Raw genomic sequence first — 57127 nt, forward strand, 5'->3', positions numbered from 1 at the left:
CACGGATGCATGCGCGCGTACACACACACACATTTGCTCGCTCACGTGCACACGCCCTCTCATTCTCTCACTCTCACACACACACACTTGCTCGCTCACCCACTTATAAGCTCTCTTTTGCTCTCTCTCACACACAATCACACACACACACCAACTATTCACGTATAGTTTTAATCCCCTCTCTAATAGGTTGTGTAGTAGTTGCTTAGCACTGTAACTTCACCATTCTCATCCTCATCATGATCCTTATTATCATCATCATCTTTAGATTGCTGTTGGATAAACTGACCCACTTTACACTGTTAAACCTGCAATAAGCGATATCAGACCTTATAACAATTACAAACCTAAACTAATGTGTGCTATGTGGAGATTTCATTGAGACATAATGATATAAACCAATATCCACACACGCGGGCCAGCTGTGTTGCTGTTTACCTCTTGTCTTAAGTTTTTGTCAAATTCCGCTCCTCCCGGCCCATTCAGTAGCTTTTAATTTTTTTTAAAACTAGCTTGGCACCTCCCTCCTTGTTTAAAAGCGGCCCTCAGCCCCTCCCATTCCTGAAAAAAGTTCTTGGAATGGCGAAATTGATGAAGTGAGCGAGTAAACTTGTTAAACTAGTAAACTTGCTACCTACTTCACTTGCCATTGTGGGACATGTAACCTTCAGTGGGAGAAAAGTCTGGCAAAGCGAGACTGGTAACCTGCAACACTTCTCCGTAAGTACGTTTAGTTTAGCTGTAAGCCTTTATGCACGGTCCTTTTGCTAGGTTTGTCCTTAGGGGACTCTCCAGTCCAGTAGTTTTGCTGCGCTTTATTTACAAATGTGTTACGGTTTCTGTCACCCTCTAGTGGTCAGAAAATCGCTTATTGCAGCTTTAATGTTTTTAGCCCCGCAACAGCAGGGGTCTATGGATGGCGTTGTCGGTCGGTCGGTCGGTCGGTCAGTCGCTCTGTTCACCACTTTATGGGTCACAGGGAGTTAGACTGCAGACTCTGATGTGGGATTCCTGAGTTCGATTCCCAGCAACTAGACACTTCCACAAAATTCAACGTTCAGGGGCTGTTAGACTCTTAGTCTTCTTTGGTCAAATAAAGTAATTAAATTCTATGATTAAGGATACATTATTATCCTTACTGCTTTTTATGATCTTATGATTTTATTATTGCACCTATTAGTATCCGTTTGCTTATACAATTTTTCTTTATTACTCTTATCTTGATTATACTATTGTGATTATCTCAACATATTATTATTGTTGTTGTTATATCATTACTGTTATATTATTATTATTGTTGTTGTGGTTATTGGCTTAATAAATTACCTCAATAAAAAAAATAGAATTAAATGTAATTAAAAAGTAATATGACTAAAAAACATTTTTTTTAAATGTGCTGTGACTGTCTCTGCTACTACTAGTGCAACTGCAACTACTAATATACACAGTAAAATTGTTAACTGACAGTGTTTGTCCAGAGTCCATTTTAACACTTTTGGAGTTAAATTAACACTGACAATTTTACTGTGTAGGCCTACTGCTACTGCAAGTAGCCTACCACTGCAAATGCTAGTGCTACTACAACTGTTGCTGCATCTACTTCTGCAACTACAACTGCTACTGCAACTCTTGCTGCATCTATTTCTGCAACTACTACTGCAACTTCTACTGCTACTGTAACTATTAGGCTACTGCAAGTGCTACTGCTACTACTCCTGCAACTATTAGGCTACTGTAAGTGCTACTGCAACTACTGCTGCAGCTACTACTGCTACAGCAACTACTACTGCAACCACTACTGCAACTACTAATGCTAATACAACCACTGCAACTAGCCTACTACTGCTACTGTAACTTCTACTGCAACAACTACTGCTACTGTAACTACTGCTGTAGTTGAAACTACTGCTACACTACTGCAATTACTACTACTGCGACTATTACTGGAACTGCTACTGCAACGCTTGCTGCATCTATTTGTACAACTACTACTGCAACCACAACTGCTACTACTACTGCAACTATTACTGCAACCGTTACTACTACTACTAGGCCTACTACGAACACTGCTACTACTACTAGTTCTAGCCTACTACTGCTAAGACTACTGGTACTGCTACAACTACTAGCCTACTATTGCAATTGCTAACTACTACAAGTAGTAGATCACTACTACAACTACTAGCCTACCGCTACTACTACCACTATTACTATTACTACTGCTACTACTACTACTGCTGCAACCATTGTTAGTAGGCTACTACTCAGATATATTAGGTTAACATCTGTGGTACTACTACTTTAACTATTTAACGTGAACTACTTAAATTTTACCCCTAGTTTAGTTTTACTGCCACCACTGCTACTACTACTACCACCACTACTACCACCACTACTACTACTACTACTAGCCTACTACTACTACTATTACTACTATAGTATATGTCTGCCGCTACTGGTCCAGTTGTTTACAGCTAGCCCAGGAAATGTACCTTTTTTTTTTTAGATATCTCATTATTTTGTTACTTCTACATTATTACCCTAATTGGTGTCATTATGATTTATTATTACCCTCATTATTATATGATTCTTTCTCTCTACTTTTATTTTTCATCTGACAGCTGGTTGTTTCGCTGAAGGTCAGAGAGCAAGACAAACACAGTGACAGGGGGAGAGAGAGAGAGAGAAAGAGAGAGAATGGGAGGGGAGAAGGATGGGAGGGACCGAGAGAGAGAAGAGAATGAAAGAGACGAGGAAATTTCCGGTATAGACAGACATTTATAAATCATATAGTGCTTTAATGTAATACAGCTCTCACAGACAAATACTCAAACTATCAGAACCACAAACCACTTAGGTCAGTCAGCTATCGTGTTTTTTAAGAATTTATTTATTTATTTGTATTAAAAGTTTCAATTGAAATGGAAGCCTTTAGAAGGCTACAGAATAAAAAAAAGAAAAGAAAAAAAAACAACAATCGGAAACGCCATTGCAAGAAAGAAAATAGCAAATAGGAAAAAAAGAAAATAGAAAAAAAGGCAGATCATGCAGAATTAGAAAGCTTATTACAATGGTTTACAGTAGAGAGCCTTTATTTCACCGTTATGTGATTTGAAGGAATGCAGGAACGGGGTACAGTTGTCCTTCCCTCACCAACATGGTGGCCCGTGCAGTCCGTATGGCGTCGTGATTGTTAAAGCTTTCAGCTGATTGGTTGGTGAACTGGAGCGAACATAAAGCTGACGCTTTGCGCCTGATAATTGGCTGATCCAGCTGTCAATCAGCCAGTCTAGGCGCGGGGGACGTGGCTGCAGGTAAAAGCAGGACCGGCTTTCAAATCGGGCTGGACTGGCTGCATGGCTGGTTCAAACCTGCAGGGCTGAAATCGTGCTTCTAGCCTGGTTTAGTTTTATTTTACATAACATCAACAGCAACAATAATGATGATGATGATGATGATGATAATAATAATACATTTTCTTCTGTCCCAGTTTTGTTATATTTTCCACAAACTGTTTTCAAGTACAATGTTTTACACCACGTACAGGAGTGTCAATTCATGAAATAATAATAATAAATAGCAATAAGAATAAAATCAAACTAAGTTTGGCGATATTTTGACTTATCCCATTTGGACTCATTGCAAGACGCTAGCAATGGAAGCTCATCGTTTCAATATTCTCTGCGGGTCAAAGTACTAGAAGTATGTCAGACACACAGCCTACATATAGGTCCAAAATCGCTGATACTTTAAGCAATTCATTTGTTAGCCAGAAGTCCTTTAGTTATCCATATATTGGAATATATATATATATATATATATACATATAAATAAAAAATAAATATATACATATATATATATTGGCTTCATATATTTATATATATTTATTTTTTATTTTTTTAATAGTAGTTGTATCAGCAGTTGTAAAGGTAGTAGTAGTAGTATCAGTGGTAGCAGTAATAGTAGTAGTATCAGTAGTAGTAGTAGAAGTGTAATATTTTTTGTTTAATTTGTTTGGCTTCAAGAGTGTTATGAGATGGTTGTTAGGTGATTACTACTGTTTGGTATGGTGTGTCTAGGTTATTGCTACGTGATTACTAGGGTGTTACTGGGTAGGTGCTAGGTGCTCCATAGTGGCTGCTAGGGTGTTTTGAGGTGGTTGCTAGGTCATTAGGAGTGGTTGCGAAGGTGTAATGGAGGTTGCTAGGTGATTACTAGTGGTTGCTAGGGTATTTCTAGGTGGTTGCTATGGTGTTACTAGGTGGTTGCTAGGTACTCACTAGTGGTTGCTAAGGTGTTACTGGGTGGGTCAGTGGTTAGGATGGTGCTTGATGGCTGCTAATTACTAGTAGTAGTAGGCTAATAGTAGCAATAGCAGTAGTACTAGTGGAAGTAGTAGTACTAGCAGCAGTAGTAGTAGTTGTACCAGTAGTAACATTAGTAGTAGTAGCAGTAGTAGTATTAGTAATAGTAGTAATACTAGAAGTAGTAGTAGTATTAGTTGTAGTAGCAGTGGTAGATGTAGTAGTAGGCTAGTTATTGGGTATATTAGGTAACAACTACTAACAACTAACAACAGGCTACTCAGATAATCCTCAAGTTAATCCTCAGATCTCATTGTTTCATTTTTATATTTCTGTAAATGATTTACTGTTTGTGCAATAACATTTTTGTGTGATGTTTATCACCTATCAACGACCTAGTAACACCCTAGCAACCTCTAGGAATCACCTAGTAACACCTTAGCAACCACTGTATCTCACCTAGCAACCACTAGTAATCAATTAGCAACTATATAAGCTATTAGACTTTAATTTCATTATATTTACAAAAGTTAGCTCTCATTCAATTTCATTCAATTGCTTAAGCTCCACATAATCAAAGTGAAAACACATTTAAACTCTAATTAATAAAAAATTGTAACCTTCCCTTCCCTGGGATTTCGTCACACACTGGTGCCGTCCCATCATCGCTGGGAGTGCTGGGAAATGCAGTGCCCGCTGCCTCTAGTCCCTCCTGCTGCAGCAACTTCACCTGTGGGGTGGGGCCTGCTAGCTAAGCTCACACCTCAAATCAAAAGGGGTCTGCAGCATCCAGAGGGAATAGTAACATGCCTGTTGCTTCACATATAGACAAGGTACATGTACTATTAGGATGGCAGTGGTGTTGGCTCTGTTGTTTTGGGGGTTTCCTATGTGCTCCCTGCTGATTCCGGGCTTGAACAGGGAGCAATGTTTTGTTTTGAGGGTTATATTGCACTCCAAGCAGAATCAGTCGCATGCTGCTTGGATTCATTTGGGTAGCATTTAAAATTTGTACCGTAAAATTTGTGTATTCTAACTTGTGGCCAATTTGCAGCGCAGCATTTTAAGGTCCGTTCTTGTTCCACCACAGTCTGCTGGTTGTGTTGCACCTATCTAGATTTTACCTATAGGTAAGTTAACACAATTATCTAGTTTTGCAATAAACAACTCAAGTTGAACCTTGAGGAACATTAATGTGCTGTATAGGGTATTTATGAGTGTAGACCTATTGTACCCAACTAAAAGGCTTATCAGCAGCTATCCATAGCTAACCTCATCTCCAACATTTATTTCAGTGACACTGGTTGATGTATCATCTATTTTGTTTACTGACACGGTGATAAATTACTATACTAAGCAAAATCTTGGCATTTATATACATTTATACGGCTCAAATACACAACGGACCACTGTGTAGTCCGATAAAAATAGAAGCCATGCATATCTCCAAAGTTGCAGCCCCGATCCGGCTCCGTTTCAGATCCGGCAATGTGTGCAACCAGTGGAGCAGGCTGCTCTGAAGTGAATGGCTGTGTATCTGATCTGACCCTTCCAACACAGATGGAACAGAAACATGTCTGGTATAGCTGAGCTGTTAGCTAGCAGCCGGGCGTTGTACTGCAACTACTTTACCGGAAGCCAATTTGCTGGGAGCTTAGGACCAAAACAAGACAATGAATGTTCTGAAATAACATTTCTGAAATGCCAAACCAATGTTCAAGGCTGTATCAAAATCTCCACTGCGATCTAAAAGAACTAAAAGTCTCATGCATCTGTTCTCAAAAGAAAGTCATTTTTGACCTTCAAGCAAGCAGTCTCAGAACTATGAAGCCATCTAAAACCAGACTAAAATTTTCAAAGATATTTATTATGATTCAAAACAAATCAGTTGAGAGAGAGCTAGTTGATTGAAGAAGTAGTATTCTAGCCTCTGTTAAAGTGCAATAAGTAAGGTTTTTCCTGACCCATAGCACAAAATGACCATAATATATCTGCTGGGGGTTGATGGGGACCATCCCCAAACAGCCTAATAATTCAGATGCTTGCCCATTCATTTGTATTGGTTTGGGAGGTTACTGTCATTACTTTCAAGGTTACTTTAAGGTGATTTATTCTAGTGAACAGATTGCATTTGAATAGTGTTAGCATTTTCTACAGCCATGATTAACCTTTATTTTTTAATTGTGTAAAAAATGTGTGTCTGTAAATGTTCAATCAAAATAGTAATCCATACAGACAGGACAGCTGGTTAAAACACTCTGGGCTACAGTCATTACAGCTGCTTTTGTAAAAATGTCCTTTTCCAGACGTTGCTGTGGCTTCAACATGTTTCTGCATGTTACCAGAGCACAGACATCCTTTACATACACACCACATACAAACTGTATGTCTCTCTGCCACTCTCTCTCACACTCACACACATAAAATTAGAAGCACACATTAAGGTTCATAGACACACAGGACGTACATATATGCACACATATGCACTTGTACACACACACATACACACACACACACACACACAAACACACAGAAAGAAAACGAACTGTACAGGCTGCTCTCGGTTCTATTAATTTTCCGGTCCTCCTCCTGACTTCTCCTGAAGGCAAAAAAGACCAAAATCATAAAAAAGAATGAGTCAGTTTCCTCTCCTGTTAATGATCAAGAAACCGAACAGCGGTGATGTTCTTGTCACCTTTTTATTGGATAACATGAAAACTGGGAATACTTCCACCAGAGAAAGTCAACTTTTCTAAATATTTCTCATCAAAATAGAGGGAATACTTCCATTCAAAGAGAGTCAGCTTTTCTACCATTTCTCATCAAAGTAGTGGGAATATTTCCATTAGTTCTGAGTGATATTCCGTCCACAGTTAATCTGGCTAAACAACTTCGGGGTAATACCAAACTTCTTACAGTAGATCCATTTTGTGCTGCAAAAGGCTGAGGTCTTTGCTTTTTGAGGCACTATCACTTCTATTGCACCTCTTATTCATTCATTTACAAATAGTGGGAGAAACCAGACCTGCCACCCTCCTGCACTCAAACCCAACAACAGCAACCCACAGTTACAGACCAATCAGGAAAAGGGCACACTACCCATGGTCCCTTGCTGTTAAAGCTGCACATCCTCATTTACCAACACAATAAGTACATTATAATAATACTTAATAATAATAATAATAATAATAATAATAATTAAGAAAATTGACATAACTCATGAACGCATTGTGCTATCTTGACCAAATTTCGTACACCTGTGCAGGTATCTACTCTGAGGTAATGTGCAAATTTAGTGTCATTTCACCCAATAGGGGATGCTACAGCAACCTTTTAAAATGTAAATGCCCATAACTCAGTGACTATAAATTGTATTATTATTATTATTATTAAATTTATTCAGAGACCGAACATGCCACAGGGACACACCTTCACATGATCCACATGACACACATTATTATTATTATTATTTTTCTATCAGATGTCTAATCAGTGAAATCATTACAGTGTGGTGTGGGAGGATTTTACTCAACAGTCTGTAAAACCTTCAATGAAACGTGCCTCAGCCTGCCTTAAGGATCTTCTAATCCTAAAATAATTTCATTAGTATGGCTGTCAGTGGAGAGTTTTAGTGTCCCACGATGGTCTCAATGCTGTTTCAGAGGCATCTCCACTCTGACAAGAATGCAATCCAGGGGGAAACACTAAATACTTGGAATTTTGGGAGATTTGTGGGCATAAACATGGTCATATGTAGAGATACTGCATATCAGTGCAAAATTGGTATCAGCCTTCAAAATCCCATGTCAGTCAAATTGTTACATCATACTGCACATCAACACAGACCATTACCTACTACCAACAATAAACACACACACACACACACACACACACCTCATTATCCTCCCTTTCCCACTACCAGTCTTTGTCCCTCTTTCTCTCTCTCCTATTTTTCAATCTCTCCCACCCCTCTCTCTCTCTCTCTCTCTCTCTCTGTATAGACAGCTATTGTTCTCAGTTAGTGCTGATTGGTTGGTTAGTGGGTAACAGTGGAAGCTGATTGGTTATTCAGCAACAGTGGTGTCATTGTTCAGCATATTCAGATGACAATCCAGTTATCTTATAGAAGAGGTATGGATTCACACAACTGTCACTCTCTTTCTCACACCTCTATTTTACTCTCTCTCTCTCTTTCTCTTTTCTCTCTCTCTCTCACTCTCTGTCTCTCTCTCTCTATATGTTTCTCTGTCTCTCTGTTTCTCTCTGTCTCTCTCTCTCTCTCTCTCTCTCTCTCTCTCTCCCTCTCTCTCTCTCTCGCTCCTAATAAAACATCAGGCTGTTACTGGCCTCTGGTGGAGAGTCCATGGAAACACACACATGCACACATACACACACACACACACATGCACACACGCACACCCCCACGCACACACACACACACACACACACACACACACACACACATAAACACACCACACACACACCAGTTCCCACAGCTGATTTTCCTCTGAGTTGGAAATCCCCTGCTGCACACAAACCGAACACATTTGAACACATGTGAATACACTAAAACACACTGGAACACGTTAGAACACGTTAGAACACATTAGAACACATTGGAACACATTAGAACACATTGGAACACATTAGCACACATTGGAAAACAGAACACGTTCGAAAACAACATACTGGAACACATTGGGACACATTAGAACACATTTGAACATGTTGGAACACATGAGAACACTCAAGAACACATTAGAATACACTAACTCACATTAGAACACATTGGAACTCATTAGAACACATTAGAGCAACTTTCCCATTCTTGGAGTTGATATTAGTGTATATTGGGCTTCTAGAACAGTTGTTGCAGTTTTTTTTTACAATTGGTAAGAACACATTAGAACAGACTAGAACACATTAGAACACTTTGGAACACATTAGAACAAATAAGAACCCATCGGAACACTTTGGAACACATTAGCAAACATTGGAAAACATTAGGACACATTAGAACAGTGGTTCTCAATGTGGGGTCTGGGGACCACCCCAGGGGGTCCCCAGCAAATTGATGAATTGTTAAACTTCACCATTACTTCATTTACAAGAAATTAACAGTCAGAGAATGTAGACGAATGACTATTTTGATCATAGTTAGTTTCACTGTTATCTCTCTACCTACAATACAGATAGTCATGGAATTCTGGGCAATCATCATATCTAACAATAAAAATATTCTCGGATTTGGGTCCGAGAGACAAAATCTCATCAAATGGGGGTCAGTGGCTCTAATGTGGACTAAATTAGAGGTCCTTGATATGAAAAAGGTTCAGAATCACTGCATTAGAACACATTAAGAACAACTTTCCCATTCTTGGAGTTGATATTATACTGTGCTTATAGAACAGTTGTTGCAGTTTTTTGCAATTGGTTGCAAGCATTTCTCTCAATACCATCACTTTTTCAAAGTTCTTCATACACCTCTCTGCACAACATGCAGCTTGGCATAACAATAATTTCACGACCAAAATGCACCAAAACTTCCAAAACACTGTATGCATGTCTCAAAATCAAATCATCATTCGAAACACCAGCACTAATTTTCTCAGTTCAACAAGAACTGTATCCAATAATCTGTGATTATATATCTGTGTAATAGTAATCTAATAATCTGATTATATATTTAGTATAATAGTAAAAATCTATGATTATATATCTTATAAAATGTGATTGTATATCTAATAAACTGTATAATATGTAATCTACTAATCTGTGATTATATATCTAATAATGAATTGCCATCAGCTCTGATACAACAATTAAGCGCTTATGTCTTATGAAGCCTTGTAATGCCTAATGATGTCTTATGATGCCTTATAATGCCTTATAATACAATTATAATGCCTTATAATGCTTATGAGCACCACTTTGACTACAGTGCTATCTGTACTTGCATGGAAGGAACTGGTTACTGTTACTTTTTGCTGGTTATTTTACCCGGCTAAATAACATACTCGTCATAGTGGATTAGCTTGTTCAGTAGCTACTCTGTCTAGACAACAAAACAAATAAGTTTGGAACTAGCAACCTAACAAACTGCAGATGACATGAATGTTTTATAATGGCACACAAAAAAAGAAACACTAATAGACTGAATACTCTGGAGAGTGTTTGACATCCTTCTCTCTCTCTCTCTCTCTCTCTCTCTCTCTCTCTCTCTTTCTCTCTCTCTCTCTCTCTCTCTCTCTCTCTCTCTCTCTCTCTCTCTCTCTCCCATGTTTAATGGTGTTGTAATGGAACTGGCTCCCAGCCAAACCATATTACTAACACTCCCTCTCTCCTCCTCTTTTCTCATCCTGTTTTAAATATAGCTTTTCCTTATTAACTGTTTTTTCCCCTACACTGGATTCCCTTCAGAGAGAGAGAGAGAGAGAGAGACCTCTTGTTTTTTGTCCTCTCCTCTCCTGTCCTCTCCTCTCCTCGTCCAGAGGCTCTCTTTCTACTAGCTGAGGAACTTGGTCTGGTCTGGTTTGGTCTGGTCCAGAACTGGAACAGGAACATGCTCGGGAGCACTATAGGTCTAAATTCCAGCACCAAATTTGGAGAGAAGGCTATATTTAAGGTCCACAGCTCCTGGCAACTTCCGGAACAGCTGATTGTGTTTCTAAACGTACAACTTGTCCATCTCAACAGATCCATCACTGATCCATCTGAATGATTTTGTGTTTAGATGTCAGCTTGTTAGCCACAGTATCTGGCCAGCTAACCATCACTGTCTCACATCTGATTAGCACACTAGCTATTGCTACATATAGTAACTAGGCCTACTATTGGCTATAGACTATTTGCTTTGCTAAATTAGCCTGCTTGCTACTTAGCTAGCTAACAGTTGGTTCTGGTTAACTGAGCTGACTCTTCTCAAGCTACAACTCAGAGTGTTTTGGAGTAGAGACTAGGGCTAAAGACAAGACAGTTTACTTTATATCTACCTTATCAGACAATTCATTGTTACTTATAATTTTACTGAATGGACCTACAGCCACACCACAGCAAGCCTGGTTATTGATATCATTTGTATCTTCTTCAGATATCTCTCTTTTTCTAGCCTGGTTGTTATATATTTAATCATTATTTGTGCACAACCAATTCTCCAATGGACTTTCATGGCACCAGAGGTGGTTTCTTGGAGATTTGTGAAGGGTTACAACATGGAGGCCGAAGTTCAACCTGACCAAATTCCTTCTGGCTGGTGGAACTACAGCCTTGAAGGAAGAGGTTCTTGCTGTGTTAGTGTCTCTGTGTGTAATGTGTGAAAATAAGAAAATCATCATAAAAAGTCAGCACTAAGAGCTGCAGTTGTGATGGTGGACAGCAGGGAGCAGCAGTGGACAGACAGAATGAAGTGGACAACTCCTGTCCATGATTGGCTTCTTATGTTATCCATGGCATACCCCGTTATGCTATCCATGTTTTCTCCTGTAGATAGGTAGATGGGTGTTTTATTTATCCTAGAGGGAGCCCAGTTGTATTTACTATGTTCTGTGGATTATACAGTTGTTGTTGCTTTATTTTTTATCTGCTGTCTATAAGACAGATTGTCCCTATTCTCTACTCTATACTCTATTCTACACCATAGACTGTAAAAAGTCCTACACTACTCTATTTTGCTGTTTTCTATTCCTACTCTGCTCTACTGTATTCTGCTCTACTCTACTCTATGCTACTCTACTAATGCTAGCTCTAGTCACTAAAAATATAGCCACTAGTAGTTATTTTTTAGTCACTAATCACTATTCTGACAGTTACTTATTGCTATTGTAATTTTACTACTTACTATAGTTACTAGTTCTAATTTAATACTAGTGACTACTTTGTTTTTACTTTGTTTTGTCATTTTTCTCTTTTAGTGGTTATAATAAAATAACTACTAGTATTTATTTTATAGTTATTGGTGAGTAATGTCACTTTTAGGCACTAGTCACTAAAATTTGGCACTGGTACTAACTAAAAAGTCAGTAGTTACTATTCTACCAGTTACTAGTCTTCTCTCCTTTTTATGTTGTTTTTTTTGGGGGGGTTGCCATTTTTTAATTTACTCCCTAAAATGTATTAGTCACTAAAAATAGCCACTGGTACTTATTTTTTTAGTCACTATTCTGCCAATTAAGACACTAGTCACTAAAAATAGCTACAAAAACCTAGTAGGCTACTTATTTTTTTTGTCAGTATTCTGCCAGTTATGGCAGTAGTCACTAATGAATAGCCATTAGTACTTTTTAATCACTATTCTGCCAGGTAAAGTGGTAATCTACAACTTTTTCACATGAATAAATGTCAGTTTTGCTACTCTCTACTGCCGATTGATACCATTGTGGATTATCACTTGAACTCATAAAGTTGGAACTTAATGCTGTAAGCACTTTATTAAAAACCTTAAAAGAAAAGTTTGTGTTATTTCGACTACTTCTGCTGGGCATAATGTGGGCATAGGTCTACATGAATGCAAGCCTGGCAGAATCATTTTAGGGTGTACCACAAACACACATGAGCCTTTGGGTCCGCTCCATAGGGTGCGCTGATGCGCCGCTCATTCTGTAGCGGCAAGGGCGGAGAAAAACACTTAAATGGAGTGCAACCTGTCAGCTGGCAGCAAGAAACACGTCATTTTAAAAACCGTAAACAAACGGTTGCTACATGTCCTAGCTGTTCTTGCCGAGCCTTCAGAGAGGCACAACATTTTACATGGAGTGGAAACCATGACCACCCGGGCCAAAACGGGTGCACCAGCACATCCTAATGGAGCAGACCCATTGTTTCAACAAGTCAAATCACTTCTAAAATTTTATAAGGGATATAGGCTATATAAGGGATTCTGGATAAAACTGCAAATCGTTCTCCCCGGCCGCAGCTACAGCTTAGAGTGCTTCAGCTACCTCTCCAAAAACAGTGTCTATATTGAGTAAATGGCCTCTCTGGTCTTTCAAACTTTGGTGAATTTCTAAAAAAAAGACTCAACTGTTACATCATGGGAAAATAAAGGCTACAAGTCCTCTTTCCCAGTGCTTTAATGAATTCAAAACCTGTTCCACAGTAAACTGTATTGCTAGCTCAATCTAGTTGTTTGAGGTTTCCGTGGTCGTAAATAAAAAAATATGTCTTTGTAATTTCCGTTTGAATACTTATGAAAAATATTTGAATGCTTGTAACTCAATGTTTGAATTACATTCTTATGACCACGGAACCTAAAAACACGACTGCAAATTCCTTCCGACAAAGATTCAAAACTGAGCTTCAAACTTTCAGAACTAGTTTCAAGCACTCAGAACTAAGTTCCAACCCTTCAAAACTTAGCTTTAAGATTTTGGATTATGACAGTTATCTAACGTGATAGTTATTGAGCATGTTTCCAGTCAAATTCAACCTGGCCTTGGTCGTCTAAATCACTTCAGCATATTAAGCCTGCCTCCAAGAATTTGACCCGAGCATTCATTTTCGAGAGCTTTTTCCATCTCAGGAACATTGCAAAAATGAGATCCGTCCTGAATTCCAGTGATACAGAGAAGATTATACATGCTTTTATTTCATCTCGCCTTGACTACTGCAATCCCTTGTTAACCTGCCTTAAGCAAAAAGAAGTAGAAGGCGTCCAGTGTGCTCAAAATGCTGCAGCAAGGCTCTTAACCATAACTAAGAGACGGGACCATATCTCCTCCATTTTAACACCTCCTCACTGGTTGCCTGTCCGTTTTAGAATTTTAACATCAGCACCATAATTTAAAAAAAATTCACGTAAAGGCTTTTTATAATCTTTGGCTCCTACGTATTTATTTTTATTCTTGTTGCCTTGCATGTTAATTTATTCTATCTAGTCTTTTATTTATTCCATTTGTTGTATCCTTATGGCTGGAAATATTTATTTATTCTGTTTTATTTCCAATATTGTTTAGTGCTGCTCCTACTTCTTTGTCCTTCTGTTTTATTAATCTGTATAATTTGCTCAATGTTTTATTTCTCTTGATTGTGAAGCATTTTGTAAAGCGTCGTGCTATATAAAAAGTGCTATATAAATAAAGATTAGTATTATTATATTATTACAGCTGCTAGTGTTTTTACTGTGGTGGCTTACTATGACATGGGATGAATCTTGAGGAAATACTGTGTATCTATAATTGATTTATCAATATACGAGTTAAACCAGGACTTGTGATATTTTGAAATCACCTGGTAACATCAATTGGTTGACTTCTATACATATAATGCAAGTTGGGGAATGTACAAATATATTTACATTGATAATTCCTACACGGTCCTACCAAATATCCCATGAGTTCAAAACATTCTTGTTCTCATTAAATAGGGTAACTGCACCTTTTTCCAATACATTACATGCACATTTTTGATTCATTTTCAAAATGAGGACAATCGTAAGCACATTTCTTTCTTCTTTCTTCTTTAAGTGTAATATGGAGTTTTATCTCCATATTATCCCGATTCCTTCATATAGACTAATTCACTGACAATTCACATCCACTTGTCTGCAGATGATCACTACAGTATGGAAGCCCATTCCTGCCACTCAATAAAATAAAAAACTAAATTCTGACTTTTTTCCCCTCAATTCTGACTTTATATCTCACAATTCTGACTTTATTTCTTCCTCTTCTGACTTTATTTCTCAGAATTCTGACTTATCTCACAATTCCGACTTTTTATCTCACAATTCCGACTTTTTATCTCACAATTCTGACTTTTTTTGTGAGAAAAAAAGTCAGAATCATGAAAAAAACTCAGAATTCCGAGATATAAAGTCAGAATCATGAAAAAAAAAAAGTCAGAATTCCGAGATATAAAGTCAGAATTCTTGCCGTCATAAATCTATAGGATCATCATGCAGGCTCCTCTAACCCAACAGACAATGCAGTCCATGATCTTCATTCAGTCTTCTCATTGGCTGACTCACATGTTCAGCGCCTATGAATTGCATTACGATTTGCCTTCCGCACATAATGCAATCCGCGTGAATATTTGAGGACATAGATAACATGTGAAGTGTTACAGTTTATGAATGTCCTAATTGGGTATTCCTTGCCTGTGTGTGGGTGGGTGAAAAACACCTGAGTGAGATAGTGATATAGAGTATGAACACTTTTCACCAATTTACCTCTGATGCTAATTGCTTTCCTATAGAAGACGTTGGGTCTTGAAGGAAATATCATTGAGGTTTCAATATAATTTCTAATAATATGCCACTTGGTCATAACTATGTTCTTGATTTTAATAGTCAATCAATATTATCAATAATAGTGTGTTGCGGTCAGTTGGTTTTCGATAGGCTTCAGTTCATTGTTCATTGTTGAGAAAATGTGCATTTGCCTTATTGGAAAAACCTTTAATGAGAACAGGAATGTTTTACTTAATACAGGTAATCAGTTTCTTCATGTCTGTTTTCATTTTCTTGATAAATTATTTACTGGGACTTTGTGAAACAAAAGAATCCTGCCTACAGCAATGGAGTCAAAGTTCTAGTCAAAGTATAACGCTATATATATAATGCAAAGTATAAAGCATTGTACTGTAACTTTGTACTGTAACGCCAATTGGTTAATAACTGTGAGTATTTGTACTCACAGTACATAGCTGAGTGTGCACACTTTTATACTCTTTTACATGAACAGCAGCGCTACCAGCCACCAGAGATTCTAACATTATTAATAATCTTTTAGTCCACTCCTCTTTATTTAGAAATGGGAGGACTGAAAGGAGAGAGATTCAATCCTTGGCCAGCAGAGGAGGATGTGGTTCCAGCCACCATCCCTCTACATCATCATCTTCGTAAAACCTCTTTTTTAAAATGGAGTCTAGACTGGAGTCCCACAACATTTGGAGGTTTTACTTGTCTGGTGACAAAACCAGAAAATAAGGAAGATGGAAAGAAAACAGCTCACTTAAATCACATTGAAACACATTTCTACTAAGCAGCAGGTAGGCTAGCCTTGATGCGTCCTATTCTCTCCTGTATGGAGAGAATGTTACACAAAACTCAATTAAGCATGCTCATCGGCAAAGGAACATACCCAATAGAACATGACTTAAGACCTTTTACAAATCATCACAATCCACGCTTCAGTTCGGCATACGTCCAACGCACCAAGCAGCACTTATTTCAATATGATCTCAACTTTTAGAATAGGTTCTCTTGTTATTCCCACCATCTTCTTCCACCAAAACACACCGTGGAGGGCGGAAGCAAACAGTTGGGATTTTATTAAAATAAGTGCTGCTTGTGTGTTGGATGTATGCTGAATTGAAGAGTCGATCCTAACAATTCAGATAATGTCTTAATTGAGGTTTTACCAGGTTTGTATGTTTGCTGTTACACAAGGCTGTATTACACTGCCAGATTTTTGAATGGAGTTTGGCTTGGACGTGGAGAGAACAGCATGTGTCAGGGCTACAGGTAGACTTGGCTGCTCTCTCCTTTTCCTCCAGGCTGTTCTCTCTGTCCTCTGTTCTCCTCTCCTCTCCGATGGTTCTCTCTCCTCTCCTCCGCTCCCATAGAAACAAAGCCCTATCCTTCTTCCTCCATCACAGGGCAGAATGCAGCAGGCTGGTGCGAAATGGCGGCGAGAGGAGGAGAAGGAAAGGAGGAGGAGATATTTAATACTGCTGAGAGGCTGCGAGGAAAACCCAGAGTGGAGACGCGATCCAAACTGGAACTGGACTGGTTTGAACGAGGAGAGGAGAGGAGAGGAGAGGAGAGGAGAGGAGACTTTTTATGAATAATGTAAAAATCCATTAGCTGGATAATGTAATGACATCTTCAGACAGATATTGTAATAACTGTATTATACAATATAGTACAATATTACATTAGCCAGCAATTATTACTTTAACTGGTTTTATTGCGTTTTCAAACCATTTAGAAGAGAACATAGCGGAGGGATACCATTTAGGAGAGATAGTTCCTGTTTGGGAGACCGGATCTACTTTTATTTTTAAATACTAATTTTAGTGTAAACCAAGAACAGAAATGCAAAATGAGGACGGACCAATTACTGCTTTATTGTCTTAAAAGCGGGATCTGTTGTTGAATCTGTTCACAATGAGTTAAATGTACGTTTTCAGGCTATTTTCATGGCCTCATTCAAACACTACGAACGCTACAAACTCATGGCAGTCAAGTGCCAAATAACCCCCATGTTAAAACTAAGTGGAATATTGCTTTACCACAATATTGAGTTTAAGCCAGTTAGTCAGTCAGACAGTAAACTGACTAACTACCGAAATGAATCGATCAATATGAACAACTATGAATGTTACTTTAACTTTGTAGCTGTGAGTGTTTGATACACAGAGGGAGCACAGAGTTAAAAGGGAGACACAGAGAGACAGAGATGTATAGAGAGAGTAGGTGTTGGCAGTGCTGTCAGCCTGTTTCAACGTGTCTGATTGAATTCCTGCTTTGAAGCCGACAACAGAAACCTGCTGCAGCCTGCACACAGTGTGCTGTGTCAGTGTTTTATATAAACTGTTATGCATGGTTTTATATGTATTGTGTCAATGCCATCGTGTATTAATAGCCCTATTATGTCAATTTCGCTAATTATTATGTTTGTGCTTGAAATAAAAGTTGTATGTTGTACTTTCCTTGATGAGTAGGATTCATGAAACTTCCATTGCACTGCATTGTTTCAAGACTACAAGGTGTCTATCAGAAAATGAGTCTGCTTTTCTGGATTTAAAAGGATTTAGGAGATGAAATGTTGTAATCTTACGTTACAGTTTGGTAGAGCAGATGTAAAGTAATATAAATAGACTATAACAATATGGGCTAAGATGAAACTTTATTGAGCCCCATGGAGAAACTGGGTCATTGTAATAGGATACAGGAAAGAAAAATTGAATATGAGAATAGAACAACTGGCATTTGAGGTGTGTGAATGAAGAATAAGAAAAATGTATACTTTTGTGTGCAAATAAGTAATAAGAAAGATGAAATAAGAACAATGAGAAAAAAACAAAACAGAGAATGACTAATGAGATGATCTGCCTCCCACCAATTAGAAATCACACTTTCTGTCTCCGAGGAATCCATTCTCAGATTACACCTCCACCTCCCCTCGCACATGGAGGAGGAGGATTATCATCTTCGTCATCTACAGCCGTATCAGATTAGCTGACCACTGACACGCAGCCTGTCTGTAACAGTAGAGAACTACTGACCTCGTCCAGAGCAGCACACACACACACACACACACACACACACAGTGGGAGGTAAAGCAATGGTAAAGCACAGTGTTAACTACCAGCAGCTGCTCTGCTATGATCTGGGCTAACCTATACTTTATTTATATAGCACCTATCTAAAAGCAGAATTTACAGTGCTTTATGGGACAGTATAAAAACAATGTGAGTAAAATACATAATGAGTAGATAAAAGCAGGAAACTCAATCAAGATGAAATAGGTTAAAAAAAATAACTAAAATGAAATTAGTAAATAAATAAAAAAAGCATAAACAACACAAAAAAAAAAAACAGTTACATAAAATTAAGAGTATAAAATGCATTTTAAGAAGTGATTTAAAAGGTGATACTGAACTAGCAGGCATGATGTTCAACATCATCATACATCAACCAGCAGTTTCTCATCTGCACATATTTCTGTATATTCTCTGCATGTGAGTCTATACATATCTGTATGTATTCTATTTCCATCTACAAATATGTTCTGACATAGTTGACATATATTCAGACCATATCCCTTACAAAAAAGTCACATGTGAAAACCCACGTGAATTCAAAGCACATGTGGTTTCTGGACACATGTTGGTTTTCACATGTGAACATTTTTCTCATGTTGTATTCTGACGTCACAAAACAGTTTTTACTTCAGATGTAAAAAAAACAATTTCTAGATGAAGAGTATTTTGCCACGTGAACTTTTTTTTCACATTTTCACCTGCCATTAGATATGTCAATGTTTTTTTCACATGTGAAACTTAATTTCACATGCAAAGAGACAATTCAGAGGTGAAAATGTCAATGGGAAATTTCACATATGAAAACCAACATGTGTCCAAAAAGCACATGTGCTTTGAATTCATATGTGGGTTTTCATATGTGACTTTTTGGTAAGGGCAATGCACATGCACCCTTGCACATTATTTTCTTCCTTTACGTGGAGTAATGTGAACAGCTAGTGATGCACATGTCCAAATCATCTACATCTGTAAAATGAAAATATTTAATAAGGTCAATAGTTTTTATACCTACATACTTTCTGTAGCCTACATATTGCTATATGTGTGAGTACTACACACTTTACACATCCCGTACAGTACATATGCTGTAAATTCACATAGTTGTTTTTACAGGTAATTGTTATATATAGCCATATTGATTTTATTTATTTTTTTAGAAATTGTTACTTAGTTCATACTGCATTTATTTTTTTGGTATTGTTTCATATACATGTCCTTCGCAGGCGGCCAAAACCACAGGTGAATTTTGAAGCCAATAAGGAAGTGGCTGCAGGCGGCAATTCCTTTAACGTCCACTAGGGGATAATTTCTGTAGGAAATGACATACAAGACCCAGTTTGCTTGTTCTAACCCCTTTTGTCCGAAACCACGCTGCTGTTACCAGACCTGTAAGTGTGTGTCTGACAATATTGTTTAATATTTGTTCCAGTTATAAATTAGCCATCCACATTTAATCTATGTATCTGTTATGTGAATACAGACATGTAAAAAAAAACACCTTAACCTGACGTTAGTAGGTCCTCTGACTATGAAGGGATTGAATTTACCTGCACTTTTGGAAATAAATTTGTGCAATTTGCTTTCATTGTACTTACCTGTCCTAGGACAGCCCTAAATTGATTAATTGGTAACCTGTCAAATCCTAAGTTTATGGGATGCATTTGTGCTGTAAATTAATATTGTAACCTTTAGTTAATTAATTAACTTAGACTATTAAATTTAGGTATGCATAGTAATATGTTGTTGTATGCATACACTGTATTTAATTGTTTAGATAAAATCATCCATCTATCCACTCATCTGTTTATCCATCACCTCAGTAAAGGGTTAAATGGCTCTTGGGTCCTTGTGTTTAAATGTGCAACCCAGTCTAGAGGTTCAATGGTCCAGCTACTACAATTAGATATTACCTGCATGCATGGCTACTGGTTAACTGCTGAAATCCCCTCTTCAGAATTCTTTTTCACCATATTTCTCTGGAAGGAGCACTTACTGTGGCTGTTTTGAATTTCAGTCTTAATGCTACAATACGAAACTTGTATTGAATAACATAAAATAACAATAACAATAAATAACAGGATATTTTATACATTATGGGTCTGTGTCTGTGACCCTGTGTGTTCATGTCTAAATCCCTGTTGGCTCCGCCTGAAATAGGCTTTTCAATGATGTTGGGGACGTTTTAGGGCATATATCATTTGTGACAGGCGCGTTGTATGGGCGTGGCCAGTGTTGAAGGGGAATGTGGCTATGGGGTATGACCAACTGATTGGGAGGAGGACGGGACTAACAATACACTAACAATACACTTCCTGTGTGCAGAAGATTTCCCACTAGTGACTATACCGACTAGAATAGAATAGAACAGAATTTAATTTGGTCAAATAGGGTGAATCTATGACATCTCAATTAGGGGGGATCGGATGCTCTTCTCTGTTGCAGCCCCACTTTATGATTTAGAGTTTAGACTGATAAGATAACTGGATTTGTACATAAAAATCTGCACTAGTGCAGCTTTAAACACCCATTTAGTTCGCCAACCAAGACCATGACAGGTTGGCAATCTCAAACGTCTTGTGAAAATGAATGGCTTTTTAACAATGTACTATTTGTGTATCTATCTACTCAAACTGATTCATAATTTGGTTGTCTGTCTTTTTTTTTCTCCCTATTTTCTCCCATGCTAACATCCCAGTTTTCGCATTCTAAACAAACCGGAAATGCAAAATGCATCATTTCCTGTGCACCAGAGGCAGGAAAAACCTACCAGACACTGGGTGTTTAGACAAAGATATTTTATTGAAATGATAGAACAGAGAACATGTACTTTTTGGTTTTACAGGAAAAGAAACTGACAAAAGCAAAACAAATACAGTAAACAAACATATATTGTCCCACATTATCTTCGTAAAAGCAAAAAAAAAAAAGCACTCTATATATATAATTATACAGTAAACAAACATATATTGTCCCACATTATCTTCGTAAAAGCAAAAAAAAAAGCACTCTATACATATAATTATTCTAATTATCCATATGAATGCATGTATACCCACATGCACCCAAGCCCACACATGAGCACACATACAGTACATACACACATACCATATACACAATCTAAGATTATACTTTTAGTGCTCCACCAATCCTGAACCAATAATACCAAATATTAATACTGTATATATGGATATATATGGATACTGTATATCCAAAAAAAAGGTGGCACCAGTGTGAATGGACGATTTACAGCATACAGTGGCTGATTAGGCCTGTCATAAGTCTTAGATTGGTCTGCGGAGGAAATCAAATCAAGTCTAAGTATGAAGGTCTAAAATTGCATTAAATCATCTTTACCTAAAAAACATTAAGAAGGGTTAAGGTTGTAAAGAATTTTTTCCTGACCCTCTGATTGTATATCTGATCTTCTCCAGCTTCAGGAATAACATGACATCTTGTATCCAAGCTCCAGCCCATGGAGGAGTAGGTGATCGCCAAGCTAACAAGGTTCTCTGACAGGCTGGCAGTAAAACAAAGGCAATAATATCAGATTGGTGGCTGTTTAGGGCCATGGTTTCGCCTGGGATGCCAAATACAGATATTAATGGACAAGGTTGTCATCTCCAGATCCAGTTCAACTGCAGTTCAGTTGGTGGGCCATCATTCAGCTTGCCTTGTATCCATATTCATAAAAGTAACCACGAGTTCTAAGTAACAGTTTTTCAGCTTGATTTGTGGACAATGAATGAATCTTTAGAATACTGGTTGCCTATATTGGAAATATCATTGATTAGGTTTTGAATTTGTATTTGATGGTTTTTGTGTACATACATGTGAGGCATATGAAATAGATCTAGATCTGTCGAGATCTGGATTCATCAAGCAATTCAAAACACCTGCTAAAATCAGCTTATGTGTATCTAGATTGGGGATGGAAGATAAAAGTTTATTGGCGAATTCGGCATTGTCCACATTATTTACCAAAAGGAAATATTTATGCACCTGGTTTGAAATAGGCAACTTGAAACAATAACGAAATGGCCAATAGGGTCAGAAATAACATCACTGGGTGTAAATTGAATCCTTTTGTTAATTAATATAGCAACACATCCTGATCTACTGTTGAATTTTGAGTGGAATATCAGATGAACCCATATTTTACGGAGCGTAATGTGGTCTTCTATCTGCAACTTTGTTTCTTGCAGGAATAGTACATCTGCTTTCAAGTGTTTGAGAAAATCAGAAAAGTGGGCAGGATGCAATTCAGGAGTCTGGAACCAGGCTAAGTCAGCTTGGATATATCACTAAAAAAAACAATTTTGGTCTGCCACAATAAAATATTCGGGTAACCCCCCCTTTTCAATTTAGTCCACAATAAAATTTTTCAGATAAAAAAGAGAAAAGTACAAAAAGACCTGAAAAGGGAAGACCATGGATGGAGGATAAGATGCATTTTGGCCAAATGGAACGCACCCTTGGTGAGTCTTTTCTCAAGGTCTCCATAAAGAAATCTGTCATCAATTTTATTGGGTTGGGACCCTCCGTATTTTCCGGGATGCCAAAAACCCTCAGATTAGATCGACATGACCTGTTTTCCAAGTCATCCACTTTTTCTCTCAACTTTTCATTCTCAGGGTTTTCCAAATATACAGCATACGACATATTCTGTTGTCATCGGTCAGACATTCCCTGTTCCATCACATTCCCACTTGCTATTACTCCTAAATCGAAAATGTAAGCTTTTTAAGAGGAAATAATGAAAGAAATTAAAATACTTTTTGGGAGACACATTTCAAACGTCCTCTCACTACATTCTCAACCCAGAGGTCCCGACACTGGGTGTTTAGTAGTTAATGTAAAAGCTTTCATGAACTGGCTATACTTTGAGTCTCTACTGGGTTATATCGATCGCGATAGAAAGTAGCAAATGGACATTTATATGAAAATGGCAGAATTACTACTTTAAATTCCATGATGGTAGGTTTCCAGCCTGGTCCTTCCCTGAAACCTCCTCTCTCTCAGTCCAGGGAAAGTGTTAAACCGTTGTGTCACACATTATATACAGTATATCTGGCATTCTAGCTTTCTGTTAGCATCATTCTAATGCTGCCAGCTGTTCGAACACCCACTGCGCTCTCACGCACGTCCTCTGTTCTGTTGTAGTTGAACCACACTTCCTCCTCTGAAACAGGAAATGATTTTACAGTAAAAAAAAAAAAAAAAAAAAAGAACACTCACTCTCAGTCTGTTTCCCTCTCACACACAAACACACCCGCTGAGCTGGTGCCTCTGTTACCATAGAGACCCAACCACCTGCTCTGATGTCAAGGCTCGTCACCATGGCACCCGCTCAACCTCAGGCGTGATGTCACTGTTGCCATGGCGACCCGGCAGCTGGAATGGCAAATGCCCGCCCACCGAGAGAGAGAGAGAGACAGAGAGAGAGAGAGAGAGAGAGAGAGAGAGAGAGATAGAGGAAGAGACATTTGGGGAGAGAGATTTTCATTTACGGTAACAGTCTTCACACAAGTACAGCACTACAAGGAATCCAGATAAAACACACAAACACAGAGCTGTACTAGTCAGACTGTTGCCTTTGAGTTGAGTTTTATCTCCATCTGGTGGAAACAACTGGAGCTGACTCTTCATACCTGGATCTAATATTGTGCTTATTATTAAAATGAGATCTGGTCCAATCAGATATGATGGACATAATGCAGTTTGATTGGTTATATATTTATTATAGAATTGATCAATACTATGCTGGTTGTCTATGGGAAGCCCTTAACCTGAATTGATTGTAATGTGACATATTGATCAGATTGCACACAAGTATGAATGAATGTTTATTACCATTTTTTATTATTTGTAGCAGCAGCAGTAGTAATACTAGCATAATCCTGGGTTTCAATGGTCTAAATGCTGTTTCAGAGGCTTTCGCACCTTGACAATAATACAATTCTGGGGGAAACACTGAATACTGGTAATTTCTTGGAATGAAAACGGTCAGATTTAAAGATACTGAATATTGGCAAAAAAAATATCAGCTATTAGCAGCTTCAGTCCAAAAATATTATCAGCCTTCAAAAACCCATATCAATCAAACCTTACACAGTAATACATGAGTTTGGAAGGGATGGCTGTAAAATTAAGATTTATCAAGCACTGAAAACAACATTTTTATAAGCCTGAACCTTTCTGAAAACTAGTCAGTCTCCTTCAGCTGGTCCATTACTTCCATAGCTGTATCAATAGTAAGAGTAAAAGGTATCTGCAGGTTTCAGAAAGCCAAATTTAAAAAAAATTGTATGCTACCTGGAATAGAATTTCAGCCCAAGTTGTAAAACTATAAATGGGCAGAATAAAAAAAAGGGACAATAGGAAATAAATTAAGGCACATGAGAATTCAACTGCGTTTAGTAAAGCAGATAGGATGCATATAGTAGTAGTAACCTGGTTCTGGATTCATCTAAGAGTGGACATGCAGCGCAAAGAAACCTGTTATTACATGGTAAAATATATAAAAAATTCCTGGATTTAAGACATTTTAATACTTTCTCAGGCCTTAAATTTTGATAATTTAAGACTTTTCCAGTCTTTTTAAGGTTCCACAGATACCCTGTGAAAGAATCTGTATGCAATTTAGAGAGAAAATTGTTTCATTTGACATTTATTTGCACCAACATGCTAACACAAACACACACACACACACACACACACACACACACGCACACACTTAAAGGAAGACGAAGGATCAGATGTTGGCATAAAAAACTCTTAATTGTTTCTGTTAGACAGAAGGCTGGAGTCTCCCTGCTGACCAATAGCAGCTCCGACAGCGCAGCCTCTGAGCCAATCAGCTGCATAGAAAATTAAAACAGCAGAGAACCTTCTTTCACACATTCATTAAAATTAAATTAATTTAATTAAAATTCAAAATAATAAGTGCAGTGGCATACACTAGTTCTAATATCATCATAGCAGCATCCCATCCAAACTCTATCTGTTGACATACCATGAAAAGACATTGTTTTGTGTACATAAAAAATGCATTCGATCCAGTAATTGCAGTAGCAGATCACAGACAGGTCAGTTTTAAATACTACATGCAAAACATTCTCACATTCTGCTCATGATTTCTTTTTATAATGTATTTCCCTGGATGTTAAAGACTGTATAACTGAATAGTATTTTCTTTCTATTGTATTATCTTTGTCAATTTTAGAAATATTCTTTGTTGTCATGTCTTGGAAAAGATCTGGATATCAATGACACTACTTGATTAAATAAAAGGAATACAAAATAAATAATAAAAGGAATCAATGAAGCGATTTCAGAGCTGATGTACCCAGACAAGACAAATGTAAGATTTTGACAACTGTCAGATGGCTCTTGTTATCACTAATCAGCACAGTGTAAAGATGCTCAATGAACTAGGTTTTTAGCAAAGTCACATCACAAGTTTTGTTGGTCCCTAGCTTGAAGTGTCATTCTGAGACACTGATGCTCCCATCATCTCATTCTAGACGGGCTGCCTGCATCGCACAACCAAGACACAACAGCGTACGTTTCCTTCCCTGTTGCAGTGGCTTACAATGTAATCAGCCTAAGTATTCTTTACCCTAAACTGACATGGTAAACCCCATGTCTCTCTCTGCTCTTTGCTGATCGAAACAAGTTGATCAAGAACAAGTTGATTGAAACAAGTTGATCAAGTTGAATTAAACTAGGATTGCGCCATCTGTCCACAAGAGGGAGCCACAGACAATGTTATGGTAGAGAATGGGGAACACTCCTGTGTTTCACAGGGAAATCTCCTCAGTGGGGAAAACTGAATTACTATTGTCTGCTCTGTATGAGTACTTCACTGGGGGAAGACATGAGGCACCATGCTAACATTTAGGCAAACACAACACCAGTACAACTGAGGGTGCATTCACACCAAGCACATTCTTAGTGGTATATCTCAACGCTGCAGCATTTGTTTGTGACATTGCCATTCAAACTCGGGTTGCACCAAATAACCACACAAGAGACCTGTGGTGCGGTTTGTTAGGGGTGAGAATGTAATCCGAACCAACAACAGGAAACAACCCCAAAACGCAAGGGTTTATGGGTATAAGGAGACAGATGTTGACATCTGATAGCCAGCAGTTCCTCAGGCTTAGAAGCCTAGCGTAACAAAATCAAGTCTGGACTGATGCTCATATTCAGCTATTTCTTCAAGTGTTCTTAACTGGTATGAACACCAAAGAAGAGTTGATTGTATTAGTGTGAATATAACTGATAATTTCGATTTTTATTACCTTAGATTGCCGACATCGGTGGATTCGCTGCCATGTTTGCTGCGTGTGTGGACACACTTCCGCAATTTGTGACGCAAAGTGGGAGATATCGGAGCATACACACAGTTCCCACATCCTACTTGCAATTACCATTAGAAGCATTTTCCCAGTTGGCAGCTCATTTTTACATTAATCAGATGTGACCTGAATGTGGCACTACTCACATGCAATGTCTCAGAAACAAAAACAAACATGGGTAATTGATGCACCATTGAAATATGGCATTTACCAAATGACACTGATTTGGATTGAACGGGGAGTGCTGTAGTGATAACTGTAGTGATGCCTTGTTTGAGCCATCATGACATTTTGGACATTAAAAAAAATCAGCTCTTCCCATTACATTTTCCAGAAATTAATCATTTATCTCCCACATTATTATGACAATTGAAAATCCTGTAATGTGTGTCCATCCTTACTGGCTGTTTGATTTCCTACTTTCTGACTGGCTGATAAGACGGTATACTTCAGATTCATTTGTTACTCTTAAACCTTGAATAGGTTTGGTTCCACCAAGTTACTTCATGTTCAGCTTGCTGGGAAAAAACATTTTGTTCAGATTCACTTCCTGTTTGTTGTCCACACACACACACACACACACACACACACACACACACACACACACACACACACACACACACACACACACCTCCATGGGTCGCATACAATCATTCTATATGCCACAAACAAAATTCAGACATGAGTCTTATTCAGATTGAGTTGTTGATGCAGTCCTATCGCCTCCTGCTCATCACTTCTTTGGGCCCAGCGCCAAGCTGAAAAAGAACAACACAGTTCATTAAAACTGCAGTCAAAATTTATTATGCCATTACTACACTATTGCCAAGGGTAGAAGTAACCAATTTTTTTTGTTCTTGTTACTGTAATTGAGTAGCTTTTTTGTGTAGTTGTACTTTATTGAGCATTTACCTGAGTACAGTACATTTTGACTCAAGATTTAAAAAGTACTTCGCTACATTTTAAAATCTTATCCATTACAGATTACAAATGTTGTAGACTCCATAAGCACTGAATCAGAAACTGGCATAAATGTAAATACCATCTGGCATCAAACCTGTATAATCATGCAGAGGAAACATTAAGTTAAATAACTAGAAGATTTAATGCTTTAATTTAACCATGATAGTAACATAGTTACCATTAACAAACCAGTGGCCAATTGTGATCACACACACTCTTTGATGTGGTTTGCACTCTTTAAGCGCAAATGTTTGAAGAAGTGACTTAAAAATCATACATACTTGAGAAGCTAAATATTAAATTTGTGTCAAGATTTACTTATGCTGGCCAAAAAGCCATTTCATAATTTAGTTAACATTAGTTGAAAAGCTATTTCATAGCTTAGTTAAAATTAGCCAAAAGTTTTTTCATAGGTTAGTTAAAATTTGCCAGAAAGCTAATTAATAGCTTAGTTAACATCAGCCAAAAAGCCATTGTTAATGACAGATTGAACAATTACATAAATTTCAAAATCTTGTTTTCAGAAGCTCACCTTAGTCTATAAAACATGCAATATTAATAATATTAGAGATAAAACTTTAGGTACTTCCACAGTTCTTCTAAGTGTGTGTGTGTGTGTGTGTGTGTAAACCTACTTGTTAAATGACTGGTCTTGCAGGTTGAGGACCAAACTGTCAGCGCTGAGGTACACCTTGTTCTGAGATGACGCCACCTGTACACAACCACAATACCAGCCATCATCATCATCATCATCGCAGGAATAAATGGCTGTTACTGCAAATTGTTACAGTTCCTCTAACCTTCCTGCTGAATTTTAGAGGATGCAGGTCATTCTAGCATACAACAGTACTTCCATGGGCCAATGGTTCGCCACTGGTTTTGCATCAGGACCCAAATAGTTCTTCAAATAGTTCTAGAAAAATCTTCTGAGAAATAATTGTAGACATAGGTGTAGATGTAGACAAAAAACACGAGTACTGACCGTCTTAGCAATGTTCTGCGCTGCTCTGATCCGCCTCAGCTTCAGATAGCCTGGGTTCTTAGTCACTGCTTGACCCAACTGACACACACACACACACACACACACACACACACACACACACACACACACACACACAGTTTAGTGTCAGAGGGTACAGTTAGATTTTAGTCAACTTATTTCCAATGATGCATTATGACCAGAAATGTAATGCTAGGGAGACAGTAGGTCTAGTGATACTGATACTTTGCCTGTAGATGACAAGCAAGTCAGTAAAACAGTCAGTCAGCTAATCAGCTAGTTAGTACCTAGTATTAACAGTAATACTGTTGCCTGCATGATCTTCAGTTGAGTAGTGACGACATCCCTGCATGTACATTTGAATGAATGTTTCAGGGGAAGAGACTAGACAAACATTTCGGCCCTAGGCCTTCATCAGTGCCATTAAGCCTTCCCAAGAAGGCACCGACTTATATAAGAGAAAGACTCATTACTCTAATTACAGACAGGTGCTGGACAAACTCATTATGGGGTGTAAAACACACCCATAATTGTACAATGAGATGCACACAGTCTTCTTCAGTTATTTAATCCCCCACACTCAATGAAGATCAACAGCAGCTGTTTAACGGTTTAAGATTTCTATTAACTAATTAACTATTGACTGTTTCCATCGACACAGAAACAGAGAGTATTATTTCCATTCTAGCAGCTAGTGCCTAATTAGTCGGCTTGTCAGCTGGTTAGTTAGATAGTTAGATAGCTAGTTACCATCCTTGCAGCCTCAGCCTCTCCCTCAGCCTGGATGATCTTCTGTCTCTGGTCCTGTTTGGCTTTCTCTACGTAGAACTGGGCTCTCTGGGCCTCCTGCTGGGCTACGAGCACACACACACACGCACACACAAGCACACACACGCACACACACAGAAGTTATCAATTGAAAGCAATATTGTTGAAGTTCTCCGGAATTACATTTAGACCCTGGGAGTCTCAGGGTGTAGGGCTGAAACGATTCCTCGAGAAACTCGATTACTAAAAATCATTGATGCAAATGCTTTGCATCGAAGCTTCGTTTAATCCATATAACTATTTACACGCTCACTGTGTTTCGCACGGATGATTATTACTGTCTCACAACACGCTGGAGAAAGAGAGAAAATAGCGAGGGGCGAAGAGAAGAGACAGGCCAGAGAAAACGACAGAAAGTGTCCAAAGTTTGGGATCCAGTGTTGCCAACTTGGCGACTCGTCACGCAAGTGTTTACATGAGCACTAAATATAACGATCGCATTAAGATGTGCGTTTACATGCTCCACAGTATTTTATCAGAATAAAAGTTTCTGACATGCGCAAAACACCGAATCCAGCACTCTAACATGGGCTTACGTTTTTAAAAGATGGACCTGCGTCGGTTATTTCTTTACTGCTGTTCTTTCTGATGAAGCAACAGTTTTATCACAACATACGACTCCATAAGTGTCAGAAAAAGACGTTTTGTTTTGCCCCTGCAATGATTGGGTCCATTTGTAATTTTCACCGATGTAGACCGAAACTGGCCCGGAGAGGCGGAGTCAGGACTTGATATAAAAACGGGCTGCGCCGCCTACATCAAGCCCGAGCGCCCCGGGGTTAATAACAAGCACATCCATTCCAATCCTCCCGGAAAAAAAGGGTAACGTAATTGACGTTACTTGCGTTAAATGCGCGAGCATGTGCAGAAAAAGAAAGATTATGAGAGATAAAGAAAGTGATCGGAATGAGTGTTTACATGACAAAATTTTATCCATCGACCGGATTATGAAAGGGTTATACCACCCCTCTCAAACGGAATGAAATTTCATTCAGATCGGCCAGTTTATTCTGATCGAGGCTATCACTCCCTCCAGGAAATACACGACACCATGGTTCTCCCGTTACAGATGGATTTATTCCTCTTAACTGCACTTCATCACTGTCATCAAATCCACCGTCGAACTGTTCAAATACATGATGTACAGAATAAAGACACCTTTGTATCACACACAAACTGAAAACCTAACTATAAATATGCACGACGAAACATAAAACACGTAAATGAACATACCTCGCTGGCTGCACACAACCAAGAGGGAATGAGTCCACTTGAACGAACATAACTCTTCAAAAAACCAAACATAAATCTTCAAAAAACGGGCAATGCAATGTCACTGTTAAACTCTTAACTTCTAAGTGGAGTATGCTTCACCCGCTTCGTGTCTTCTTGGAGGAGATTGCAACAGCCAAAAGTGTCCCCGCACAACACGGAACGTAAAAGCACTTCCTATTTAGTGTTACAAAACAAATCAATATTCATGAAAATGAATCATATAAATAATATATGTAACAAACATATGACATAAATAATATTTATGGCAGTTAAACTCCCACCAAATCACAATTATTGTGATTTCACTTCACAATTTCACTTTCACTTCACACTTTCATTTCAATTTCACACAATGAACTTAACATTTATGAAAAGAACAACCATGACACTTATTCTGCTTCAAGCAGTAGAACGGTCTTTTGTACAGGCCTATCAAGATAGACTGGCTTAGTGGTGCGTTTTCCCTGGTTGTCTAAGGTCGAGTCACTAATTAACAGTTTTACCTTTCTGACCTTTCCATCAGTGCTGGGATACACCTCTGTTACTCTTGCCAATCTTTCGTGGAGAACTGTCCTCGCGAAGGATGACAATGTCGTTAACCTTCGTATTTCTCTTATCCTTTTGCCATATTTGTCTTTGCTGAAGATTAAGGAGGTACTCCTTCTTCCACCTTGTCCAGAATTCATTTGCCAAGAACTGCACCTGGCGCCATCTCTTGCGTAGGTATAGATCCTGACTCCCAAATTGACCAGGAGGGGGCGATATTATGTTGGACTTCATCATGAGGATGTGGTTGGGGGTGAGAAGTTCTAGACTTGTTGGATCATTTAAGTGCTCTGTCGTCAGAGATCACTTCATACAGAAAGGTTCTAAGCGAGGCACTGTCAAGTCTTTTAGCAGATTGATCAAGGATTGCTGTTAGAACACTTCTGATCGTCCTGATCTGTCTCTCCCATACACCTCCCATGTGGCTTGATGATGGGGTGTTCATTATGAACTCACATCCATGTTCCTTCAACTGTTCATGATCCAGGTCCTTCATTGCATTCATGAACTCTCCTTTTGCGCCTACAAAGTTGGTGCCTTGATCACATGTCAGCTGTCTTACATTTCCATGTATTGCAATGAATGCACTGTTACGCCCGGCCTAGGGGAAAACCGAGCATAGCATAAAAGTGACTCCCCTCTTTCCCAGCTCCCAAAGATGACCAGTGCCACAGCAGGTGCAGTCCAAACAAAATTGATTTATTTAATCACTCTTCAATACGGTAGCAAAACGTCGGGGGGAGCACAGCCAAAATAACAAACAAAACGATCTATGAAAAAAAAGGTAACTAACTTACCTAACTTAAGCAAACGAAAACAAAAGTACAATCAGCTTCCCTGCCTCCCTATCAGAAACAAGAGAAAAGAAAACAAAGAAAAAAGGCTTCTCACCCCTATGGCTACCGGGACTGCTCTTCCAAAAGTTATTTACATTCTTAATAACAAAGTCAATCTACACCACTAGGTCAACACAGTACTCATGTGGCACAGCACAGCACGGTCCGGTTGGGAGCCAGGAAGGAGAAGGAGTGAGCCGGCATCGGACAGACGCCCTTTTTAAAATAGGCGCCATCAGTCTCCCGTCCAATCACCAGCCGGCACCTGCAACTCAACAAACTGGAGAACACACAAACGGGGTGAACACCACCACCCTCAGGCAGGGAGGGATAAACAACAAAAACACACACTCAAATACAAATTATGACCCAGGGTCATAACAGCACGCAATGCATTGATGAAAGCGTCTGTAGTGAGATCATCAAGCATTTCAATATGTATGGCTCTAGAACACATACAGGTGAAAAGAAGACCATACTTCTTCAGTTCCTTTCTCGCTTCTTTCACATAGAACGGTCCGAAGCAATCTATGCCACAATATGTGAATGGAGGTGTCATTTCCATTCTTTCTTCTAGCAAATCTGCCATCTTTGGATCTTGTGTATTCCTTCTATACTTTCTGCACATTGCGCACTTGTAAATGCTGCATCCTATGACCCATATTCCATTGGACCGCAACCTCCAACCCTGAGCACACCGTACTCATCTACAAATGGACTTAGTTTGTATAGCTTGTTTGCTTTGTCTTTGGGTCTTACTTCCTTGCATTGCTTTATATTTTTGATTTCACTGCTGAATGCTTCCGCTTGGACCAATTTGATTATGAAAAGCTCTGCTTCCTGTCTTTCCTCAACACTTATTTTAGGTTTGAGACCCTTGATTTGCTTAGCATGGTGCTTAAGACGAGCAATGGCTTTGACAGCTCTTTTCCAGTCAGAAAACTTTGACAGGTGGTCTAGCAACGTCCTGTCTTCTTTTGCTTTGGTGTTGAGCACCTGGGCCTTTCGAAGTTCTGGATCGTTGTCAATGACCTCTCCCACCTTTACATCTCCTATGGGTAGCTCCTTTTTCCATAGAAAATCTGGGCCAGTAAACCAATGTGAAGCGACAAGCTGATCTGCCTTTAGGCCTCTCGAAGCATGATCCGCAGGATTATCTTCGGACTTTACAAATTGCCATTGCTCGGGATCTGTAGTGGACTTGATTCTTTGGATTCTGTTTGCCACAAACACATGAAACTGTCTGGCATCATTGTTTATATATCCAAGGACGAGTCTGTCCAAAAATATTCTTGAAGACCATCTATTTCGAGCTCATTTCTGAGCATAACACTTGTCCTTGCTGCTACCACTGCTGCAGATAACTCAAGCCGTGGTACTGTGGTTACCTTGGTGGGGGCAACACGTGCTTTCCCCATGACTAGCGAGCAATGGACATCTCCATTGGTGTTGACTGCTCTGAGATAAGTACACTCCCCATAACCTGTGACGCTGGCATCTGAGAAGTGGTGAAGCTCATACTGCTTGACCTCCGTGAAGTTTGCTGGAATATAGCACCTTCTGATCCTTACATTAGACAAGTTTTGAAGATCTTGTAGCCACAATTCCCACTGTGTTCTGAGCTCTTCTGGGAGTGGCTCGTCCCAACCAACCTTGTCTCGACACATTTGTTGCAAGATCTGCTTTCCCAGGAGGATGAAAGGTGCTACGAACCCCAACAGGTCGTAGATGGAAGCTACTGTGGATAGCACTCCTCTTCTGGTCAGTGGGTGTTCCTTGACAGTAACTCTGAACTGGAAGTCATCAGAGGACACGCACCATTGAACGCCGAGAGCTCTTTCCATGAGCGGCTCTCCTAAAGCCATATCCAGGTCTTTGACACTTTCAGCACACTCTTCCTTTGGTATTGATTTCAATACCTTCTTGCTGTTGGAAATGAACTTATGTAGTCTTAGCTTGCCTGTGCTGCAGAGCTCTCTTGCTTCCTTGACGAGCTGGATCGCCTCAGCATCAGACGTTACACTCACCAGTCCATCATCAACATAAAAAATCCTTTGGATGAATTTAACAGTGTTTTGGTTAAATTGATCCTGACCTTCAGCGGCTAGATGTTTAAGACCAAAATTGGCACAGCCGGGTGAGGAGGCTGCCCCAAACAGATGGACTTTCATCCGAAAAATTGATGGCAGAGACCCTAGATCACCGTTCTCCCACCAGAAGAACCTCAGGTAGTCTTGGTCTTCAGGCCTTACATGGAACTGATGGAACATTCGTTCCATATCACACATAACAGCAACTGGGCCATTGCGAAACCTACAAAGAACTCCCACCAAGGTGTTTGTGAGCTCTGGCCCAGTAAGAAGGTGGTCATTCAATGATGTGTCTTGGAACCTTGCTGAGCAATCGAAGACAACACGTATCTTCCCAGGCTTTTGAGGGTGGTATACCCCGTGGTGGGGAATATACCAGACTGGTTGATTGTTGAGTTCTTCTTCTGGGACCCTCTCTGCATCGCCACGAGCGATAATGTCTTTCATGAAGTTCATGTAGTCTGAGTAGTATTTCTGGTCTCTCTTGAACTTCCGTTCCAAACACCTCAGACGCTGAACAGCACAAGACTTATTATTGGGTAGATTTGGTCTGTCTTGTTTGAAAGGTAAGGGCATTTCATAATGACCATCTTGTTTGCGTTTGATTCCATCTTTCAGCTTGGTCAAGAAGTAGAGATCTTCCTGAGAGACAGTTGCCTCTTCTCCAACTCTTTCACTGAAATTGGATTCTAACACCTTAATTATATCATCTGGAGTGATCATTTCTTTGATCCGAGTCTTGCAAACATAGTAAACTTCACCTTTGAGCTTGACTGTTGGTTTGGGTTCAGGTGTCACTTGCCTTACAATGATGCGATGACCTACTCCAATTGCATCACCTTCGTGCTCGTATGGGTCACCATAACTCACTATGCTCCAACCTAGATCGGTTTTCTGCACAAAGGGTTGGTTTTCCTCCCCACGTACAACTTCCCTAGGCATTAGAGCTTGTGGGCAATTGTACCCGATCAGCAGACCAATTTCACATTCCATTTGCAGAGCAATGTGTTCTGCAAGATGCTCCAAATGAGGCCAGGCCTTGGCGGTCTCCGGAGTCGGGATGTGTGTCCGATTAGCAGGGATGAATTCACGAGTGTAAGCTGTTGGCACTGTGATCTTCTTAGAGGAGAATAGCCCTCTTATTTGAAGGTCTTTGAGTCTTTTACAGGGTACAATTGTCCTTTTTGACGACATTGTAGATAGTTTCAGCTTCACTTGTTCTGTGTTCGTATCTAGAACATCTGCCACTTCCTCAAGAATGAATGAAGAGTCGCTTTGTGAATCTAGCAGAGCGTAGATGAGAACTTCCTTGCTTGAATCACTTGGTGTTGACACATAGGCAGGTACTATTGCTGAAGTCTGGGTACTATTGCCATCTTGCACAATTCTGTTGGATGTGGTTTCCTTGGTGACGTCTTGTAGTTGTGTTGACTGTGGCTTGATTGAGACTATTTTGTAGGAAAAAATAGGGTGCGTCCCCTTGACGCGTCGATAGTGAGTTTACTGCGTCCTTTCGGATTTTAACGCGTCAGAGACGCAGGACGCGCACCTATTTACATCACTGCAGTTGACAAAAATCCTTATAGCAACACTTCAATGAACTTGCATAGAAAATATTGAACCATGAATAGAAAACTTCCCTCCAAATGTCAACTTACTTAAATGTACACAAAAGATTTCCTTCTTTTCCAAAGTAAATCAATTACCTTTCTTCAATTAAATAATGAATGATCACTATAAACCAAGTACCAATAATCAATTACATCAATGCCCCTTCATATCTTGTGAAACACTGTTATTGTTATTATTAGGCTACACACAGTCCCTTGTAGTTTTTCAATCCTTGTGTCACCCTTCACAACACAAACTTTAGTGTCTGTCTTATGGACATCTTCATGAAAAAACTGATGAACTTGTGTGTCCTTAACGCTAAACAGCGGCTTATCTGTATTTCCCATCTTGACGAGCTGTCGGGCACGAGCAGGTTAGGGAAAGTTCATGCAGGTCCGAGTTCGACTATCACTCCCTCCAGGAAATACACGACACCATGGTTCTCCCGTTACAGATGGATTTATTCCTCTTAACTGCACTTCATCACCGTCATCAAATCCACCGTCGAACTGTTCAAATACATGATGTACAGAATAAAGACACCTTTGTATCACACACAAACTGAAAACCTAACTATAAATATGCACGACGAAACATAAAACACGTAAATAAACATACCTCGCTGGCTGCACACAACCAAGAGGGAATGAGTCCACTTTAACGAACATAACTCTTCAAAAAACCAAACATAAATCTTCAAAAAACGGGCAATGCAATGTCACTGTTAAACTCTTAACTTCTAAGTGGAGTATGCTTCACCCGCTTCGTGTCTTCTTGGAGGAGATTGCAACAGCCAAAAGTGTCCCCGCACAACACGGATCGTAAAAGTACTTCCTATTTAGTGCTACAAAACAAATCAATATTCATGAAAATAAATCATATAAATAATATATGTAACAACCATATCAAATAATGACATCAATTATATTTATGGCAGTTAAAGAGGCATTTATATGAGGCATTTTTATTCTGATTGGGCTGCTATTCTGATTAAAAGGCTTCCATGCGCCTAAGCAGACCACAGTCAGCAGTCTGTCTCTGTTAGTCTACCTGTCTGCCACTGAACCAGCCTGTGTCACATTGTGGCCGGTCTGTCAGCATTGTGAGCGAAGTCCGGCCACTGGGGCTCAAACTAATGCATCACTGTTGGTTACTTGACGTGTGTGTGTGTGCGTGTGTGTGTGTGGTAGATTGTTATGAGTTTGTTAAAGTTTGATGTTAAAAGACTGTTAAGGTTCTGACTTAAAATGGATCTACAGTGCACCGCTGTTTAGGTGTCTGTATTTTGTTTTTGTGCATTTGAAGTGTGTGTGTGTGTGGTGTGAGGGAGAGAGAATTAAGAATGGATAACCATAGGTGATTATATATTAAATTAATACTTTTTATGTTGTTGTTTTTCAAGCAAGCAAGCAAGACAAAGTTAGTTACACACAAAAATGCGATTACAAAATGGTGGCTGGTACAAAATATGAGTGGCTGGTACAAAATATGAGTGGCTGGTAGAATTTAGAATCCACCAGGCACTTTGGCTGGTGGAAGAAAAAGTTACTTTCCAACACTAAGTATGATATTTAGGCCTAGTAATAAATATCAATAATAATTATTATTTCACCTCTTTTTCAGTAAATCACAGCGTCGTATGGACAGCTTCGTGCGGACAGCTTTTCTCTTTTGTATATTTACTATTGCTCTTTAATAAAGTAAAAGTATTTCTTATCCGATTACTCGATTAATCGATGGAATAATCGGTAGAATACTCGATTACTAAAATAATCAATAGCTGCAGCCCTATCAGGGTGCGTTCTGACAGAGCATGTTCTGAGCGGTTTATCCTCTAGTTCAGTTCGTTTGGCCAAGTGAGAACAATTCACCAAATAACTGCAACAAGACGCCTGAACATGCGGGTCTCCCTATATGGCATCTACTAGTAGAGCCTCATCATTTCACTTGACCTCCAAACGGAAACATTATCCAAATAGTCATCGCAAGATTTGTCGTCCTGTTGTCATCGGCCTGCACCAATCAGCTGCCTCAGACAGCCATGCTTTCATCATTCCGTTTAGGAATGTAGGAGGAGAAATGGCGACCAAAAGCGCAAACTGCAAACTGTGAAGAGGAATTAGTGAAAAAGATGAGCATAACCTCCATCATACGAACATGATTCGGATTCAGACAAGCACAGATCCTGTACAGGCCCACGGCACGTGCGTTCAGTTCAATTCAATGAAGCACTTATCGGTGTGTCAGAGATTGTCAGCTAACTGCAGAGACACTTAGGCTACGTTCACGTTCGTCTACGTCTACGTCTACGTTCAAGTCTTAGTGCTCAATTCGGATTTATTGCTCAGATACGATTTTTTTGTTTGGCTGTTCACATTATTTTTTAAATGTGGCCAATATCAGATTCCAGTGTGAACTGGTCACGGTCCTGAACTGACCCGCATGCGCAAAAGAACAATAACAAAGATGTCACACGCAGCACGCTGTCGTACGGAAGTAAACATGGAGGCCACTGAAGTCAGCGTTTACGGTTTCATTTCTAAGTTGATGTGCAGTGGAAGCCAGCGAATTCGTGAGCAGATGACAACGAGGACGAGGATGAGGAGAAAGAGAGCCACATTTTTAATTATGGCTTTTTGTGGAGAAATGGCTGCTACTTTTGTACGGAGGTGTGTGTGGATGCGGAGTCGGAGCCAGGAGTGGTGGGATCGTGACGTGAATGGCTTCACTGAAACAGATTTCATCCAAAATTTCACCCCAAATACTTATGAGGTCTAACACCTCACTGTCCCTCCACTGACTACCTCCATCGCAGCTGTCTTCCATGTTTGTATTCACCGAGTGACTCCCGCCAGCGCAGAATTGTGACGAATGTCAATCTAGAGTGACGTAAAAGTCACATGAATTCCGATATGACTGTTCAGACTGAGGTCGCATTGCAAAAAATCAGACCTGCATCTGATTTAGGACCACATATGAAAGTGGCCCAAATCAGAATTGAAAAGATCAGATTCCATGTGATTTGTGCTGTTCACACTGTTATAAATAAAACAGATCTGAGTAACATATGAGCAAAAAAATCGGATTTGGGCCACTTCTGCCTGCAGTCTGAACGTAGCCTTAGATCATGCATATGTCCCAAGCTAGCAAACAAGTCATCACACCATCCCTGGTACCCACTCATTACAACAACCAATTTCTCCACCGGCACTTTCTCCATCGTTTTTTGTTGTTATGGGAAACAGCCAGCCTCTCCTTCACTGTCATTGGTTTGGTTAAGAAAAAAGCAGTTCATGTCACCCAGCGCTTTTCTGAAAAGTTTTTCAATTTTTGAAAGTGCTCCGCTCTGCCAAAAAAACCAAACAAACGCCCGGTGCAGTGGTTTTTCGGGAGTGGCCACCTTGTGTGGAGAGGGAGCACAGAGGACCCCTTGACCTGCTGGAGTCAACATGAGGTGCACCTGCCCATCCTGGCTCACTTTGCAAAACAGTATCTTGTGTTGAATGTCATGATTATTTTCATAATCAAATATATTCTATCGAATATCATTTTGAATATTCAAATAATCTATTATAGAAAATAATCTATTATTTAAGAAAAACTAAGTCCAGTCTTTCAGTTGAAAATTTGCTGTTGTCAGAAAATCAATCCCAGTCGTAAAAGGATAATGTGAATTTGGTCATTTATTTTCTTGAATTAAAAAGGTTGCCGTTTGGCAGCTGACTCACTCACGCACTTGAATGCACCACCAAGTTTTCGAAACAGTCAAAACAGTGTCCGCTCTCAACGCGACGATAACGTAACTTTGACCAAAAAACATATAAAGGCGACTAAATGTTCACTGTGATGGATTACCCATCTCATGCAAGTTTCAAGTCTCTCCAAGTTGATTTTTATACCATAGTGAAGTGAACTGAAACCAGTGGCTACCTGGAAGGTAGAAGAAACGCATTCATCAATCTGAAAACCCATGGTGCGATTTGGAAAATGGTCGGCAGTAATGTAAAGTATATGTGATTTGTAGTAAATGCTCTAAAACATGAAAAAAAGGGAAACATTAGCCTTCCTTACAAGTGCAACTTGGAATGAGGGCCGTCGATGGCTGAGCAGGTTGCTGGCCAGAGACGTTGCACTTGAGCAGCTGGTCCCATATTGGACTACAACGAGACTGTAGTCACTTTTTAACATTACTTTTGTATGGAAATCGGGCAAATGCACGCTTCATACCAACGAGGACTATTATTTGGATTGTAAACTACAAGAGCTTTGCTTCAAAATTGGATTTTGAAATGCGGAACGGCATTTCGGCAGGACTCAAGATGTAAAAAATATAAAATCTGGAGTCAGCAGGGCTAACGTTTTCTCATTGAGAGCTCTCCTGATTTTGTCATCAACAATATTTTCTAATCTAATTAATCTATTTTTTCGAATAATCATTGCAGCCTTAATATATACAAATCTATTGTGTATTTTGACAAAGAGAAGTGGTTCAGAATTGGAGAGAGGTAAGGAGGTGTGTGTGTGGTGTGGTCAGTCTTACCGACTTGCTTGGCCTCCACAGCAGCAGTGTACTGGCTGCTGAAGCTGAGCTCGGTGATGGCCACATCATCCAGAATGATGTTGAAGTCTTTAGCTCTCTCAAACAGCTCCCTGCGCACGAGCAACGACACCTAGAAAACACGACCAAGACATCAGCTACAAACACCTCCCAACGTATGTATGATGTATGATGTAGTATGTATGATGTATGAAATTAAGAAATAGCATTTCCTTAAAATGTTTCAAACCTCATTTTGTCCGTTTTTAAATAAAATTTGCTCGTTATCATTAGAAAGCAGAATTGTGTGTCACGATATCTCAAAATCACCATAATTCCACTGAAAGACAAACGATAATGTTGAATTATCGCCCAGCCCTACCTGAAACTCTGTCATGTCAAGCTGATCTTCATTTTTTAGAATACATTTAGAATTTCAAGGAAAGATACTAATATTTTGAATGTAATATCCTGTTAATCCAAACAAATTTACCCAATACATTGTTTCTTTTTCAGCTGAATTTGGACAAAGGCAGAATAGGATGTATTCTGCCTATATAGTAAAGGTTGGTGTTAATATAGGTTTTAAATATCAGCCTAGATCAATGATTCACTGATGGTATAGCTGAAGTAGTGTAAACAGGACAGCCTTCTTGCCATTACTCCCATACAATAGCTTTTTATTACAGACAGTGCAGAAGCATGCGCTCGGTTCTTTGAGCTTTTGGCACCACAAACTCAGTGGTTTCCCATCCACACCTTTCTCCCTTTGTCAGCAAACCATGCCCAACTCCATGTATTTTTTACGCTTTTATCAATGACAGTGACATCTGTCCCGGGTTTTACAACTGCACTCTCCATTCTCTCACTGTATAGCGTTACCCAAACTTTGTCAACAAGCTACGTCCTAATGTAAAGTGTAATGGCGATGTAAAGTCTCGCTTTTTTTTTTTTTTTTATACTTATATTTTTATTGGTTTTTATATCAGAAATAAACAAACACAACAACATCACAGTACATTCTAGTAAGAAATAACATCAGCCAGGCTTCTGGTTCATTCTAGGGCAATTAACATGTAAACATTTTTAGACAGGGGGTACCCTTCAGTACCACTCAGTCCATACAGCATGTGTCCCTTGGAAAGCATCTGGTGATTATACACCCCATCAAACAGAGCTTTTGTAGGACAACAAAATAAAAGTGAGGGGGGGGATCATGGATGACCCTCCTCATTCGTCAAGAATATCATCCATTTTTTCCATCTTGAATAGTACAAGTCCCTTTTAAGTCTGAGCAAGAACGTCAGTCGCTCCATCTGGTGAATTTCTTTAATGACCTCTAACCAGTTCGAGGTTGTGGGAGGGTCTGACTGCAGCCATTTACGGGTTATTGCTTTTTTTGCTGCTGCGGACATTATTTTTAAGAGGTATTTATCACTTTCTGCCATTCCGTCTGGTAAATCACCAAGATAAAGAGTAGTAAATGACAGAGGAATCTGTTGTCCCAGTATGCGCTGTACAATTTTTACAATGTCGTCCCAAAATGGTCGCAGTCCTGGGCAGCTCCAAAAGATGTGGTAGTGGTTTGCCTCGTCATCCCCACACTTTCTCCAGCATGTGTGTACCATTGTTATTAAATATGTCTTCATTTTAGGTGTTACAAAAAACCGAACCAGGTTCTTCCAACAGAATTCACGCCAATACATAGAACAAGATGTGGAAAAAACAGTATCACACATGTTGTCCCATTGTTCACAGGTTATTTTGTCATTTAGTTCTTTCTCCCATCTCTCCTTGATGTATGTTGTAGTATTATCTCTGCTCTTTGCAAAACCCTGGCTAAGCTTTGAGACAACAGATTTACAAGTACCTTTATATGCCCGTATTAGTAGTTGTATTACTTCATTTGATTCTGCAGTTTCATTCTCCCAGATTTCTTTCATAAAATATTGTCGTACTTGTAAATATCTAAAAAAATCACAATTTTCTAAGTTGTATTTTTCTCTCAGTGCCTGAAAACTTTGTAGAACATTTTTTTCCAATAAATTATAATAGGCAGTAATACCTTTATTTGTCCAGTGTTTAAACTTAGCATCCATACTATTCGGTTTAAAATCTGTGTCATGTCCAACCCATCTAAATATTTTCAGCTGGTTCCACAAATTGAATTGCTTCAGAACCCCAAACCAGGTGTTTAATGTAAAAGAGACGACTGGGCTCAGATGTTCTTGATGGGTTGTCATTAATTTGTAATCACCAATCATTGCTTGTATGGGTGTGCCCCTGCATTCCCTTTCCATGTCCTTCCATTTTGCCTCATATTTACTATCACACCAGAGGATCACATATTTTAACTGGGCAGAATGGTAATAATCCCTGAGATTAGGGAGAGACATACCACCTCTTTCTTTACTAATAGTCAATGTGCTGTATCTAATCCTTGGTTTTTTACCTTTCCAAATAAAACGTGAGATTTGCTTGTCCCATTCATGAAATTGACTGGTTGGAATTTTAATTGGGAGTGACATAAATAGATATAATAGTTTAGGTAAAATAGACATTTTTATAATGTCAATTCTTGCACTGAAGCTTAGAAGAGAAGTTGACCAGTTATTAAGATCTTCTTTAATTTTCCTGTTTACAGTTTCATAGTTTTTTTTGTACAAATCACTAGGACAGTGTGTCAACCAAACTCCCAAATATTTAATTGCTTTTTGAGACCAATCAATTGGTATTCTTTGTTTGAGCTTCGGTGACGGGTTATAATTGAACGTTAGTATTTGGGTTTTCTGTATGTTAAGTTTATAACCTGAATATGTGCCATATACATCAAGGAGATCCAAAAGAATAGGAAGGCATTTCTCTGGGTTATTAATATATAGCAAGACATCATCTGCGTACATCGCTATTTTATGTTCCATATTATCAATCAAAATTCCCTGTATGTTACAGTCTTCTCTTATTGCCTGTGCCAAAGGTTCCAAGTATAGCGCAAAAAGGGTTGGTGATAAAGGGCATCCCTGACGTGTAGATCTTTCCAGTTTTATGCGATCAGTGAGGCTTCCGTTTATCTTAATTCTTGCTGTAGGGGCAGAATATAATGTTTTAAAATTGTTAATTGCTTTTTCATTGAAACCAAATCTTTCCAACACTAAAAATAAATACTCCCAACTAACACAATCAAAAGCTTTTTCCGCATCTAGACTTGCCAACACAGCACTTGTTTTAGTTTTTTTAATGTTCTGTATTATATGAAGAGAGCGTCTGATATTATCATGTGTTTGACGCTCCCTGATAAAACCAGTTTGGTCACTATCAATTAATTCTGGCACAAATGAGTCTAATCTTCTGGACATGATTGACGCATATAGTTTATAGTCCTGGTTTAAAATTGAGATCGGTCTATATGAGCTACATAACATTTTATTCTTTCCCTCTTTCGGGATAACAGAAATGATCGCCTCGCTCCATGAGGGTGGAGATGACATGTTTTCCAATGTCCAATTAAAAGAGTTTAGAAGTGTCGGATTCAGCTCATCTTTGAAGATCTTGTACCATTCAGCTGGTAGTCCATCGCTTCCTGGCGTTTTATTATTTTTAAGTTTATTCAATGCAGTTTCCAATTCCTTTTCTGTAATCTGTGATGTTAAACATGTATTTTGATGATCTCCAATTGTAGGTAGATCTAGGGAGTCTAGAAAAGTTATTATATTTTCTTTACTTTCTTGCATTGGCTGCGAGTATAAGTTCTTGTAATATGATTGGAAAGCAGCATCAATTTCCTCTAGATTATGGTATATTTGCCCTGTTTTAGTGTCCAATATTTTATATATTGATTGGGAAATTTGTTTTTTACGTATTTTCCTTGCTAGTAGTTTTGTAGCCTTAGGGCCCACTTCATAATATGATTGTTTTAGAAACTTGTGTTTTTTCTCGAGTTCCTCTTTATAGATGTCCGATATCTGATTCCTAATTTCTTTAGTTTTAGACAGAATCTGGGAATCTTGGCTCCTGCAGTGTTGTCTTTCCAATTCTTTTAAACTGTCTTCAAGTTGTTTTAGTTTATTTTCTTTCGCTTTCTTGATTGTCGAACTGAGGGATATCAATTTACCCCTGACAACTGCCTTTAAGGTATCCCATAATATATTTGGGTTCACTTCCCCATTGTCATTAAGATCAAGAAAGGTCTTAATTTCAGATTTTACATTTTGTATGACTGTTTTGTTATTAAGCAGACTTGTATTCAGTCTCCAAATAGTTTTCTTCGGTCTACTGTCTAGATATAGTTTCAAATAGATTGGGGAGTGATCTGAAATATCTCTAGTTCCGATTTCGCAATTCAGGATTCTATGTCTATCATTTTGAAAAATAAAAAAATAATCTATCCTTGAATGTACTGCATGGGGGGCAGAGTAGAAGGTGTAACTTTTGTCTGTAGGGTGAAGATCCCTCCAAATGTCAAGCAAGCCCATTTCATCTAGACCTTTCCTCAGTACTTTAGTTTGGGGAGTTATATTTCTCTTACTATTAGATGTGTCTAATTTACCATTCATTACTGTGTTAAAGTCTCCTGCGCAGATTAGTGTGCCTTGAGATTCTGATCCAATCAATTCAAGGAGCTTTTTTATAATGTTTTGATCATTTAGTGGGGGTAAATAAACTGAAATGAGTGTGGTCAGGTGATTTTCTATTTTGCCTTGCACCAATATATATCTGCCTTCACTATCCCCGATCTCCTTAATTAATTCAAAATTAACAGAATTATGTATTAAGATTGCCGCACCTCGTTTATGACCTGTTTTGAATGTGCTATAAAATGTATTTTTATATCCAAATCTTTTCAGTTTTTCATGTTCATGTCAGGATAGGTGGGTTTCCTGCAACAATATAATTTTATTATTCTCCCTTCTCATTTTTGTCATTACCTTACTCCTCTTAACTGGGTTATTTAAACCATTTACATTCCAAGAAGCTACTGTCAAATTGCTATACCCCATAACAATAGATTAATCCACTCGTGCCGGCTGCATAAACATATGTACTGTGACAATAACAAAAAACACTTACATGAACAGCAAGAACAAGTGCAACATTGACTTCCAACCTCAGGGTCTTACACTGCCCTGTCTTCTTCCTACACCTACTCATTCGCTGATGGAGAATCAGTCCTACTTGTGTAGGGGCTCCCTCTTTGCAGTTAGCAAAGTGTCCTTTTCCTCTTGAGCCGAACAGTCATTTAATCTCCACCCGATCAGGTTCACTTTTTTGTTTATAACTCGGGGGGAGGAGGAGAGGGGTTTAAAAAAAAAAAAATGTTTGTATGTGTTTTTTTTTATAATTAGTAAATAAGAAAATGGTTAATGGTTAATGAAAATGCAACATATAGAGTTTAAATTTGGGTTAAATCTGTGTGTGTATCTGAGTGAGGTGTTTTATATTTTCTGCATTATTTGAGATTATGTGAACAGTACCTTATGAGCTCTATTGATGTTTATATTACTGCCGATGAAAATCTCTGAGCCTCTCCCGGACCCAAGTGGTTCGATCTCCGTCCTTTCTATTCCAGCGTGTGCCCTGGGTGAGTTTCTGCTCCCAGTTGGTGGAGGTCTTTTGTGGCAGGTCGAGCTGAAAGCCTCTTTTTCTCATGTCCTCGGATACTTCTCTTGCGCTGTTATAGAGGCGCGGTCCGTTCTCCCAATGGATCTTCATCCGGGCAGGGTAGGGGGTCTGGAAACGTATCTGTTTTTCTTTAAGTATCTTCTTTATATCCCTGTACTCCCGGAGTCTGTTGTTAATTTCGGTGGGGAAATCATGTGCAAATGTGACTGGTTTCCCGTCACAAGTGATTTTTTTTGACCAAGCCGTCTTAAGTATTTTGTCTTTGGTGTCATACCTCTGGAAGTTGACTAGAATAGACCTGGAAACTGCTTCATCTTGAGGTTTTGGGCCGATAGACCGGTGGGCTCGTTGGATTTGTAAATCAGCGGTGCTGTCGAGCGTTAGCTCCGTCTTCATAAAGTTGTCAATAAATGTTAGCATCGAGCTTCCTTCTGTGCCCTCTTTAATGCCGTATATACGAATGTTATTACGGCGTGATCTTCCTTCCAGGTCCGTTACTTTGTCTCGAAGTAGTTTCTGCTGTTTCAGTGAATCGAGCAGAGCATCCCTCAGCTCAGTGTTAGCGGTCTCCGTTTCTTCCATTCGGTGCTCCGCTTCAGTTAGTCTTGTACCGTGGTTGCGGACATCGCTGACAACACTTTGTATCTTTTGATTTGTCTCCGTTCTGAAGTTATTAAGCTCCTGCTTCATGTCGGTCTTGAAGTCCATTAGATCTCGTTTGAATTCTCTATACATGTTTTGAATGTCTTTGCTCAAGTTTTGAATGGCTTTGGTCGTTGTGAGTTTCTCCTCTTCACCGTCAGATTCCTCCATGCTAGCTGTGTTGTCGTCCGTTGCTTCTTTCTCCCTCTCCTCGTCTTGAGTTTTGTTTTCCTGTTTTTTATTTTCCCCCGCTTTTGTCTTGCTTCTTGTCCCACTCATTCTAAGTCATATTAGTTTCTTGTGATAGCAATATTCGTAGTTTTGTGGGTTTTTGTATTAAATTGATCGGGAGAGCTTTCGGTTTATGCCGCCATCTTGAAACGCTCACCGGAAGTCTCGTAAAGTCTCGCTTTTTATGAAATTTTGGGGATTGATTAACTCAGTTTAAATATTCACCAGCTGCTCCATCCATGTGTGCAGATTTGGTGCGACAGGTGGGGGGGGACCAACAGGAGTTGGTCAGTCTTTCCAAGAAAAAATAGGCTACATACACACAAACACACACCGGTGAACTACCGTTCACTATATTGATGCATAAAGGGACTGGTCTGTGACATTAGCCATGTATATTAGGGGAATCTAATTATTTAGATTCAGTATAATTTCTATAATTTTAAGAATAACTTGGATTTTAGATGCCAAAACATCACATACAAAAATCCAAGGTCCAATACAAAAATATTCATAGTACATGGCATTCAGAGAAAACGTCAACTAATTAAAGAAAGCCGCTGATCTCTACAAAGACACTTGTGTGTTTTAGTGATGGACTAACAGGCACTGGGTCAAAGTAAAGTACCAGATTGTTGACTGTTCTAACCTTTTGTTTCGTTGCCTGGTATGGAAACCTAAATGTTCAAAACAAGAATAGACTCAAAGGCCTTGTCAGAGTGGAGTAAGATCAGTGGGATGAATCAGGCCCAGCTCACTGACCTGTACCATAAACAGGTCCTAAGGAAAGCCAAGGCCATCCAGGATTACCCTGGCCATCCTGTGTGGAAGGAATTTGAACTTTTGCCATCAGTATGCCGTTTCAAGTTGCCAGCAGTTAAAACAAAGAGACTTAAAGTCTCCTTTGTCCCTGCTCCAATCAGCACGTTGAACTCCACCTAGCCTTACTGCCTTTCTTATCGCGCTTGGAAAGCTCTTTCCTGACGTTCTGTGTTTATTGTCTTGTTTTGTTGTCTAGTGTTTTCAATGGATGTCAATTACTGGTGTGATCCTGACTGCAAACCTGATTCCCCAAAGATTTGAATTGAATTGAATTGGTATTTAATATGCTGCAAAAAACTTTAACATCATTTGGTTGGTAAAGCCTGAACAACCATTAAGTGACTTCTCTACTCTGCAATAAAAGTCTGTGTCAAAAAAATAAATAAAAATGAACACTGGGTAAAAGTGGGGGGGGGGACAAAATGCATAACTTCAAAATGTGCAGGGGACATTTCCCGTGTCCCCCCCTGTATTTTGCACCAGTGGCTCCATCACTCGCCGTGGAAAACTGTAGGCGCCGACAGATGATTCAATTTAGAAAAAAAACAATATCAGCCTTCAAAAACCCATATTGGTGGAACCCTCATTTTAAAGGAATAGTTCACAAAATTCGGTCATTATCTACTCATTCTCATGCCAGTACTCATCGCCATTGCATGTTCTTCCGCATTACCAAACCTCACGAGATGGAGGTCGCACACTATCGCACACACAAACCTTGCGCGGCCACGGTGGCCTCGCGAGGTTTGGTAATGCGGAAGTACATGCAATGGCGATCGACTCGGATTTTCATGAAATAATGGATCAAATTACTGTCACGATCTGTCACGATCTCAGCCCTAGCCCTTGTGTCCTGTCATTGTCGGCCCCTGTCTGCTCCCGTTGTCCAGTCCATCACCTCCTTCCACTCCCCAGTCCTGCCATCCTCCTGCCAGCCACCAGATGTCCTCAGACTTTCCTTACTTCAACACACACACACACACCTGTCAGCCATCAGCCCATTAGTCCTGTTTCTTTGTTCCCCCTTCACCTGCCTGTTTCCAGCCTATTGGCTCCCGGGCTGCGGTCGAATAGTCAAAAAAATACGTCCTAACTCCTATTCCTAACCACTTTTCCTTGACCTCGTTGGAAAACGTCATGAGGTCAAGGAAAGATGTGAAGGAGAATTCATAAGGACTTAGGAAAAGACAACCGCGGTGCTAAGAGAATCCGACTGCACTTACACTAGGCTACGTAATTATGCGACGGCGGATGTTAATGACGTGGGTCTGCCGTGGTGAAACTACAATGTTCCGGAGATGGACTACTAAAAGCGCATCTTAGATACTTCGCCCCGTGCGTTCCTACCGTGTTGTTTCATGCAGGCTATATAAACGACAACCTGGTGAAAAATATTGCTTCATCACCAAGGTTGGAATTGAAATAAAAAAGGAATATAGGCTACCAGTCACAAAAGTGAAACGAAATGGTTGTCACATTGAGAATGGTTGCTCACGCTCACCCTCCTGTCCGCTCATATTTATCGACATGAATCCCAATTAGTATGATTGTATGAAAATTATTGTTAAATTCATGCAAGATAGGCATAACTTGTTAGGCCTACAAATCTACTACTGTACATATCATCATTCTTAAGTTTCAAACATGTTGAATTAAAAACATCATCTGGCTAAAAACGTCTCATATCCCTTTTTTTTGAAAGACAGACTTCTGTGTTATGGTTAATATGCTGATTATGATCTGATTATAAGCCTATGCATATAATAGCTTAAGAACCACCACACAACTCAGTAAACACCTTGAAATGTTGACTTGATTGTGCTTTGAAGTTGTTATGGCTGATACAGGCCTCTATTAAGGCAAGGGTTTCAGCATCTGTGACTGAAGTAAAATTAATTAATGATATTCCTAAAGGCCGGCAATACAACAACGCTCAGAATGAAGAAATAACTAATGCAAACTGAGCATAGGTTACGCTACAACGTTAACTTCACTTTGATCATTTTACAACAGCAGCGTAACGTTCATAGTTCGCCTCTATGGGTTTAACATATTGGTGACAGTTCAAAACATATAAGCATATTAGCAAGTTATGGCATAAGATGGAACATGCTTAATAAGCAACGGTAACTTGCTTGATCTGCGTCCCTTGTCGGTCATGATCGTTTGTTTTCGTGAACGGCCGAATGGTGCGTCGTTGCTGCCGCAAAGAATTGTGGGACGGCATTATCTCCTTTCCTTTCGTAAAGGATGGTCCAGTGTATCCTATGCTAAAGGAGCTAAGTAAGGAAGCATTGAAGCACCTTTCCTTAGCATGTAGAGAATTCGAACAGCTCTTATCATGGCTGCCACTTAGGTACTTCCGGGTCATTTCACTCAGTTAGGAACCTTCCTAAGCAAAAAAGACTATTCGACCGCAGCCCTGGACTCTCTCTCCTCCTGCCAGCTGTTCCTCGTGTGTCATTAGTCCCTGTCTGTATATATAGGCTGCGGTCGAATAGTCTTTTTTGCTTAGGAAGGTTCCTAACTGAGTGAAATGACCCGGAAGTACCTAAGTGGCAGCCATGATAAGAGCTGTTCGAATTCTCTACATTCTTTGCGGCAGCAACGACGCACCATTCGGCCGAAAACAAACGATCATGACCGACAAGGGACGCAGATCATCAAGCAAGTTACCGTTGCTTATTAAGCATGTTCCATCTTATGCCATAACTTGCTAATATGCTTATATGTTTTGAACTGTCAACAACATGTTAAACCCATAGAGGCGAACTATGAACGTTACGCTGCTGTTGTAAAATGATCAAAATGAAGTTAACGTTGTAGCGTAACCTATGTTCAGTTTGCATTAGTTATTTCTTCATTCTGAGCGTTGTTGTATTGCCAGCCTTTAGGAATATCATTAATTAATTTTACTTCAGTCACAGATGCTGAAACCCTTGCCTTAATAAAGGCCTGAATCAGCCATAACAACTTCAAAGCACAATCAAGTCAACATTTCAAGGTGTTTACTGAGTTATGTGGTGGTTCTTAAGCTATTATATGCATAGGCTTATAATCAGATCATAATCAGCATATTAACCATAACACAGAAGTCCGTCTTTCAAGAAAAAGGGATATGAGACGTTTTTAGCCAGATGATGTTTTTAATTCAACATGTTTGAAACTTAAGAATGATGATATGTACAGTAGTAGATTTGTAGGCCTAACAAGTTATGCCTATCTTGCATGAATTTAACAATAATTTTCATACAATCATACTAATTGGGATTCATGTCGATAAATATGAGCGGACAGGAGGGTGAGCGTGAGCAACCATTCTCAATGTGACAACCATTTCGTTTCACTTTTGTGACTGGTAGCCTATATTCCTTTTTTATTTCAATTCCAACCTTGGTGATGCAGCAATATTTTTCACTGGGTTGTCCACGTTTATATAGCCTGCATGAAACAACACGGTAAGAACGCACGGGGCGAAGTATCTAAGATGCGCTTTTAGTAGTCCATCTTCGGAACATTGTAGTTTCACCACGGCAGACCCACGTCATTAACATCCGCCGTCGCATAATTACGTAGCCTAGTGTAAGTGCAGTCGGATTCTCTTAGCACTGCGGTTGTCTTTTCCTAAGTCCTTATGAATTCTCCTTCACATCTTTCCTTGACCTCATGACGTTTTCCAACGAGGTCAAGGAAAAGTGGTTAGGAATAGGAGTTAGGACGTATTTTTTTGACTATTCGACCGCAGCCATAGGTTGTGTTTTTCACTGTGTGTTGTCGGTTCATCATTTTGTTACGTGTTGTGTTTCTTGCCTGGTTACCTGCCCTGATTCCCTGTGTTCGTTTAGTAAGTCTTTTCTTAACTACCTGCCAGCCTTGGACTCCTTGTTTGTTTAGTTTTTGCCTTTTGCCTGTCGGCCTGTTTTAGTTCTAGCCTTTTGCCTGTCGGCCTCGTTGAGTTCTTGCCTTTTTGGATTCCCTGCTTTATTTTGTACTTTGCCTCAGTTTCCCATTAAAACCCTTTTACGTAACCCCAGTTCTCTGTGTGCCCGTCTGCGTTTGGGTCCAGCCCCGAGTTTCTCCACACACGTGACAGTACGAACTGACCACCATGGACCCAGCAGCTGGTAATTTTGAAGAAGAGCTTTATGAGCTACTTTTTACCCTCCAGTGCCTTTTTGGTAGTTGGAGGAGGGCACCTACTATGGAGCACAAGCATGCAGCCCTGACTATGGCACGCAGGGAAGTGTCCTCTAAGCCCTGGCTGAGGAGCTCACTACCTGAGTGGATAAAGAGCTTCCTCGACACCCCTGTATCTCTGCCTGCTTCTCGGCCAGCTAGCTTCGAGTCAGCTAGCTCCCAGCCTGCATCTCGCCCTGTGTCTCAGCCTGCTCCCCAGCGCCAATCCCCCAGCGCTCTCAAGCCTACCCTTTCTTGTCCCGGCAGTGGAAGAAAGCTCCGGGAGGTTTCAGCCCCTTTCCCTGCCTGCTTGTCCGTCTGACCTCCGGTCTCAATCCCCAGTCCCTGCTTCATTGTCTAGTTTTGTATTTCTATGTGTATTATGTTCCCTGTCTCGTGCCATGTTCCGTTTGCCCCAGCTGTTTCTCATTTGTAATCACCACCCCATGTGTATATTAGTTTTGTTCCCCAGTCAGTCTTTGTCGGATCATTATTTCCTGTTACGTGTCAGTTAAGTGCTCCTGTCTGTTTACCTGTTGTTTCCTGCACCCGTTATATTAAACACCCAGTCTTGGGGTTTGATCACTACCTGCCTCGCTGTCCTGCATTTGGGTCCTCACCACACCTCACCGTGACAATTATGGTTTTTTTTCGACTCATAGAGCGATCGTCAGGCGTACTACGTGAGCTTTATGCAGTCATTTTATGGACATTTATTGCCCTTTTTGAAGCAGAAAGTCCAGCTCCCCATTCACTGGAAGAAGCTCCTCCAGCAGCGAGCCTGGAGAACTCCAGGTAAGTTGTATGAAGAAAAAACACCCCCCCGAGTTTGTACTGGCATGAGAATGAGTAGATAATGACCGAATTTTAATTTTTGGGTGAACTATTCCTTTAACTCCTAACACAGTACCTGGGCTCTCTGTGTGATGAGCTGGGAGGCATTGAACTTTGCCACTACGGACTTGAGGACCTCGTTGACGATGGAGGGCAGGACTTTCTCGTCGTAGTCCTTCCCCAGCTGCTGGTACATGATCGGCAGGTTGGACGCCATGGGTCTGGACAACACCCGTACTGCTATGTTCACCATCTGCAGATCTGCACGCACACACACACAGATGTTATAGACATATAGAAAGAGAATTGATATTATCCAGAAATTACAAAGTCTAGTCTGTCTGAGTAACCCAACTATTAGTCATACTCTGGTTAAGGTTAATCTGCTTACATGAACCTCTGATAGCCTGCGATTGAGACTCCCTGTTCCCATGAGTAAATAACAGAATACCCCCCTCCTCTTTGATTGAGCAATGGTAGATTACTTCTAACACAGGGGAAACAAATGATCATCCCAACAGAAAGCTGTGTGATCTTCCTGATGCGCCTGACAAATCACCTGATGTTACAGGCAATTATACTTTTCACCATATTGAATGATTGACATCAATACTGCTGCTGTAAATTAACTCAACACAAGAAATTGACTGATGATGCTGACAGCAGCTGAACAACACTGGATGAAAGTTGGTATTCAGGACTGTTGGAGAGGGTTATGACTGAGTATACTAATGGAGAAAGGAAAGAAAGAGACCATAATGAAGCTCTGTTTGACTTTTTATTGTTAGATATGATTTTGTCCAGAATCCAATGACTATCTGTATTGTAGATAGAGAGATAACAAAACTATGAAACTATGATCAAAATAGTAATTCTTCTACATTCTCTAATTGTGTTAACTTCTTGTAAATTAAATAATGGTGAAGTTTAACAATTTATCAGTTCGCTGGGAAGCCCCTCAAGGATCCCTGGTGGTCCCCGGACCCCACGTTCAGAACCACTGTTCTACTGGATATAGTTTCTTTCAGCTCAATATGGGAAACAGTGACAGCTCTAGTGTGTGTGCTCAGTGATCGTTACCTTTGCTGCCAGTCAAAGAGGAGATTTTCCTGGGTCTGGCTCTGATGTCATAGATGATGGGGTACTGGAACCATGGGATTCTACAATACAGACAGTCAATAAAACCATGCGGTTATCTCTAAGCCAGTAAGGTCACACCAGTATGGATACTGGAAACCAGTCACTATAGCGATCAGTGTGTTAGTACCTTAAGTGCAGACCCTCAGCCAGAACAGTGTCCATCTGCATTCCTCCAATCCTGTTGAAGATGATTGCTCTCTGACCACCCTCCACTACACACACACACACACACAAAATACTGAATGTGAGATTGTAAAATTAAATACATCAAATGTCAGCAATGAGGAAGATGTGACATACCTTTTTATAGAATTATCAGTAATAAAATAAATTACCATACATGATATATTCATTTTAATAATATAACTAGTATTAATAGATAATATAACCAGGGTTCCAACTGTGGGCTTTTCCAAGACTTTCCATGGCTAAATCAGAACATTTCATTTTCAAACAGTTCTTCCTTCCTGGTTTGTTAATGTTGTTTTTCAGTCTGAAAAACATCTAATGCAATGAATGTATCAAGCAAGTTGGAAAATACATTCTGCCATATTTCCATAAAGTGACCCATTTGTCAATTTCCCTGATTTCCTCAGAGGATTTATCCAATTCCCTGACTTTCCCTGTCTGTCATACACCTCTCTAAATGTCATGATATTCCAGGAGCGGTATGTTAGTGTGTGTTTACCTGTGAAGGTGGCTTCTTTAACGCCATATGCCAGCGCCCCGGCTCCAATGAGGAGCTTCAGTCCTAATCCGGCCCCCCTGCCGCCAGACGAAGACATCCGACCTGCCAGATCCCTCAGATGCTGAACAAAGCGCTTGAGAGAGAGGAAAGAGACAGAGAGAGAGAGAATATGATCAACTTTATTGTCCCTGCAGGGAAATATGCCTTGGACATGCATAAAACCAGTCCAAGAAAATAGTAACATACAGCAGCACAGGATAGAAACATCATACACACCTCATCCTATGATAAAAACACATCCTACAATCAGCCTATTAGACAAAGTAAGCAAAGGAAGATAAAGCGGAAGGCAAGGCAGAAGGTTAATATATTTTACTGACAGGGGAACAAAAGAGTTCTATCTGAATCTATTTGAACTTGTTGGTGAGCAGTACTGAGCCAAACTCTGCGTTGCTGGCCTATCATACTGGTAGGTAACTAAATTGCGCCACCTTGTGGTCTGCTACAGTAACGGCCTCCATTACCTGTCTGGAATATTCCTGGAATAGGCTGGACTCACCTAAGAACTCAAGGGTCACGATTGTAAACTGACATGTAAAACATTACTTACTACTAGCAAGTGCAGTGGCATAAGGCTAAACACAATGACTGTGATGGTGCATATTGAATGGAACTACATGCTCGAGGAGAGGAGGTTACGCCAAACTCAATTTAAAGATTAGGCAATTTAATGTTTCCTTGCCTACTTGAAAAAGGCACGTAACTGGTAGAACATGACATAAGACCTTATACGAATCGGCGGGATCTTCTGGTCAATTCGGCATATAATTAATCTACCAAGCAACACTTTATTTCAATAAAATCTCAACGCCTCCACCACGGTGTGTTTTGGTGGAAGATCGCAGGAATTTAACAGGCGAACCAATTCTAAAAGATGAAATTCTACTGAAATAATGTGCTGCCTGGTGTATTGGATGTATGCCGATTTGAAGAATGGACCCTAACGGTACAAAAAGTCTTAAGTCAGGTTCTATAAGATAAGCAACTTTGACGATAGGCAAGGCAGCATTAAACTGCCAGGTATTTGCATGGTGTTTGGGTGACGTCTCTCCATACAACAGACAACAGAACATATCGGGGCTAACTTGTCCTTAATTTAACACTTCCCACCTCACTAAGCTATATTAACTACTAGCCTTTCATTTGACTGGATCCACGGCTTCTAACAAGGTAAAGACAAGGAGGCGATAAAGTCAACCACAACCAGTACACCTATAGCTAGCTCACTAGTTAGCTAACAGTAAGCTATGCACACCACAATTGCCTATATTTAACGTTAAGTATGTTAGGTTATATGACAATTGTTTGTAAAGATCCCAGTGGGATAGCGCTGGCAGTACAGAGGCTATCAATACAACATTCTAACTGACTTAACCTGGCTAACGTTAACATAACCTGATGTTTGACAGCTTGATATATGAAGTTAGCTCATTAACTACTTGGCTAATTACATTAATAGTAGTTAACCATTGTGTACAATAAATTACAGACACACGGCACGGATAACAACTAGTTTATTTTAGTGATTTTTTGCATTTAAAACACTTACATTGGGCTCCTTGCTCGCCATGCTTCAGTTTCCGTAGGGCTCCAAGGTCGGATACTGAACCTCTTTGGCAGACACACACAGCCTGTCGTCCACATGGAGCGCAAAGACTACTGGGACATGTAGTTCGACAGCTGACTCGGGTTTCTTCTTCGTCTTGGCGGTTGTCATCCAATATGTTGCATTACCGCCGTCTACTGGATTATGTTAAAATGTGCTATTGCCATCGCAATCTTTGTAAATAAATAAATAAAGTAGAAAAACTGTTCCTAGAGAAACTGTGTGGGTTAGCAGCACGGTAGTGGATAAGACACAGTAGTTTAGCAGCAAAGTAGTACTTATAGCAGTAGTAGCAGCAGCAGTAGGCTAGTAACGTTAGTAGTAGCAGTGGTAGTTGTAGTATGATACTAGCAGTAATAGTATAAGAAATGTAGGCCTATCATAGGCTACTAGCCCACTGTCAGTTTTAGATAGGCTATATAATGGTAACAGTGGCGGATAATTGTAGAGATCAATGCCAATACAACTTAATCGACAAAGTAATAACACACTGGTTTTGACAGTACCTCTCATGGTTTAGAACAGTGGTTCTCAACGTGGGGTCCGGGGACCACCAGGGGTCCTTGAAGGGGTTCCAGGGGGTCCCCAGCAAATTGATGAATTGTTAAACTTCAGCATTATTTCATTTACAAGAACACAATTAGAGAATAGAAGAATGACTGTTTTGATCATAGTTTCACTGTTATCACTATGG

General features: G+C 39.6%; 1 protein-coding gene across 1 annotated transcript; it reads right to left on the reverse strand.

Annotated features, from left to right (window-relative positions):
* Nucleotides 1-25327: 25327 nt before the first annotated feature.
* On the reverse strand, nt 25328-56449 carry LOC139924771 (prohibitin-2-like). Its single transcript, XM_078285714.1, has 10 exons — nt 56377-56449; nt 54768-54900; nt 54207-54291; nt 54020-54099; nt 53016-53200; nt 40619-40748; nt 29643-29746; nt 28875-28952; nt 28528-28604; nt 25328-27687 (listed from the first exon to the last, which is right to left on the reverse strand). Exons 1-10 carry the CDS (start codon nt 56395-56397, stop codon nt 27663-27665), a joined length of 918 nt encoding a protein of 305 aa, XP_078141840.1. The 5' UTR covers nt 56398-56449; the 3' UTR covers nt 25328-27662.
* Nucleotides 56450-57127: the final 678 nt, after the last annotated feature.

Source organism: Centroberyx gerrardi, chromosome 9 (genome assembly GCF_048128805.1).
Source record: "Centroberyx gerrardi isolate f3 chromosome 9, fCenGer3.hap1.cur.20231027, whole genome shotgun sequence".
Classification (NCBI taxonomy): Eukaryota; Metazoa; Chordata; class Actinopteri; order Beryciformes; family Berycidae; genus Centroberyx; species Centroberyx gerrardi.

Bases quoted from the DNA above. Each gene is read 5' to 3' on its own strand.
- LOC139924771 (XM_078285714.1), bottom strand. From the start codon at position 56,397: ATGGCGAGCAAGGAGCCCAAT. The intron at 54,292-54,767 runs GTAAACACACAC...GTGTGTGTGTAG, and splicing joins TAAAGAAGCCACCTTCACAG to TGGAGGGTGGTCAGAGAGCA. The intron at 28,953-29,642 runs GTAACTAGCTAT...TGTGTGTGTCAG, and splicing joins AGGCTGAGGCTGCAAGGATG to TTGGGTCAAGCAGTGACTAA.